The sequence below is a fragment of the Apium graveolens genome, chromosome 11 (assembly GCF_009905375.1).
Source record: "Apium graveolens cultivar Ventura chromosome 11, ASM990537v1, whole genome shotgun sequence".
NCBI lineage: Eukaryota > Viridiplantae > Streptophyta > Magnoliopsida > Apiales > Apiaceae > Apium > Apium graveolens.
In genome coordinates, this window is record NC_133657.1 from 94,327,993 (window position 1) to 94,400,081 (window position 72,089).

Here is a 72,089-nt window from a genome sequence, read left to right on the forward strand (position 1 = left end):
ATATATATATATAGCAACCCATGCAATCTAGAAGTTATCCAATTCTAATTATAATAGGAATCCGGATTTTGCAATCCCGACCCGGTACGGCCGCGCGCTTCATCAGCGCGGGCGCGCTGCCTTTCTGACAACCTGGCGCGGACGCGCGCTTGACCAGCGCGGGCGCGCCGTACCTCTGGAAAAAACTTCAGATTTTTTCTTTTCCTTGCTACTTCGAGCCGGTTTTCCACGAGCTTTTATTCCAACATCACCTTGACACTAAATTAGCACCAAAACAATGTTAATTCACCTGATTACCTAAATAATGCCTGAAATGCAAAAACACTAGAAAACACGTTAAAACACTTAACAACTTGAGTATAAATGCATCAATTCAAAGCTTAATAGAGCATTATAAAGTGTCATAAATGCCACTCAACATGACCTAGATTGACATTCTGGTTATTGCTATCTTGGGTGTTGTTGGTTTCTTCAATTTGGTTGGTGGAACGGTTGTTTCTTTTAAGAGGCATTATCTGTAAAGAATTAAACTATTCATTTAGCTTTAATATCAAATCCCTTTTATGAAAAGTGTTTGTAAACAGAAATATGTCTTTTTGAAAACATTTTCAATCATTGAACTAAGTAAATTGCATGCTTTTTTACAGAATGTAAACAGTTAGGGGAGAAAGGGTACATGTTATCACAAGAGTTTATAACTGGTGCAACAAGATAAAGCAGGTATAGTAAAGTAAATGATAATTCTGGAAAAGGAAAGGTACTGATATGTATGTCAAAGTTTGGTAGTATAAGCGCGAAACGTTTTATTAAAGGTAAAGGTACAACAAACTTATCTATTATTCAGCAAGTCTGGTTTATTATACCCACCTAAAAGTCTTATAATACACATTACATACTATTATACATGTATCAGCTGTCACATCATTCCCGTCATCTAGTTTCAGGGAAACTCTGGTCCACCAAGCCTCTCAAAATCTTCCAGTACCTCTCTGGCCCATCCCATAAGAGCATCTGGGGATGCATACTCACAAGTAGCTCCATGAAGTCTGGCCTATAGTATTCTCCGGGTCACCTGAATCTCATTTCGAAGCTCCTTCTCTTTCCTGCCAACATCTACAGTCCTTATAATATGTTGTAGCTCATGGATCTATTCCAACAGGGCTTCTCATTCCAAAAGAAGAGCCCATACTTATAGTGTGTAACAGGGTGTGGGGTAAACTGAAAAGATGCACCTGCACTGAATGTCTAGTAGAGTCAGAATTAGCATGTGGGGGTCCTCGAATAGGTGGTCTCATGTTAGGAAGTGGAATAGCTTGCAGCGGTGCAACTGTCACAATTGGTATTATAGCTGAAATCGGTGGAAGAGCAGGACGTGGATCATATGACGGTCTTCGAACTGAAGTCTCCGAATGATCAGATGATATCGGAATAAATAAATCTGCCATCGCTGCTATCTGAAAATCACATTGCTAGATAAGAACCTCGAATCTTATCACGAATCATACTAAAACCTACCATTTAGTCACACTTGTGGAAATCTAAACTTATGGCAGTGATGTCCTATTTTTCTATTTCTGAATTCTAATCTTAACTCTATTTTTCTATTTCGACGTCCTATTTTTCTATTTTTGAGTTCTAATCTTAACCCTCTACCCATTCCCTACGATCTAAACTTGTGGCCGTGACTTTTAAACTGTAGCTCTGATACCAAACCCGTGGCGCCCTCCAAACCCGGGTCAGAAGTTTGGGGTCCATAACACATACATACACACCATATATAAACCTATTTATGAATATAATAATATATATTTAATGACCCTACTTACCATATTCCATGGATCGAAGCAGTTTAAAGTATGCCCACAAGCCACAACCTTATTTATATTACAAATGTACCAAATCCCAGTTTATTTATCTTATAAAGGAAATAAACTTTATTACAAACTTTCAACACCACTAGTACAAACATAATTTGCTAGCTTATTCCATTTCAACCTAGATACCTAGCTCGCAAGCTTATCTGGGGATCCTCGCTACCCCCAGTTTCCTTTTTCACTAGAAAAGAATATAAACAGATTTGCAAGAGTGAAACTAGCTCAGCAAGTCATATTTACAGTCATTGAGATTAACAATGATCAATTGAAATGATATAAGAAATCAAGTTTCCTGATAAGCAATGATTAGAATTGGATATTCACTTTCATTTTAAAAACCAAGGTTAGGCTACTGATCAGTCACACACTAACCCCGAGCAAGGCTCCCAGCTTTGCTCTATATACTGGATCCAAGGCACACATTGGCCTATTATGACCACGAATCTGGTCCGACCACGAATCTGGTCCATATTTAAAAATAATCTAATTCTAGAATAACAGCATGATAAGCAATTTAAATCAATAAGCTGAATCATAAACAATATTTATCTCGAAGCATAGGGTGATTCACAATTCTATTAAGGTATAATGAGGTAATTATAAAGATTAGCTTTCAATCAAGGAAAGAATCAGAAAGTAGAATATTAAGGGTTCAAGGGTTCAAGGGTTGCAGGGATTGATCTTCTGTTATACAAGGCATAAAGGTTCGTATGTTGAACAATTTCGTATCAAGAATCAGTAGGTGGTATATATGTATTTGTGGAGTAGTATCATAAATGCGTGGTTCGTATCTGAGAATTCAACAATCAATGGTTTACGAATAATAAGGCTTATGGCTCAAGATCAATAAGAATCAGGGTTTAGGGTTAAGTACTTTAAAGTACTTTCAATATAGAATAAGAACTATTTAGAATATTTGTAACATAATGAAGAGAGTTCGAAAATACTTGCAATTTTAGTACAAGAAAGTTCAAGGATACTTGTTGTATAACAAGAGAGATTAAAAATTCTTGCCTTATCAATTCACTTTTACTTTACTCGTACTTGTCTACTGGTTTTCACTCGTCAATCACTTGCTTTCCCTTCCTACATCTCGCTTCTTCTGTTAAACATCACATGTTTTTATCAATATTGTTTCTCATCACATTATATTTGTTACAAGCTTCTATCTACCCTTCGTTTCACCCAAATCCGATGTACGGATTGAAAGTTATGATAGAAACCGTCAAACAATGCACATACAGTCATATTATATATCAATCAGATCACATATAACACGTAATATGTAAGATATTTAATTAAAATAATTTTTTAAAGAAGATTCGGGGTTAAAATAATTTTTCAGGTATTTATTACGAATTTTTGAAAAATTTTCGGAATTAAAACGGGTGTCCGAGTCATTTTATAATTAAATAACAGGGTTCGAACACCCGAATCTGACTTTAATTTAATTAAATAACAATTATTAAGCTTTGAAAATAATTTAAAATAATATTTTAAAGCTCAAAACTATTTTTCAGAATTTACAATTCAAAAAATAATTAAATTTAATTATTAAATCAATTAATATTTAATTATATTAATTAACCAATTAATATTAAATTAATTGATTGATTAAACTAATTACAATTAATTAAAATTAATTAATAAAATAAATTAGATTTATTTTTAAATAAATAATTAAATACAGTTTTTGTAATTAAAATAAATGAATAAACATTTTTCTGATTTTTGAAATAATAAATAAATCATTTTTAAAATAATTTAAAACAAAAATCCATTTTTTATAAGTTCTTAAAGCGGGAGGGACTAAACTGTAAGTCTGGGCAAACTACAGGGGCAGTTCTGTAATTTTGCCATCCTCGTCATCGGTTGCCGGCCGGACGCCATTAAAGGCGGTCTAAGCTTTTCCGGCGACGTCCAAAATCACTCAGTACATCGTCAAAAAGTGCAGATCAGGAGTTCTTGATACCAAGAACTTCATCGTTCCTCTGAAACCTGCAATCGACATCCAAGTCAGCCGAAAATTCGAACCGAAGTTTCCGATTTCGGCGAACTTCGAACTTTCGGTGAAGTCGATACAATCATCCAAAAACAAAACCAACTACATGAATCGTTTCGTCTTGACACGATCTACAGGATAGCACTTTCAATTTCAACCCAGAATCGACAAATCAAAAATTCCCAAATTTTGATTAAGAACATTCAAACAATTAAAACCCTAATTTAACAAATTCGAGAATCAAAAATCAATTTCAATATGTTATTGAACTCCAAATCAGTCATATGATATACCAAAATGATCAGGATAAAATTATCTACATGATTCAAGCATCAAATCATATAAACAACATCAATATCAAAAATTCATCTTTTAATCACTAATTAATTCAAATTAAAATAACTAAATAAGAAAATCACCTTAATTTCTGCACTGAAATGGATGATTGATTATGAAAGAACTTTTCGAGAGCTTCGATTCGGTATATGGCACGCTCGATTCCGAGTTCGGTAACGGCTTCATTTTTTGGTTTGATTTTCAAGAACACGACGATTAATTAGGGTTTTCTCTATATTTTCTATGTTTTAACTGATCGATTATGATTATACGAATAAAATGAAATAAGAAATAGGCAATTTATATTTATGGAATATTAATACACGTTGGATCGTTTTGGATCAAAAAATAAGTTGCTTAGCCGCTAAGTAACTGCAAAAATGATACGATTTGATACCCGTATTGAATAATTATCCAAATCGGGCTTCTTATAAAACACTTTATACGAAAATAATGTAATACTATCCCGTCTTTCGAGAATATGGGTTTTGTTGATCTATCGAAATGATTATCGTACCGAAAATTTTGCGCCGGGACGCGTACGGGTCGAACCGTAATCCGGATTGAAAAAGCAAAACACGAAAAATGTTCAGAATGATCAGATTAGGTTAGGAAGGAGTTTTTCGAAGAGTTTCGGGTTGTAAAAACATAAAAACGGTTGAATTTGGACGATTCCCGGTTTTATAAAATAGTTTTATAATTATTCAGAAAATAATTATTAAATCTATAAATCATTATAAAATCAATATAAACATCTAAATATCAATATCAATCAACAAATAATTAACCAGAAATCACATAATAATCATATAATGATCATTTATTGATAAAAATAATTACACGTGATATCCCAGATATTACACTTTCAATGTAAAAGACCTAGTACCAAGAGAAACTATGGCCTCAATGCCTTAAAAAATTAGTGAAATGTCCCACCGTGGGAAGGCCCCTCACTACTAGAAATAGTTCCTACGACATCACCCCTTAACATCGGTTAGAAATGTCATCTATGTTAAAAGCAATTTTAACATTGAACATTTCAAAACAGATGTTAAAGATGTTTTAAGACATCACTATATTAAATAGTCGATGTCTATTATCAGTTTTTTTTAAAAAGAAGAGAAAAACCATGCTTCTTACTTTCCCCCGTTAATATACCAAAAAGTTCCCCCTTGAACAAAATTTTTATTTCTTAGTTTTTCCCCCTTTAACCAAAAACATTTCTCCCTTCTCTCTCATTCTCTCTTCTCTCTCATTCTCACAGTCTCTCTTCTCCCTTCTCTCTCACTCTCAACGTCTCTCTTCTCCCTCACTTTCTCATCGTACTCTCAGAGTCTCTCTTCTTTCTCATCTCTCATTGTCTCTCTTCTCACTCACTCTCTCTAAACCTAATTATACCCATCTCAAACGTCTAAAACCCCTATTTGTACAAACCCTTACTTCAACTCGATTAATTCATAAATTGAGCTCGATTGGTGCTTAATAACCTTGAAAGAAGTTTGGTCTACTCGATTAGTATGAGAAAATTATGTTTATTTCGAATTTATTTTCAAATTTTGTGTTTTGATTTTAATAGAGTTTTGTTCACAGGTCTCTGGAGTTTTGTTAATCTTGAATTAGATATATATTGTCAGGGCCTTGTGTTTTCCCGGACTTTACACAATCAAGAGCTCGTTTGATTGCATAATTACATTTGAAAGCGTTTGGTACATCTATTAAAATTAGTTTTCGTATTTGTCTGGAGCCTGTTTGAGTTTTTTATTTACTTAAACTGAGAGCCTGCTTCAGCCCTACAGTTTTATTGCCTCTATCTGACTGCATTAGATTATGATATCTCCCCTCGAAATATTGGTTGCGAGAGAGGGAAGCTCTACTTCATAATTTTGTTATAATTATGAAACTCTATAAACAAAGGTGTCATATTAACTTGTTTAGTCAAAGTAGGACTTCTCTATCTATTTTTATAAAATGTTACAACTTATGATTCGAAAAGACGATATTAATTCAGTGGTATAAATAGTGTTTGTGTCATGATTGTACAATTTTGTCTTCCATAATTTGCCTTAAACTTACATGGAGTTTTGCTTGATTTCTTAAAGCTAAAACTTTAGCACCCTTGGTTTTGCAGGGCCAACTATTGTCTTCTTTCAAGAAAATACGGGAAGTATCCTTGCATGTACTTGTTATTCATAAGAATGGCCTTGCTCTTTCTTCTTCCAATTAGTATATATTTGATTGTACCTATTACTTTTGAAAGATGTTTACAAAGTTAAATTCTAATATTTAGATAGTTAATATTAAAAGGTTAAAGTCTAGTTAAAGATTTTACTGAACATGGTGTGAATGGTGTACGGAATGATATGAATGAGCCCACTGTCTTTAAAGTGAAGTCAAGCTAGTTTTTCATATTTTATTATTCTGTATCACTGCCTAATCTCTATCTCTTTTATTTTTTTTCAGACGGTTACCAAGACCATGCCCGAGAGTAATATTCACAGAGGAGATGCTGAACTTGGAGGATGCCAGAATCACGCGCATTATCATAATGTAAAATTTGTTGGTCCTCCATTTCTCTCTATGTAGCTTTTACTCAATTTCGGTTGTTTATTTAGGTATATGGAATGTTGATGGCGAGATCAACATATGAACGCATGAAAGTAGCTAATGAGAGTAAGTGTCCATTTGTTCTCACTAGAGCTGGATTTATTGGTAGTCAGCGATATGCATCAATATGGACCGACGATAATCTATCAACCTGGGAGCATCTACATATGAGCATATCCATGGTTCTCAATTTGGTAATCAGCTTAGTTTTTTTTTGCTTGTTTGTTTGATCAATTATTTTGTATCTTTCCTTCAAAAGCTATGTTTTCTATAATATTTCTTACAAAAGCCATTTGACTCACACAACATGTTCTATGAATTTGATATATTTCTACATATGTTTAGTGGTTCCAATGAGCTGCTAGAGGGAGTAATAACCTACATAAATGGATCTAGTTTAACTTGTATGCTATAACTATATTTTCAAATGCTTCTCTATTTCGTAATGGGGGTGATAGTAAGAATAAATGCACTCTGCATACCTTTTTATTTGGTTATCAACTGATGCATCAAAGGGTTTAACCTTGACTTGAGAACTAAAAATGTAAACATAAACTGATGTTGATCATTTCTGATCACCGTTGACCACTATGAGGTGCTTCTGAAAGTAATACTGTAATTTCTAATTAGAATCTTATAATTATGCGGAAGAGTTCTCTTGTTTAACTGGAGTTGAATTTACTACTTCAACAATAAACTTTTGCTTTTCAAATTACTTTATAATAATTAATTTTGTGTACAGGGGATTAGTGGTCAGCCATTAGCAGGGTCAGTTATTGGAGGATTTATTAAAAATGCAACACCAAAACTCTTTGGATGATGGATATGTGTTGTTGCCATGTTTCCATTTTGCCGCGGGCAATCTGAGAAGGGAACCATCAACCATGAACCTTGGCCTTTCGGGGAAGAGTTTGGCACTGTTATTACAAAGATAGCTACAAGGTACAAGCACTTCCAACTTGTTATGTGGTTATATTTATGTGACAGCATGTATAAGGGTGTTATTTTTGTCCACCAACTGAGTACTAGCATTTGAGAAATCAATGACAATTCCTAAATAATAAGCATTCTTTGTGATATTTCGATAAATCACCAATCAAGCTTTTCTGAGGTGGTAGAACCACCTTATGTTCAGAAGTAGTTATATCATCTTTACATAAAAGATTTTTACAAACCGGACTGATCCTATTTTTTATACTTGGTTTATGTACTCCCCTCTTATGTATTGTTTTTTAGAAATGCTCAATACGAAGATGGGCTAATATACACTTAATTAGTTGGCTTCACTGAATAGCTGTTTTGATATGATTATCAAAAAATCCATTAGGTATTCTAAAATAAGTTGCTCCATAGAGAGCCAAAAGGGATCAATTCAGAACTCTAAGCCTTAAAATAAGAAAACAAGAGTTTACCTTCTTGCATCCGCGGGTGTGCTATATACTTTAGAACAAGAGTTCACCTGTGGGACTTTGACAAGTCTCAATTTCTGAAAATGTGTATTAATTACTTGTTGCGTTATGCATATTATGGTAATGGCATACTTGTTAGTTGTCCGTGTATGGTATTTCCATTAAATTGAAAGAAATCTGTTGAGCTTGGACTTAAAAGTCAGTCCCTGTTTCCTACTATCTCCCGTATTATGAGATTACTTGTTAATGCTCTCAATGTCTCAGAACCATTGTTAACTACACGCGATGAACCGGACAAGTATTAGCTTACAGACGTTGCCAGTACTCTTGCGTGTAGAGATGTTGTTTCTGTTTAAAATTTGTTGACTGTGCTTGGAAAAAAATAATTGTGTTGTTCGGTTGTACAAGGTATTATCTATGCAAAACTTGTAAATTTTCCGCCTATTGTTGGTCTTTGTAAGTCTCAATAACCACCAATAACTATTTTTTGTTTTATACTCTTTATAATTGGCTTAATTCTTAAGATTAACGACATCACTGGACCGATCAATAAAATACTGATTCTGGATTCTTGATTTTAATGTCGTTACTAATGTTTTACATATTTAATGCAGTTAGTAAATTTTGTACGAATCCAGCACTTGTGATTTCTGTTGCCACAATTTGAACTATGGTTTATTGGCAGAATGAATTGAGCATAGTCGGGAGACGACCCAATCTTATTGAGTATGGTCTGACAAAGATCAATTATTGTCACTTTAGAAATCATTCGTGAAGTTCAGACCCCTTCGCATCCGGTCTTATCAATTTGGAAGATGAGTCTTTTCAAATTCTAGCAGAACAAGTTCTACTTCTTCAATATATGATGCTGCTTTAGTGAGCTAGATAGGTTAGAAATGTGATTGTAACTAGGTATTTTTTGATGTTGATGTAGATGCAGATGCAGATATAGAAATATGTTAGTTGAATGTTGGTATATAAGTTTTTTCATATATTTTTGTTCTGGTTTAAGATTGTTTTTTATTGATATAGCTTTTTATTTTAATTGAAGAGCACAATTTATTTTGGATAGATATAACATCATTTAACTATTCACCAGCTGGTGTCAAAAATAAATAAAACAGAATAATTTTGACAAGAAAAATGATGTAAATAGGGACTTCCACATCACTAACCTAAGTGAAACCGATGTGATATGCCATATTTATCGCTAACATAAGTGAAACCGATGTGATATGCCATATTTAACATTGGTTCTATGTAGCAACCGATGTACTATACAAAGTAAGACATCATTTCTGCTAAGAATCTGATGTCTATCAGTTTAATGTTCTTCCTTGTTATATGTTTATAACGCTTCTTAACCTCCTAATTACCAGTTTTCACAATTTAGTTTTAACACGTTATTAAAAATAAGGATTAAATATACATTAGTTTCTTAAGAAAACTGTTGTCAGTTTATGCCTTTAACATCGGCTAAAAACCGATGTTAAAGACCCTGACCTTTCTCTACACATGCGAAGACATCGATTTGAAAGAAAGACATTGGTTTATAACCGATATCTAAGGGCATATTTCTAGTAGTGCCTACATGGTAACAAAGGTCATCAACTCCGGAACCTATCGCCTTGCACAACTCGATGGAACTCCAATAACATATGCATGGAATGCCATTCACCTCAAAACGTTTTATCCTTGAAAAATCTCCACAACAACAATCTCCATTTAAGTTAATAAATTATATTCCAAGTAAGTTTATCTAGTCCAGAAATTAAGTCGCTTTCACTGCTCAGTTCATGGAGTGAACTGCTCAGTTCATTGAGTGAACTGATTGGGATTTAAGTCGACATCACTACTTACTTTATTTTTATGAATCAAATCTATTATGACCATAAACCCTTTTTATCCAGTTTGTATCTTTATACATCAGGGCACATCAGGTCATCTTTCTTTTTAATGCATATTTAAAAAAAATTACTTCCAAAATCTTCTTTAAAATATTCTTGTTACTTTCTGAACACTGCCATTTTTAGTACACAGAATTCATGTAAAGTAATAATTTTTAGTATATCTGCCATACTATAAAAATATATATTCGGACCTCAAAAAGTTCGATCTCTCTAAAGGAAAATATTATGACAAGGGCTCGGCGACTAAGTGAGAATATCACTTCAATCCAGATGAACTCCAAATAACGAGAAAAAAAAGGTCAAACTCACATATAATAGAGATAAATTTCTAAAGTAAGAAGGTTAAAAGAAAGACAATAGCAAAAGAAAAAAATCCTGAAAAATACAACTCCTTATTGTAGTCACCTCGTGGAGCTCCAACAACCAAGAAAAATATAAATTAATAGACAAAACATTGTTTGACGACTATAAATAAAATATATATTTTTCAAAGAACAATGAAAAGTAGGCGAAATAACAAATCAACAAAATATGAAGGAAAAAAGGTAAGTCAAGGAGACAAGTACATAAATAAACAACGCCAAAGCCAACAAAGCGTTCAAGCGCAAACTCCAGAATATACGACACAAAAGCAATGTCATAGATAAAACTAAGGTTTTGAAACATCAAAAACAGTTGCATAAAACTACAGAAACCTCTCGGGGCATACCCCAAGTCAAACAGAAACCTTAAACTTTTTCAGGATGGTTGAAAGATCCAGCTTTACCAGCCTCAGCCTTTCCTTCCAAATCAGCAACATAACAGTCAGAATCATGTCCCTTGTCCCTTGACATCAAATCCAGCTCTAGCAAAGCGCTTAACACTCTCCATATAGCCCTCCTCAAAGGACTTCAAAGCCTAGGCCTCACACTGAGCGAATTGAGCAGTCATGAAATTCAATTTATTAATCAGGTTAGCTTTGTCAACAGCCCAAGCACCCTCCTTCTCAGCAATTCCCTCTTTGAAAGCGGTTAGGAATATGTTGTGTACTTAATGATAACTTGAACAAAACACTTAGTAGATTTTCTTTAAGTGAATTTGTAGCTTTCAACGGATGATCAACTCAACATCCGTTGAAAGAGTAGCTTATGTAACAATAAGATTAGTAGCACATTTCTACATACTTAAATAGCTTAGTGAATTAGATGTTGTAGAATGTTTAAGTCATGTTGACTACTAGATTGATATACAAGATAGGTTGGTTAATTGTACATATTAGATGCCTTGTAATATTGTATAAATGAAATGGAGTTAACTGCCAAGAAAATAGTCTCAACGGATGATTTACAAAGCTTCAAAGGATGATCAACTTAAGTCTTGACGGATGATCAAACAGAGTTTCAACGGATGACCAACTTGAGTTTAAACGGATGATCAATCTGAGTTTCAACGGATGATCAAATTCAAAAGAGCAGTTGATAGTGACTTGACAGTAACATGCATTGGTTGTATGCAAATGGAATGTGGCAGCATATTTGTAGGGTTTAGAGAACAAAGAAGTATTTTCATTTCCATACTAAACTGAAGATATTCAAAGATGCTGGAAAGACAAGTGAAGCAGCATGAAATTAGACTAGAGACATTTTGTCTTATTTGTTTTGTCCTTTTATCATGTATCTTGGTAATATATAAATCAAGTGTAGCAAGTTGAATAGTACCTAAGTAAGTAAGCAATCACCATAGCAATCGATAAAACTACATATGTAAAGAATTTCTCTATTTTTATTGTTCAACTTGTAAGCAGCTGTATACAATTTTGTAACACAGAATTCTCTACTTAATATATATATATATCTCTGGTGGAAAAGTTCAATCCACCAGAAAGTTTTTAAATACTTGTATTTGATTACTTTGTGTTTTTGATTTCAATATAACTTTCATTCCGCACAATTGCTAAATCAAACACAATTATATATTCTTAGTAGAATTGTTTTTAAAAGAAAAAGAAGTCAGAATTACATAACCCCCTCTATAATTCTTGTTTAGATTGTTTTGGAATAACAAAAGCACTTAGAGCGGCTTCCACCCACGGTTCTTGTTCTCCAGCTCATTCACCTTTATATTAAAAGACCCACATTCATTCATTAAATCAGACTTATTAGTAAGAAGAGAGAATATCATGTCGGCCGGATCATTGTTTCCATCTGTCAATTCTTTTGAAGTCTTCTCAAAATCTAGTTTCTCGATCCTCAACAAGTGGACCTCCTCACACAACATAGAAACTTCATTAGCATCATCAATCTCACTACGGGCCAAAAATTTACCCAGTTCAACAGACACCTTCAGAAAATAAAGTGAAGAATTAAAGAAGAAACTTTTTGTTATAACAAAACATAGAATCATGAAGACAGGAGAAGAAATAAATAAGAAAAAGAGAAAATCATACCTTATCAACATAACTTTTACACTTCATAACTCCACCCTTAACAGTTTCACCAGAAGCACCCACATGGGTTGAAAGAAGTCAATTATGAAATCTCAATGATCGTAATGTCAAATATGCTATCAAGATGACACACCGACTTTGTTGGTCATAATGTCCAAGTCTTGAGTAAAAATATTATAATCATAGTGTTTTATTCACTATGACAATTACAGAAGGAAGATCGCAACAACGTGTCCTTGCAGGAGTCCTCAACATGACTATACAATAGTGATAAAAAGGACATTGTATACCGGTAATGATTTTCATCAAAGTTTATGGAGATAACTAATTCAAACCGTTAAAAAAATTCAGAGATGTTCTTTTTTAAAATAACATGTTGCAAGCCTACAATTACAAACTTGAAGCGTGCTTAAAGATTAAAAGTTAGGATGAACCGAACAAAAACGGTTAGTGAAAAAATTCTTTTGACCCAAATTGTACAGCCGAAAGAAGGTGGAAAATAACAATACGTTGTGCATATTGTTGAGAAACTCACTAACAAGTATAGCAACATAGAGGCAAGTGTATAAAGAATTTAACAAGTTTAGGCCAAGACCACAGTTAATAAAACAAAACATGCAGGTAAACAAAATCAGTAACTGAAATAACGAATAGAGAAAGAAAGATGTACCCGAAACCATAGCTTTCAACAGTGACTGAAATAAAGGTTTACAGATACAAAATGCCAAGAAAATAATCACAGCTGAGTCACCAGGCCTTGCTCGAAGTCCTGGCTGCTCTTGAAGAGATTATTGCCCCCTACCTGCTGCGTTTGGGATGTGCGCAATATCTCCACCAGGATAAAACAGCTCGGAGTTTATGTTAACAGCAGCAACAAAACCTCCACTTCGACCAGCACCTCAGTCGCCGGAAAATATCAGCACTTCAGGACTTATGGGAGAGAAATGCAGAGAGGTTGAAGAGAAGAGATGAGAATGTAGTGTGTTGTATCCATTCAGTTTAGCCTCTATTTATAGGAGAGGAAAAATGAAACTGTCCACACACTTAATGTCTGAATTAAACTGCTCCATTAATGAAAAAATCAAAACTGATCAGATTTTGAATTCATAAATGAAAAAATCAAAACTGAACAGCTTTTGAATTTAAATTATTTGTAACAGCTTTTCACATTAACACCCACATTATTATCAGAACTTAAGTTAAGTTCTGATTCGACTCATCAGTACTTAAGTTCTGATTCTGATATCAGAACTTGTTAAGTTCTGATTTTATTCATCAGTTCTTAAGTTCTGATTCTTATATCAGAACTTGTTACAGATCAGATTATTTGCAGGTTCAATATATTTAGACTACTTAGCCTATTTCAGAACCCAGCCCAATAATCCAATCACCGATAAATAAATTCGAATTAAAATAATTCTCAAATAAATAAAATCCTCGCCCAGGTCACCTCGCGTACGCGAGACGCCGAGACATTCGCCCAAATCGCCCTTCGACCCGACCCGGTCCGGTGCGGTGCGGTGCGTGGCGGGGCGGGGCGCGTGTGTGTGTGTGTGTGCGCGTGAAGCACACAACAACACAATGGACCATCACACACCTTAGTAGTTGTATACTACTCATGTGGGTAATACCATATAAAGCACACAACCCCCTTTATTTATTTCAATGTGGAACAAACATTCTCAAATTTTCCAAGCTTTTCCAAGCTACTTTCATCTCTCATTTCATATGGATTTCATTAAGAAAATTCTTAAAACCATACATGAAAATTTAAGTTCAAATATCATTGAACAATTTCCAATCATTAGATTTTAGGATTAACATCAAGAACATAATTAAATTAAGCTCTAAAATCCTAATTTTCTAACACATATCTGATAGGGTCATTTTCCAAAACTATGTAATATAGTGCATTATTATTTTATAAAGCAAACAATAGCCAACTAACCAACAAGCAGTAGTGGCAAGATCATTTATATTATTATTACAAAACTCTCTCTCTCGTAGGTTCCCAGATTAATTAATGAGATCAACTTTAGTTGATAAATTATGTTATCCACAGTCATATGATATCTATTGACACATATATATCTCAAAAATTAACATTTTATTTTTAAAAATTGTTATGGATAAAAAACCAAGGTTATTACTTGCTGTATTTAATACTAAGATTCGGAAGCTCAAGGCCTTTAATGGCTGCTCTCGTGTTTCGTGACTCAATCTGCCTTTACGAGATGCCTACGTATCTCTGTGAATTAGAGAATCAAGCCAAAAAACGTAGTTCTGATTGGTGGGGGTGAGACCCCTTATATAGATGTTGGGAGTCCTTGAATTGGACTTGGTATAGGAGACTTGGTGGGCAAGTCTCATAATTAGAATGGACTTTGGAGTCCTAGATAGTAGGAAACTGATTCCTTATCCTTTTAGGTCCCCTTGAGGCTAATCTCCAAGGATTTATATCCTTATCGGGACTCTTTTCAACATCTGATTTGTCCCTTATTAATTAATTACGAAATTAATTAATAATCAGGGCTTTTGGGCCTTTTTTATTCCATCAGGCCTGATCTGGTCCATCAGGCTTAACCTTTCTGGTCTGAGTATCATATATCTTTTTATTGGGCCTGGCAGCCCACAGTTTGTACAATTAATGCAGTATTTAATTATACAAACATAATTTATTTATCCCTATCATTTGCCCCCCAACTTTTGGGAAACATTGATTAGGTTTCGCAGAAGTTAAGTCTATTGGTTCCCTTACAGGGTCTCGTTTTTCCGTAAAGTGTGGAGCGACCTACACATTTACAACGAATTTTTCCTTTTATTCAGGAATTATCTTAATTTTCAGGAATTTTTCCCTTATTTCCGGGATTTTTCCCTTATTTTCTGGAATTTTTCCCTAATTTTCTGGGATTTTCCCTAATTTTCTGGAATTTTTCCCTAATTTTCTGGAATTTTCTGGGATTTTTCCTTATTTTCTGGAATTTTCCCTAATTTTCTGGAATTTTCCCTAATTTTCTGGGATTTTTCCTTATTTTCTGGAATTTTCCCTAATTTTCTGGGATTTTTCCTTATTTTCTGGAATTTTCCCTAATTTTCTGGAATTTTCCCTAATTTTCTGGGATTTTTCCTTATTTTCTGGAATTTTCTAATTTCCAGCCCTTTTTTCGACCAGGATCCAGGTCGAAATTTCGACCAGGATCCTAGTCGAAAAATGGGGCCAGCCTTGTCATCCTGGTCGAAGGAATTCGACTAGGATCCACGACCTGGAATTCGACCAGGATCCTAGTCGAAATTTCGACCTGGATCTAGGACCTGGAATTCGACCAGGATCCTAGTCGAAAATTCGACCTGGATCGAGGTCGAAAATTCAACCCCCTTTTCTCCTTTTTTTTTTTTTTTTTTTTTTATAAGCCTATCGACTAGGATTTCGACTAGGATTCTAGTCGATATTTCGACCTGAATCCTGTTCGAAAATTCTTTGGTTTTCTTGCTTCCTGGTCGAAGGATTTCGACTAGGATCCACGACCTGGAATTCGACCAGGATCCTAGTCGAACTTCGACCTGGGTTTTTAATCCCTATTTTTTGAAAGATGCTTGGTTTTATTCGACCTCATTCCTGGTCGAAACTTCGACCTCAGTTCAGTTCCTTTATTCCAGCTATTTTCGGGTGTCTGCTCGAAAGATTTCGGGCAGGATTCACGACCTGGAATTCGACCCGGATTCTGGTCTTTTTTACCCGCTATTTTCGGGTGTCTGCTCGAAAGATTTCGGGCAGGATTCACGACCTGGAATTCGACCCGGATTCTGGTCTTTTTTTACCCGCTATTTTCGGGTGCCTGCTCGAAAGATTTCGGGCAGGATTCACGACCTGGATTTCGACCTGGTTCCTGGTCTTCCACTTGCCTTCTTTATTTAGCTTTAATTTAGGGTATTGTATTTTCCAAATCCTAATTGGATTTGGGCCTAGCCTTTTTTGTTGGGCCTTATTAAATTTTTCTGAGCCTCTATTATTGGGCTTTTCCAAATCTTATTGGGCCTCTTTTATTGGGCCTTTTCAAATCTTATTGGGCCTCTTTTATTGATCTGGGCTTAATACACCCTGTTAAGAATGCTCTAGAATTCCTTGGAATATTCTGGAATATTCTTTTTTCTGGGCTTTTTCTTATGGGCTTTTGTCCTCAATGGGCTTTTCGTCCCTTCAACTTCCTTTTCCTCTTATATAAAGGAATGAGGAAAGGCTATTACTCCTCACTTTCTCATTTCTTAGTTTTTTTCTTCATCTTCCTGCTAAGATTCTCAGAGGAATAACAGCAAGTCGGAGCTCAAAGCCTTTTTTCAGGAGTGCTTCTTCAGGTAAGATTCCTCCCTTTGCTTTTCATTATTTTTCCATTGTGTGCCATTTTAAGATAGCCTATTTACGTGCCTCATACTTTTTTTTTTTTTTTTAGATGGCTGACAAAAGAATGACTCGTTTGGCCAAGATGAACGTGGCTAGAAAGTCCAATGATTTTCCTATTCGATCGAGGTATACTTCCTTAATCGACATGATCAACACTCGAGGGGACGAGTATCCGTCTGATGCGCATCTGGACGCGCACGATCATATCAGTGCTTTACGGGATCCCAAGGAGCTGGAAAAGTTGAGCAGCTGCTTCAAAATCAAGGAGCCTTTTAAGCTGGTTCTTGCGGGTCCGGCCGACAGGGCCTGTCAGTGGAAGAAGGACGCGCTATGCGTCTATAGGGATACTCTGAGGGCAGGTATTAGACTCCCTTTTCATCCATTCATTACTTTGTTACTGGCTGATGTGGGCATCAGCCCTTGCCAACTTCCCCCTAATTCCTGGAGGTTGATTCTGTGTTATCTGTCGCAATGCGCCAAGCACAACGTCCCCACATCTGTTGCTGTCTTCAGGAAGATTTTTCAGTTTAAAAACAGCCCTGATAAAAGTCCGGGTTGGGTTTCTATCAACCAGCGCCCCACCATCCCCCATATCGTAAATGGGAAGTCCATCCCTGACAACAACTTGGGGTGGAAGAAAGATTTTTTGTTTGTTATTTGGGAAGGTGGAGATTGGGGCTCCCTGTTTCGATCATCCTTTGGGCTGGCCGTAGACGGGAGCCCGAATGACATAACTTTGTCTGAGGAGGAAGCTAGAGGTTTCAACCTCCTTACGCAAGACAACGGCACTTCCCATTGTTGGGACCTTATCCGGGAGACCGTCCTGGTAGAACGCGGCCTTTCGCCCGTTAATAAGAAAAGTAAGTTCCCTTTCTTATCTCCTTTATTTCCTGCACTTTTATTTCATTGATTTTCAACTGACTTTGTTTCTCGCAGTGGCTGAGAAGATTGAGGAGGCTACCAAGCCGAAGGACCTGGAGACAACCAGGATGAAGAGGGCCGGGAAGATCTTTAAGGACCCTCGACTGGGTGACCGCTTCCCGGAGTTCCTTCTTCAGGCGACGGAGCCAGATGAGGAAGGCCCCAGCCAAGTTCTGCGCACCAAGCAGAGGCCAGGTGCCTACTTTCAACCTGCTTGGGGGATCCGGGGCAAGGACTCAATTGTGGGCAGCACGGCCCTGTCCAAGGAATGGTCTAAGCATTCCATTTCCCCGGTGGATTATCAAGATTTTGTCCTCCAACAGGACTTGGAGGGGAATGAGCTGTTTGGAGCCCAAGCTCTGGCGACGGTATGTACTTTACTTATGCTTTTTACAATTCTCTTTTCATTCTTTTCTAAACCTTTGCTGTTTTCTCCTACAGGCTAACGCCCATTTTCAAGGGGCTATTCACCAAGCCAAGGCTTGGAAGGTTGGCCTGGAAGATACCAACAAGAAGTTGGAGGAGGCCAATCAAAAAATTGAGGCCCTTGAAGCTCAATTGGCCTCTTCCACTTCTGACCTGGAGACGGCCCGGGCTGAAAATGTCATCTTGAAGGCGCAGAAGGAAAAAGCCTTTGATGGCTGGATGGACACTCAAGAATTCAAAGACTTGATGGTGGAGCATGACGCCCTTCTTCATCCTGTTAGCTATAAGGAAGGCTGGGACGCTGCTGTGGAGGCCATCCAGGATGAGTTTCCCGAGGTCCTTGAGCAGTTGCCCTTTCCTTGCCCAGTGCGGGTTCCAGAGCTTGGAGGTGTTACTGAAAAGCTTGCTGGTATGATCAAGGATGGAGAGGAGGAAGATTCCCCCGAGGAGGAATTCGAGCCTGTTGCTAAGAAGGCCAGGGTGGAAGAATCTCCAAAAGCAGCGCCTCAACAGCCATCATCTTCTGCCGAGGGAACTTCTACAGGGACTTCGGAGGGGACGACCGAGACGTCCGAAGAAACGACTGAAACTTCCGAAGAGACTTCGGATAGTGGTTCTGAGGAATCTCATCCTTCCAAGGCCTAGTTTTTTGTATATCTTCTTTTTGAACTTTATTTGTATCAGAACTTGTTACCCTTCGGGGTTATGTTTTATACGTTGCTTTTCTTGCCTTTTTCTGTTTTATCTTTACAATCTTAATATGCATTTGAACCTTAAACATCCTTAGATAGAAATAATTTCAAACTCTTTAATATGAAGTCTGGTTTTCCAAAACCTTACATAGCATGGGTTCGACCCTAATCAACAATAACTAGACAATGTGAATTCTACTGGAATATAAAATCCTATGCAAGCAAAGCTTCAAGGTGCTTTTAAACCTACTTGTCAATGACAAGTGAGAATCGTACTTCGACCATCTCACACGTAGTAAACCTTCAGGTTTTGTGCGTGCCAGGTTCTCGGGACTTCAAAACCATCCATAGTCTCCAGCTTGTAGGTTCCTCTACCCTGAACGCTCTTGACTCTATACGGCCCTTCCCAATTTGGGGCAAGCTTTCCTTTCTGTCCGACACCAGAAGCCTCTATTTTTCTCAAGACTAGGTCACCTTGTTTGAAAAACCTCTCTTTAACCCTTAGGTTGTAGTAGAATGAAGCCTTTTTCTGATATTCTACTATCTTTGCGTGTGCTTTATCTCGCACTTCATCGATTAAATCCAGGGCTAACTTCTGCCCTTCCTCATTTTCTTTTTCATCAAAAGCCTGAATCCTCGGAGAGGAATGTGATATTTCCACGGGAACTACCGCTTCTGCCCCATATGCCAACAAGAAGGGAGTTGCTCCTGTCGTGACTCTACAGGTAGTCCTATAGGCCCATAATATGGGAAGTATCTCGTCCACCCAATTATTTCTCGACTTCTCGATTCTTTTCTTTAATCCATCCAGGATTATCCGATTTGCTACCTCCGCTTGCCCATTGGCTTGCGGGTGAGCCACAGAGGTGAATCGTAACTCAATTTCATTTTCTTCACAATACTTCTTGAATTCCTCGTTGTTGAATTGTGTTCCATTGTCAGTGACGAGGATACGGGGAATTCCATATCGGCACATAATGTTTTCCCACAGGAATTGTGCAACCTGCTTAGTTGTGATTTTGGCCAAAGGTTTGGCTTCGATCCACTTGGTGAAATAATCAATGGCTACAATCAGAAACTTCCTTTGTGCTGTGGCCATAGGAAAAGGCCCTAGAATATCCATCCCCCACATGGCAAAGGGAATAGGCGAGTTGATAGAGGTCAGCATCTCGGGGGGTTGTCTAACAACTGGTGCATGCTTCTGACAGCGATCACACTTCTTCACATATTCTTTGGCATCAGCCATCATTTCTGGCCAATAGAAGCCTAAACGGGTTATTTTATGAGCCAAGGCCCTGCCCCCCAGGTGTTGTCCACAAATACCTTCATGCACTTCTTCAAGAGCCAAGCGTGCCTCATCGGGCCTGAGACACCTCAGGTAAGGAACCACGAAAGATCTTTTATATAGAATCCCATCTATCAAAGAGTACCTTAGTGCTCGAACAGTTAACTTCCGTGCCTCAATTGCATCGCTTGGCAACCAACCGGTCTGAATGTGAGCCTTGATGGGATCAATCCATGACGTCCCCAAGCCTACGGGAGCCACAAGCTTAACATCTATGCTTCGTGTCTTCAAAACACGGAAGTACACACTTCCTGAACTTTCTTCAATCTCAGATGAAGCAAACTTTGATAGCGCATCTGCTTTAGCATTTTCTTCCCTTGGAATGTGTTCAACATGGAATTCATTAAATTGGGTCATCACAGCCCTTACTAGGTGAACATACTTAGCCATCGTATCATCCCTTGCCTCAAATTCTCCCTTTACCTGGGATATGATCAGCTTCGAGTCTCCACGGACCTTTAAGTTTTTGACTCTAAGTGTCCCAGCTAGACCAAGGCCAGCAATCAGGGCTTCATACTCTGCCTCATTGTTTGTTGTTGGGAAGTCTAGCTTCATGGCATACTCAATTAAGAATCCATCAGGGCTTTGCAAAACCAACCCTGCTCCACTGGAATTTGTTTTTGATGCTCCATCAAAATAGAGAACCCAATATTCTTTCTCCTTGTCCCCATTGTCGACTCCCTTGTCTTGAGGTATGGTATCTTCCTGCCCCCCGACTTCTTGGTTGGGTATGGTACATTCCACCAGGAAGTCAGCTAGTGCCTGGGCTTTTATGGCCGTACGTGGCTTATACTTGAGATCGAACTCTCCCAACTCTATTGCCCACTTAATCAGTCTCCCACTTGCCTTGGGACTGTGAATGATATTTCTCAGTGGCTGATTTGTTAGCACTTCAATTTGGTGAGCTTGAAAATAAGGACGCAGCTTTCTTGAAGCCATTACCAAGGCTAAAGCGAATTTCTCAATGGCTGAATAATTCAACTCAGCACCATGCAAAATTTTGCTGACATAGTATACGGGTTTCTGGACTTTCAGTTCCTCCTTAACCAACACGGCGCTCAAGGCGCTCTCTGAAACAGCCAAGTACAAAAATAAAACTTCATTCAGAACTGGCTTGGCCAACAACGGGGCCTGGCCCATATACTTCTTTAACTCTTCAAATGCCTTCTGATTTTCCTCACTCCATACAAAGTCTTTGATGTTCTTCAGTGACTTGAAAAATGACAAGCACTTGTCTCCTGACTTGGAGATGAATCGTCCTAACGCAGCAACCCTTCCTGTGAGCTTCTGAACATCCTTGACAGTTTTGGGGGGTTCCATGTCCAGGATTGCCTTTATTTTATCGGGATTTGCCTCAATTCCCCTCTTCGAGACCATCAATCCCAAGAATTTTCCAGATCCTACTCCGAAAGCACACTTCGTCGGATTCAACATCATCTTGTGGTACCTCAGGACCTCAAAAGCTTCCCTTAAATGGGCTATATGATCAGTCTTTACTAGACTCTTGACTAACATGTCATCAACATAGACTTCCATAGTCTTACCAATAAGATCCTTAAAAATTTTATTCACCAACCTTTGATAGGTGGCTCCTGCATTCTTGAGACCAAACGCCATAACAAGATAACAATAAACACCAAAGTCAGTAATAAATGATACCTTTGGAATGTCATCCTTATGCATTTTGATCTGGTTGTATCCGCTAAACCCATCCATGAAACTCAGCATCTCATGTCCAGCGGTAGCATCAATCAAAGTATCAATTCTAGGCAGCGGAAAACAGTCTTTAGGGCATGCATCATTCAGATCGGTGAAGTCTATACACATCCTCCACTTTCCATTAGCCTTCTTCACCATTACAGGGTTTGCTAACCACTCCGGAAATTGAATCTCCTCAATGAAACCAGCCTCTAAGAGCTTTTCCACTTCCTGCTTTATAGCCTCTTGTCTTTCCGGGGCAAAATTTCTTTTCTTTTGTTTCACTGTCTTCCGACTTGGATCCACGTTTAGCTTGTGAGTAATTAACTCCGGGTCTATGCCTGGCATATCAGCTGCTGACCATGCAAACACATCACTATTTTCTTGCAAAAATTTCACTAACTTCCCTCTAAGGGGCTCCTCTAATGTGGCTCCAATGAAAGTCATCCTCTCAGGATTCTTGGGATCTAAAGGAACCGAAACCAATTCTTCTGCTGGCCTTCCTCTATTCTCATCATTTTCTCGAACATCCATATCTTCAATAGGAAGAACCTGCCCCCCGACTCCATCTGCCCTCAAAGAGGCCACATAACAGCTTCTAGCCATTTTTTGATCTCCTCTCTCTTCTCCAATCCCGTTTCGGGTGGGAAACTTCATAACTGAATGGTATGAAGAGGGGACTGCCTTGAAGGCATGTATCCCTGTTCTCCCCATGATAGCATTATAAGTTGAACTAGCCTTTACCACCACGAAATCCAGCATCTGCGTTGCTTGCCTTGGCTCCGTACCTATGGTGGTTGGCAACTTGATTATCCCTTCCACAGGACATTCTACTCCAGCAAATCCATATATCGGCATGTCGGTTGGTGTTAACTGGGAGTCGTTATACCCCATCCTTAGAAAGGTGTCGTGGAGCAAGATATCCACAGAAGCACCATTATCCACAAGGACCCTCTTAACCGGGCTATTTCCTATTATTGGTGTTATGACCAGCGGGTCATCATGGGGAAACTTCACACCCTCTAGGTCGGAATCATCAAAAGCCAATGTTACTTCTGTCCTGGCCCTCTTCGGGGCTTCTCCAACAATATGCATAACCTCTCTAGTATATGCCTTTCTGGAATTTTTGGACAATCCAGCAGCAGTTGGACCTCCAAAGATCGTGTTTATCACAGGCCCTTGAGGTCTCGGCCCTCCATAAATGGTGTTTATAACTGGTCCTCTAGGTTGGGGATTCCGCCCCTGATCATCTTGGTCCCTCCTACGATCTTCAAAGTTCTTCCTTCCATTATTATTTCTGTCCCCTCCATCTCCAGTATACTTATTCAATCTTCCTTTTCGAATCAAAAACTCAATTTCATCTTTCAATTGCCTACACTCATCGGTGTCATGGCCAACATCTTTGTGAAACCTGCAATACTTGCCCCTATCTAGCTTGGCGGGATCAGCCTTCAAGGGCTTAGGCCAGCGAATATCTCTGTCTTTCTCAATCTCCATCAAAATCTGACTTCTGGGAGCATTCAGCTTAGCGTATTCAGTGAACTTTTGCCCAGGTCCTCCCTTCTTGGGGGTTGAATCAGGGTTTTGTTCGGTTCTAGGATATTTGTCCTTAGCGATATACTCCAAATCAGTTTTTCGTTTCTTGCCTCCAGTGGGCTCATTACTTACTACGGTCTTCCTCATACTTTCTTCAACCTTGATATACTTCCATGCCCTCTCTTGGAGCTGCAACATGCTCTCAGGGGGTCGTTTGGCCAAAGACATCTTAAAAAACTCATCCCTAGTTCCTTGTTGCAATGCTATCATGGCTACCTTATCATCAAGATCTGGGACTTTTAAAGCCTCCTTTGTAAAACGATTCAGGTAATCTCTTAAGGATTCCTTAGCTCCTTGCACAAGACTCATAAGAGATGCTGAACTTTTCTCATGGACTCTTCCACTGATGAATTGCTTAATAAAAGCCTGACTTAGTTCTCTGAATGATCCAATAGAATTTGGGGGTAGGCGACTGTACCATCTTTGAGCCATACCCGACAGGGTTTGAGGGAAGGCCCGACATTTTATAGCATCATTCACGGGTTGCAGCAGCAGTGCATTAGAGAATGTCCTAACATGATTAGCGGGGTCTCCCGTGCCATCATAGGCTTTGATAGTGGGCATCTTGAATTTCCTTGAGATATGGGCATTCATTATCTCTTCTGTGAAGGGTGGAGTTGGATCATCAGGATCTCCAAGGGGAAGGAGATTGCTTGGATCAGTTCTTGGGACAGCAGCCCTTCTTCTCACCGGACCATCCAGGTCTATGATAGGAGGAGGATTTCTCCCCCTAGGTGGTATGTGGGTTCTGGTGGCTTGGTGAGCCTCCAAGTCACGCCTCAGCCTTTGGATTTCAGCCTCATGAGCCCTGATCTTTTCCTGCACTTCTTGGGGATTCGCCCCTGGGGTGCTTTGGGGGCGTTGCCTTCCATCGGCCATCGGCTCTTTTCCAGGACGCCTCCTTCTCGGGGCCACTTCATCATCCGAAGATTCGGAGTCTCTCTCAGTGTATGGACCAGAAAATTCCCGATCCTCAGGGATAGGATCCAAACCTCGTATATAGGGGGGCGACCGCCCTCGTGCTTCGCTTCGCCCAGCATATCCGCTTCCTCCAACCTTGAATAGTCGGGGGAGTTGTCCCTTGTGGCTGAGGATGAGTTGCCCCTGTCTGGGCTTCCCCCTGAGTAGATGCATAAGTTGAATGGGGAGGAACCTCCACGGTTGATGAAATCACCTGGGTTGTCCCTGATGGTGTTCCCTCCTCTAGAGTGCTGGTTGTTCTCCGTGTCCTCGCCATGGTTGTTGTTCCGTTTCCCACAGACGGCGCCAAATGTTATGGATAAAAAACCAAGGTTATTACTTGCTGTATTTAATACTAAGATTCGGAAGCTCAAGGCCTTTAATGGCTGCTCTCGTGTTTCGTGACTCAATCTGCCTTTACGAGATGCCTACGTATCTCTGTGAATTAGAGAATCAAGCCAAAAAACGTAGTTCTGATTGGTGGGGGTGAGACCCCTTATATAGATGTTGGGAGTCCTTGAATTGGACTTGGTATAGGAGACTTGGTGGGCAAGTCTCATAATTAGAATGGACTTTGGAGTCCTAGATAGTAAGAAACTGATTCCTTATCCTTTTAGGTCCCCTTGAGGCTAATCTCCAAGGATTTATATCCTTATCGGGACTCTTTTCAACATCTGATTTGTCCCTTATTAATTAATTACGAAATTAATTAATAATCAGGGCTTTTGGGCCTTTTTTATTCCATCAGGCCTGATCTGGTCCATCAGGCTTAACCTTTCTGGTCTGAGTATCATATATCTTTTTATTGGGCCTGGCAGCCCACAGTTTGTACAATTAATGCAGTATTTAATTATACAAACATAATTTATTTATCCCTATCAAAAATAAATTTAAACTAATGATTATATTAATTTTACTTTATATGCAATTAAGATAATATTTGTTTATACACGCATACAAACAACACAACTTTTTATTTATTCAAGTTACATCTCACGTACGAAAAAATATATTATGTATTCAATAAGTGTAAATAAATTTAAACTAACAATTATATTAACTTTACTCTATATGCAATTAAGATAATATTTATTTATAGACGCATACAAACAACACAACTTTTATTTATTCAAATTACATCTCACGTACGAAAAAATATTTATTTATTCAACAAGCGCAAATTGGTAACATTTTATGTACAAATCATACACATTGATTGTTAATCAAGATGTACTTGAGATATTATACAATTATAATTTAGACAGATATATAATTACGTGTAGTACGGAAATATTTTAAATAATGCGTACATGTTATTATTCTATTTTAATTTGAAAATCTAAACTTATATTACATTTTCTTGTCTGAAATAATCGTTTAACCGTCACTCCATTTTGATGACCTTCTACACGTGATATCCTCATCACACGTGAATAAGTAGGTGCAGGGCGATATATTTCTTGGAAACTCGGAGACAATATTTATTGAAAACGAGCTGCAACTTGCAAGACTTGATCAGACCGGTTCTAGTCTTAAGTCAGAAGCGAAACTATTAAGTTCCGTATTAATTCCTATAATAAATCAGAAATAACACGTGATACATTTTAATTTATTATCATAATAATTAAAAAGGGAAATTTTCCTAAAACGTGTTATAATTTACATCGCCTTGCCTATTTTTATCTCATTTTTTGGTATTTAATTTAGTATCATTAAAACTATGGTATTTTTTTATACCTTACCCCTTTGTATATTGTTATTTGATACTCTGTACGTCCCATTTCACCATATTTTCATTTTGTCTGTTTTGAAAGTGTTGTATATTTTTAATTAATATGATAATTTAAGTGTTAATCTTGTTAATATTTTTGAAAAGTAAAATAATTTTTTGGTAATTAATAATTTATTTAATATGATTGGAGGTAATTAATAATTTTGTTAATATTTTTTGGTAAAAATTTCATTGATGAAATAAGTGGTATGGAGGTACTCCCTCTGTTTCATTTTAATAGTCGTTAAACTTTTCTGCACTCATTTCGAAGTATTTTGACCGTATAGTTAAAATAATAATTTTTAAAATTTTCTTTTTTTGAATAAAAATATATAACTTAAACTTTTATATACAAAATAAAAATTTAAAAAATTTTCAAAATATCTTAAAATACGTGCAAAAAAGTTAAAAGAGATGAAATGAAATACAAAGAGTAGTATTTAATTTAGTATCGATACTATTAAGGTATCTTTTATTTAGGCCTAATACTCCGGTATCTAATGTCCCTCCTAGATATTAAAAAAGACATACACAAAATGATGAGTTTGTGTTTGTAATGGACAAGTTATTCCAACAAAGGAGGCGTTTTACTTTTGTATCATCGTTGACAAAATCTGGGGAAAAAAGTGTATACATATACAATTTTTTAAGGGATTTGGTCCTAAATGTCACTATTTGGGTTAAATGGTTCTTAATCATTTTTTGAAAAATTGGACCCAAATATCATTTAAAAATGGGGATTCGGGTGAAATTTTTAAAAATAGACGAAAAACGCAGTCTCATGTTGAGTTTTTCTATGATAATTTATTTTTATTTTTTTAAATAAAAGAAAAACGCAGTTTCGTTTCATGTATTTCTTGAAAAAAGTGGTTTCAAACCGAGTTTTTGCTGAAAACGCAATTTCAAAAATTGTTTCGGTAAAAAACGCAGTCTCGTCAGAATTTATGAATATAAACACGGCGTTTCAAAATGAGTTTTTCGTAAAATTGCGGTTTTTAACCGAGTTTTTCTCGGGATGCAAAAAAAAAAATCAAAACGCAGATCCAAAATAAGTTAATATGAAAAACTCATCCTGAGATTGCGTTTTGCCCCCATAACATTAATTGAAGTTGCGTTTTCAATGTTTTTTTTTGGAAAAAAAATTAAAACGGAACACGCAAATCCGTTTTTCATTCAAAAGAAAAATTTCACCCGAAACTCCGTTTTGAAGTGACATTTGGGGCCAATTATTCAGAAAGTGATATTGAATGTCTTTTATCCAAAAAAGTGATATTTGGAGGTTTTTTTTTTCTTTTTAAAGTTTATATGAGATAGAACTTGAATTAATTAGGTACCCTCGGCCTCGGACACCAATTCAAGCTTCAAGCAAGGAAAGGGAAGGTACAGAACTGTGAGAGAGATCGTTGCTTTTAAACCTTTATGTGTGTGTGTGTTGTGCTTATATGTAACCTTATATGTTTGCCCTTGAATACCATGCATTATTTTGAGGTTAGATTATTCACCATATGTTGTGTTCAAATGTGGTATCGAATTGTTAGACTTGTCATAACATTGTAAGCCAATAAAATTCACTTTAGGCTCTAATGATTCATATTGTTAACACCTGCAACAAAGTAGATAGAGCAGGACCTGTGAGTTGCCATCGATTTTATATGGGGATCGATTTCGCATTTGATTAAATGGATTGAAACTTTAACAACACTCGTGCCATTGCAAGCAATTGTTTTTGGGACTTCATATTTATGGTAGAATCAAATGAGGGTTATATCAAATGAACTCTGTTTGTAGTAGGATCTTTTGTGACTTATCCTGTGTTTTTGATGCAATCTTACTTTGCTAGTTAACTACATTAAAAAATGTGTTTAAGCTCACTAGAAGATGCTCTCTAGATTTTCCTTTTGTTATTTGTTTTGTAACTGTATTTAGCAACAGAAGAAAGGGGATTGGAGCAGAGACTTTATGTACAAGTATGGCAACTTTAGACTCACTTATTAGTACTCAAGATGTGATGCTCATGATGTGCCAAGTCCACACTTTTTGGTAGACCCTTGTTGACATATAATTGCTAAAGTGCTCAATATGACCAAAATAATTAACATTATATGAATGAATTATCCATTGTATTTTTTTCAATGATGAATGACCAAAAATGCTTCTTCTGCTGGCTCTTTCACGACGGTTGATACTTAATTGCTACTGTGGTCAACTAGAATACAATTTATCCGGATTTCATTTGTCTTCAATATGGTCATAAGGCTTAAAAGGGTTTTCTGGCTTTGTCAAATCTTAATAAATTTTCCTATCAATTAGCACTGAAAGTATGTCTAATCCGTACTATGTACAAATTTCCCAGATGGACTCGCTTTATGTAACTCGAGCAGCATAGTTGGGCATGCTGCATCTAACTTTGTTCCTTAATTTGCTTCTGTAGATGGGAAATGTGGCCAAGGACTTGACTGCTGGAACTGTAGGAGGGGCAGCACAGCTGATATGTGGACATCCTTTTGATACAATCAAAGTCAAACTCCAAAGCCAGCCAGTTCCGTTACCCGGCCAAGCTCCTAAATTTTCTGGAGCAATTGATGCTGTCAGACAGACAATAGCAACAGAAGGCGCTGGTGGCCTTTTCAAGGGGATGGGTGCCCCACTTGCCACTGTTGCAGCCTTAAACGCCATCCTTTTTACAGCTAGAGGGCAAATGGAAGCACTTCTGAAGTCTCAACCTGATTCTCTGCTTACAGTAAACCAGCAAATCCTTTGTGGAGCTGGCGCTGGACTTGCTGTTGCCTTTCCCGCCTGCCCAACTGAGTTAATCAAGTGCAGGTCAGAATATTCTGCGTTATATAATCATGCCTATAAAAACATCCTTCAGATATAGTTTGGTCTGCCAGAAAACTGACTCGTCTGGGTTGATTCTTGAATATCATTTTACTTGCATTTTTACATTCTTCAAAGTTAGCTCTGTTAATCACATCTGTCATGATAATACATATTTCTATCGACGTACAAGCTGATCAATTTATCTGTCAAAGCAGACTGCAGGCTCAGAGTGCGATGGCAGAAGCTAGCTATGGTTCTGTTGCTGTAAAGTATGGTGGGCCAATTGATGTGGCAAGGCATGTATTTGATACTGCAGGTGCTAGGGGTCTCTTTCGAGGATTGTTGCCTACACTGGCACGTGAAATTCCAGGAAATGCGGCCATGTTTGGAATTTATGAAGGCCTGAAGCAGTACCTAGCAGGAGGACTAGACACATCAAAACTGGGAAGAGGTTCATTGATCTTATCTGGGGGCTTGGCTGGCGGGTCCATTTGGATATTTATATACCCAGCTGACGTAGTGAAGAGCGCAATTCAGGTTGATGATTTTAAAAAACCTAAGTTTTCGGGCTCAATCGATGCTTTCAGAAAGATAGTGGCTGCAGAAGGAGTCAAAGGCTTATACAAGGGTTTCACACCTGCAATGGCTAGAAGCATTCCTGCAAATGCTGCATGTTTTTTGGCATATGAGGTGACAAGGTCAAATTTAGGGTGATTGTTTTTTATACACTCATTGATTGGATTATTCTTGATTTCATGGCCTTCCAGATTGGATCATAAATTTCATTATATTTTTAAATTATTCTTGTATTTTTCTGGAGTATCCCCAGTTTATAGTTCTGGTCCACCAGTGCTTGCGCGCTATTATGAAACTAATGTTACCCAGTCTCTCAAATAGCATCTAGTGAAAGAACATCGGACTATGCTTGAACATATAACATTGAGCTACAAGAACTCAAGTAAATTCCATCGTGTGGGAAATGGTCTCAGTTTCCAAACCTATGCCTACCTTGAATATCACTTGTCGGATACCACTCCTGAAGGCCTCTTTACAGACCTTAGCCAGCAGACCAGCGCAGCATTACACTTTTCCTTGTATTCAATTCTCTCCCCAAAACTAATTGGGTGCATGGCTTATGTTCACATACAAAACTTCATAGCTCAATGTTACAATCAGATAAATCGAAATTTAACCATATATGTTCCAATCCGAATTTGTTGGATGTCAAGACCTAAGAATGATGGAAATTTCTGTATTTTCGCTACAGGGAACTTTTGCAAAACCTCGCGTTCCTGTTTAGGGGATTCTCATGCACTTACTGATGTTTGTGAACATGAACATATTTTTACTAGTACTGGAGTTTTGCAGATAATTTTAATGTTCAGGGAATTAGTCCAAATTAACATATGCCGGCAGATTTGGGTGAAAATATAGACATGTAAGTTGGATGTTGAAACCTAAGAATCAGATTTCTGGATTACAAAGTCTATCCAAATAAGGAACTGTAATTTTGTGTGTTCCAGTCCCTGCAGCAAATTTATATTGTATACAGCTCTTGTAGTAGAGGGATTACAGTTAACAAACTCAAATGGAGTTCAAGGTCTTACTCACTGCTTCAAGTAACAAAGTCTCATGAATAGCTAACTTTTGAACTTTAAATATTTCACCGAACCTTTTATGTGTGATGCTCTGTAATAAGGGTACTCTAGTCATTAGACCTGATAGGAGAATATTTCAGTTATTTTGCTGTCCTTGTCAGTGCCATATAGGGCGGCATATTTTGTCATGACACTGGGCTTTCAGATCTGTGAATTCTGAGGTTTATGAATCCGGTTTTTCTTCCACAATTCAGTGCTCTTGTTTTTCATTTTGTTGTTCATTTTGTTAAAGTCACAAGGTATCAGAGCTGCAAATGAAATTCTAGTTAAAGAGTGAATTAGGTGGAGCGATATTTTTTGGTTCATAGTGTCGTAATTTCAGTAAAGCTCTCGTCATATCCAAAAGTGTCTTGATAAAAAAGAAAACTTTGCTTGTGTTCAATCTTCTGCCATGACAAGTGTAAGTAAGTTTTCATTTTCTGATATGCAAAACCCTCTATTCTGGCATCCGTCAGACAACCCCTTCTCTGTCAGTGTTGCTAAACTCCAAGGTGCAAATGACTATCGAGCTTGAAGGAGATCAATGGAGATCCAGTTGTCTTCCAAAGTCAAGATTGGCTTTGTCAATGGGACTGAAGCTCGGAGCACAACAGATACCACAAAAGGGATACAATGGGACACCTATAACAGTATGGTAATCTCTTGGATTCATAACAATGTTTTTGATTCCATTAAAAGTTCCATCTTGTTTATAACTTCTGTATCTGAGGTTTGGAAACAACTAGAAAAACGTTTTCACTTAACTAATGCGTCTCGTAAATATAAACTGAGTAGGGAACTGTTTGGGATGAAACAAAATGGTATGTCTGTTGTTGATTACTATACCTCGCTTAGTAGTGTGTCGGATGAATTAGAGTCTATGACTGTATTGCCTACTGTTACACCATGTGATGAAGATGTATCTGCTTTGTTAAAGGCTATAACTGTGCAAAAAGAGGAGGCTAAATTATTTCAGTTTTTAAATGGTCTTGATGATGTTTATGGCCCTCAACGTAGCCAGCTTTTGATTCTCACCCCTCTACAGAGTGTGGAAATGGCATGTGCCTCTATTCAACAGGAGGAATCTCAAAGGGAAGTATTAAAATTACCCTCTCTATATGACAATGACATGTCTGCAATGTTTAGCAAAGTTAATGTCAACTCTAAAAAAAGTCTTTCTTGTGGAGTGTGTAAAGGAAAAGGTCATTCAGATAATGCTGGAATGTTATTGGGTATCCTCGATGGCATTACAAATATAAGCCAAGGCCTCCAACTGCTCCTCGTAGTCAAATGCTCGCAAATGCAAAATGGAACACGCAAAGGTCCTCCTTCTCTCCCAAAGGACCATCTGCTGCAAATGCAACTGTGAGTGAAGGTCAAAGTGATGTAATGTCGCAGCCTATCACTCCCTCACCTCATCAACTGCAGCAGTTGCTACAAATGTTGCCTGGTTAGTCACAATTAGGGCCTAATATCTATGAAGAAGATGCCATGGACACCCCTTTCTCTGGAATAAATTCTTGTCATGATGTGCAAATAGATGGTGATATGTGGATAATGGATACAGGGGCAACAAATCACATGACTTCAAATCTAAATAATTTGGTCAATGTGAAACCTGCAGAGGCTAACATGATAGTGAATCTGCCAAAAGTAGCCAAGGCTGTTGTATTTTCTGTTGGAGATGTATACTTTCCAAGTGGGTTGAAGTTACTGAATTTTCTATATGTTCCCGTCTTTTCTCACAATTTTTTGTCCATTCACAAGCTCTCCAAAGACAACAGTTGTTATACAGTATTTTCTTCCAATGCGTGCTCCATAATTGACTCTGTTTCTCACACGGAAAAAGGTAAGGGTATGGTTGTCAATGACTTGTATCACTTCTCAACCTCAGACAGTAAAGTTGACGGAAAGAATACTCCGCTTCACTGTATGTCAGCCACAAAGTCATCATTACTGGAATAATACACTCTTTGGTACAATAGGTTGGGCCACACACCCGTGTCTAAGTTAAAACATATAGAGTGTATAAAGTATTATTGTGGTGTGTCTGGACAAATCTGTGTCACATCTCCAACGGCCAAGTTCACTAAATTACCATTTTCTGCAAGTGAATTACATGCCTCTACACCTTTTGAGCTTGTGGACACTGATATATGGGGGTCTTACAAGGTGAGCACAAGACAGAAGTATAAACACTTTCTGACGATTGTTGATGACAATACACGAATGACCTGGATTTACATGTTACAGCACAAGTCATAGTACTTTCAGGCCCTGCAGATGTTCAACAACTTTGTTCATAAACAGTATAAATCTTCAATAAAGATAATGAGGTCAGATAATGCGCTTGAATTTGGAGATGCAACATGCAAAGCCTACTTTCAGTCTCAAGGAATCTTGCACAAAACTTTGTGCGTCTACCGACCTCAACAAAATTCCCGTTTGGAGAGGAAACACAGGCATGTGCTCGAAGTTGCAAGAGCATTCATGTTCCAGTCGGGACTGCAGTTATCGTTTTGGGGAGAGGCAGTGTTGACTGCAACTTATATCATAAATAGGTTGCCCTTATCAGTTCTTAACAACAAATGCCCTTATGAATTGTTGACTGGTGAACCTGTTGATTATGATGGTTTGAAGTCATTTGGGTGTCTTGCGTTTGCTGTGAAACCTGTGCATACCTTTGGTAAGTTTGCAACAAGAGGGGTTCCTTGTTTATTTGTGGGATACCCCCAGATAAAAAATGGTTTAGATTGCGGGACTTGAAATTGATGAAATGTTTTGTTTCTCTAGATGTGTCATTTTGTGAATCAATCTTCCCTTTAAACTCTAGCTCACCCAAGCCATATATGTTTCCATTTCCCACATCAATGTCTTAGAATCAGTCTCCTTCATACATTGATGATGATATTGGACTCAAAGATTCAGAAAATGAAGAAGTTGAGATAACTGAAAGCAATCAAAAAAGTACATCAGAAACAGAAAATGACGTTGTTGCCTCTGAAGGACAAAGTTGCACTGTTCAAAACTCACTTCAAAGGTCCACTCGAGTTCACAAAACTCCCTTTTGGATGGAGTCATATATAACACAGCCATACCCAGCACCTTCCGCAAATCTGGTGGTTGTGACAAATCAACGCGTAGATATATCATTTTATTGTTTTTTGTCAAAGTTAACTACTAAACCAGACCCAAAGTCCTTTAAAAAAGCTATGCAAGATGTTAATTGGGTAAAAGCTATGAATGTCGAACTTGATGCGCTCGAGGCCAATGATACTTGGGACATCACCTCGTTGCCACCTGGAAAGAAGGCAATAGGGTGCAAGTGGCTCTATAAAACTAAATACAGATCAGATGGAACATTGAAAAGTTTCAAGTCTCGTCTTATTATCTTGGGACGTCATCAAGTATATGGGGTGGACTATGAACATACATTTGCTCCGTTGGCAAAAATGACGACCGTAAGGGCACTCTTAGCTGTTGCAGCATTGCAAAAGTGGCACGTTATGCAGATGGATGTCACAAACGCCTTCTTACATGGCGATTTATACGAGACTATTTATATGAAGCTTCCCTTAGGATATTCAGGCATCAGAAGCAGAATAGTAGTGAACCAGGGGGAGTTGATGCCTTCAAATGCCAACATAACTGGTTCAGCAAGTTGTCGAGCACTCTCAAAGATATGTCATATGGTCAGTCCTTGTCAGATTACAGTCTCTTTACGCAGACAGTGGGATCGTCTATTACTCTTGTTCTCATCTATGTAGATGACCTTTTGCTTGCTGGTAATGACATTCAGCAAATTAATCGACTGAAGTCTATGCTGTCTACCAACTTTAACATGAATGATTTGGGAGATGTTCAATAATTTTGGATCTAGAGATTAACCGATCATCTGCTGGATTCTTTGTATCACAGCGAAAATATGCATCTGATTTGATAGTTGAATATGGTGTTGATACTAACGTGTCGTTGAAATTACCCATGTACATTCATCTCAGACTTGAAGCTGACACTGGTGAGTTCCTCAAAGATCCCCATCCTTACCAACATCTTCTCGGTAAGCTCATATATCTGACAATCACTCGCCTGGACATCACATATTCTGTTCACATCTTGACGCAGTTTATGCAACATCCTACATGTGTTCATATGGAAGCTGCTATCAAATTGCTTCGATTCATCAACTCAAACCCAGGTCAAGGCACCTTGTTATCGTCTTCCTATGTTGCTGAATTCAAGGCGTACTGTGACAGCGACTGGGCCACTTGTCCCATGACTAAACGATCTACCACAGGCTTTTGTGTATTGCTGGGACAGTCCCCCTTTTCATGGAAAACGAAGAAATAGACTGTGGTTGCTCGTTCCACTGCTGAAGAAGAATATAGATCGATGGCACTTGCTTCGTGTGAAATTACTTGGCACTCCGCTCCCCTCAAAGACATGGGTCTCAACAACTTGCCTCATAAAATAATAACCAAGCTGTGATTGTCATTGCTACGAATTCGATGCTTCATGAGCTCACCAAACACATCGAAGTAGACTGCCACTTTGTGCGAGATAAAATAAACTCTGGAGCTTTCCTGACCAAGCATGTTCCCTCCTATTCTCAAGTGGCTAATGTGTTCACCAAGGCTCTCTCTGCCAAACATCACTATTATTTGATGAAAAAGTTTGGAGCTGCAGCATAGTTTCCCTCCCAGCTTGAGGGGGAGTAATGAAGTCTCATAAATAGATAGCTTTTGAACTTTAAATATTTCACTAAACCTTTTATGTGTGATACTTTGTAATAAGGATACTCTAGTTGACCTGGTAGAAGAATATTTCTGTTATTTTGCTGTCATTTTCTGTGTCATATAGAGGTGGTATATTTTGTCATGCACCGGGCTTTCAAATCTGTGATTTGTGAGATTTATGAATCTGGTTTTTTTTTCCACAATTCAGTGCTCTTGTTTTTCATTTTGCTGTTCATTTTGTTATCATTTTGTTAAAGTCACATTAAGGGATAACGATGAACAAACAAAGGTTCAACTTGAACCATTTAGACGAGAACGATGTAGAGAAGACTCAACGAATTTTCGGACTGAAACCAAAGTAAATGAAGTCGTGTTTCATGATTATCCGAGGTAATCTCCCTAATTCAACATTACAATTTTCATTGGTAAATGGTAATGTAAACCGAGGTAATCTCCCATTCTTCCTAAATGAAGTCACATTTTATCATGCCTCTAAAATTTTGCCCGCCGATGTAATTTGCTCCCTGCGAGAACTGACCTGTCTGCATTGGTTACGAAATCACATTTTATGAGCTTTTATATCGTCTCCAAAGCTAGCTCTGATAATCTCATCTGTCACGATAATGGATAGTTCTATTTACGTACTTGCTACGGTTCTGTTGATGTGAAGTATAGTGGACTAGTCGATGTGGAAAGGAAGTGTTCGAGCCTGCAGGTGCTAAAGTCTCTTTCGAGAATTGTTTCCTAAACTAGCACGTAAAATTTTAGGAAATGCGGCCATGTTCAGAATCTAGAAAGGCCTGAAACAGTACCTAGCAGGAGTGACTCGACGCATCAAATTTAGGAAGGGTTTCATTGATGTTATTGGGGGGGGGTAATATGTTACAGAAGGAGTCAAATGATTACACAAGGGTTTTGCACCTGCAGGGCCACAAGTGTTCCTGCAACTACAGCATGCTTCTTGGAATATGAAGTGACAGACTTGATGCATGTACCAAAACACTTGGTACTCCTTTTGGTTTAGTTAAGTGTTCATGATGGCGCCTAAGCGAGGCTCATGAAGGTCAGTTTTGCTTTGCGCTTGAGAAACAAAATTGGATTATTCTTGATTACTAGTCTTATTTCCTTTTATCTAGTTCTCATATGTGTATCTGAAGCATGAAATTAGTGTGTGTCTAATATCCCCCTCTTCCTGTGTTGTAACTTAAAGGTCTTCTAAGAGAGAACAAAGCTTAAATTTATATGTTGCTTTTCTTATTCACTCCATTAGCATAATGATTAGTATGTGCTAATGTAGTTTTGTTCTTTAAATCCTTTGAAAGGGAGGGAAGATTATTGAAACAGATAGTCCCCAAATCTCATTCCAAGATGTAGATGTGTTTACAAATGTTGATCACTAAACAACCTAAACTACAAATTTCTCAAAAATAAAAAAAATACAACTTTCATCAGCATAAATATATGGGATAACTTGATGGCTATAAATCAGGGATTTGTTAAGACCCAAACTGAGTCATATGCAAACTTTAATCCGCGAACTTATAACTTATTTTGAAAGAAAATGTCTCAACTATAAATATGGGAACATATTATTTGGAATGAGTAAGCAATCTGAGTATCCAAACAAACACAATGGAAGATCATCATCAGCTGCATTCTCTGTCTTTCATGCCTCTTCTTTCAAGGGTGGATCGCTTAGATTCCGCAGTCAGTTTTACATGTACAATGTCTTTATACTTTCTTTAGTTTCAGCTACGCATTGCTTAATTTATCGAGTTTCTGATTAATAGATTAAAGACGTCGAGAAGAAGAAGAAGCAAGAGGAGTGTTTGATGTGGAGCAGTGGAAATCGAAAACTAGTTGCTAAAAAAAATAGTAAAAAGGGAATGCCATTGATTGTTGCAACCAGGGAGGCTGGCCCCAGAGGCTCTCTAATGGATCGCATCCGTTCTCTGGAAGATCGACTTCTTCAGGTTACAATCACTCTCTTCTAAGCTTTTGATATATGCACATTTGAAAAAATGCAAAAACACAAACTCGATTGGCTTAGAAACCACAAATTTGCAGCTGTCCCAAGAGATTGATCAAGCTAGCAGCAAAGCATCGAGCAGTTCCAGCATACAGAGTTCATCTATGTGGACCACATCATCTGCTTCGTGTGCTCAGTTGAAAAGTGAAGTACCAGTTAGTTCATACCCTACTTTTCATATCACTCACGAATCCAAACTCCCATGTCACGAGTATTTCCAGGTACAAAATCATCTCTGTGTTGGGCTATTTTCGAATACTCCTGCATTGTATCATTATCCAAATTTGTATCGTACGCAACATGTTTGCTTATATTCAGAAAAATTCTCGTGCACCACGGCAGAAGATGAAGAATCCCGACAATGCTATGCAACAGAAAGTAGGTAAAGATGATATGGTAGACAAGGATTGTTTGAAAGGAAAGAAGAAGAGGTCTCCATGTTGGCCGCGCACGAAATTACTTGGCTGCTAATACAGTTACAGTTTGTCATCTCATAGTTTGTTACTCTCACTTCCACTTGCCTTGTCCTGCAAATAATGCTTAGCTCCGTCTCTTTAACTGTTAAACTTGTCAACAGATTTGAAATTAGTGACTGCTTCTTTATTAGAAAACTTGTTGGGTTTTTTAGTATATCTTTCGCTCAAATAACAAACTAAACCAAATCTTTATCCAAACTACTGCTAACCTAGATCGGGGATAAATGGAAACTTACGCCAAAACTACAAATTACAAGTCTCTCACACGGTTATATACTAGTACAGACGAAATGCAAGAACCAAAATGTTCAAAATTTCTTGTCAAACTCTGAACTAAACCAAACACTCTCTAAACAATCAATGAAACCTACATTATAACAACTTTCTTGTCCGGTTTAAAACAAAACCAAATACCAAGGGAAAAACCAAATACATCTACATATGAAATGTAAGGGACTATTCTAAACAAACTTTCTTTTATATTCAAATTTGTAATTTATTGGAAGCAAACTCTTGATTAGAAATTATTGAAATCCTTGTCCTAGCAAACTATGTGTTTTATCAAACCTTGAATTAAAATTGTATGTGTGTTCCTATTGTAATTGGTAAAGTAATATCATTTATACATATATCATAACCGAACCAAAATGAATTGGTTATCCATCAAAAACCAAATAAACAATTAAACAACTCTGTCACTTGCCAAAACAATTTGGTAATCTATTGAAAAGCAAATAAAAAGCTCAAAAACTACATAAAACTTATTTCTCAGATGTTTTCTTGCATACATATAAATCTATTGACTTGCTAAACCAATCTAGATAATCAAAAGATAGGAATCGGTAGCATGAACTTTTGCAAATGAAAATTTAAATTACTCCACATAAAGGTGATCATGCATAGTATCTCTCATTCAATTTAGAACTCAGTGTACATTGCTAAATTGCCTCTATCATTATAAAACTGATGTGAACCAGTTCTCCAAATAATATCTTCTGAAAAAACATTATATATTGGCTAAACAGTAAATATCATAGAGTCATAAGAACTCATGTAGACTCCACACTATAGGAATTCATCTCAGTGGTCAGACCTGTACTCAACTTGGATACTACTCATTAAGATATTTTCCCATATACATCACAGACCAAGTACAGCTGAAGGAAAATGAGTATGCAGATATATACCCAAACAAAAAAAACTGAAATGAGATCAATTTTCAAAAACGAGGAACTCATTAACTGTGCAACATAACTCTCACGACACAATACTACTGCTTAACTGTTGCATGCATGGCAGTGATAGGCTATATCATGAATTCATATGAACCTGCTATACAGTTCTAGTTCTGCTCGTACAGCATGTGAGTCTCTCAAGGTGAAAACAAGACACGTACACAATTCTATGGTGTTGTACATTCACAATTAAAAAACTCCAATCCCAGTCTCTTTACACTATTCTAGAGTAGTTGTACATTGAACTTCTTCAACTTGAAGCCTCTAACTGAGACACGTTACTGACGTCCCAAGTAACATAGAGAAATGAACTATATTTCCGTTTTAAGGTAACCAACCACATTACAGCAAAATATTAATGGCTTAAATCATTAATCATATTCTCGTCCAGTAAAATAGCTGTAATATCTTTGTTGCATCATTCACAATACATGAGTTACCCCATGTACTACAGTAAGAGTTAAACATATAAATTATGGCAGGCATGTAATATAGTACAAGTAATAAATGTCTGCCTAACCTCTATTCGTAGTAATAAAACTTAAGAAGCAATTTCAAATTTCATAAAGGGTTACAGAATAATTTTACCAAATTACAGAAAAACTAAAAAGTTGATCCAGCAGAAAACCCTATGACCACAAGTTATACAATTAAAATCCCTACCCTCGCCGAATAAAACATGTGTGCCCACTTCAGATAAGTTATACAACTTCACTATATATCAATTTAACTACATATTTTGAACAAATCAACAATTACAACTGTTAAAGAGCACTACAATTCTCAAAATATTTTTGAAATGTGTATAAACAAATTAAAATTAATGGCTAAATTAAGACTAAAAAGTTGAAGAAATCTTACATTTCCTGTCTACATTATATCTTTCATAAACGAAGCTTCCATAACAAAGATGGGTCGCCGGTGCAAATTCTTCAAGGACTCGACGATGGATCTTGGTGCATAATCAGGCAGTCCATCTAACACTACTGATCCCTCCATCTTGGGCTTGGAATTTGATCCCTCCATCTTGGGCTTGACATAGGAAAAAATCCGGAAGGAGATAAAGGAAACCCATAACCAGGAGAAGGGGGAGGATGCGGCCCAGGACCTAAAACCCCGAACTGAGGAAATGGAGAAAATGAAAAATTCGGTGACAGTGGAGGAAACTGATATCCAGGAGAAAGCAATGGGTAAGGTGACCGCGGAGATAACATGTTCATGAAACCATTGGGTGAAGGCAATAGGAATTGTGAAGTAGGTGGTAGAAGTGGAGGACCATTCATTCGAGGAGAAGGAAGGGGTGGAGGACCATTCATCCTATCTGATGATAGGGGTGGAGGACCATTTATCCTAGGCGATGGTAGAAGGGGAGGACCATTCATCCTTGGTGATAGTAGTGGAGGGCCATTCATCCTTGGTGATGGTAAAGGATGGGGACCAGATGGATTAGGAAGTAACCCGGATGGTGGAGGGTACGCTTGATTTTGATTAGGATATGGTGGCTGATTTTGAGGTTGCATATGGTTTTGCCTCGGACCGGAATCTAAGATGGAATGTTGAAGATATCTCATGTACGCTGATATTGGAGATTCAGCTGTATTTGACCAGACTTGATCACCGGGAAGGTAAGGTGGTGGCATCATCGACGGTGACGGGGGCCCAAAATGACCTGGAGCAGGTCTAGAGAAATTATTACCAAAAGGAGGAGCAGCCCTAGGAGGAGGCAGGGCAGGTAAAGGTGCAGGAGGCGGGCGCATGGGCATTTGGGGCATTTGTGGTCTATTTACGGTTATAGAACCCAATGGAGGAGGCCTAATCTTCTGTAACCGCATACTCGCAGGCTTGGATAGGTTTTGAGAAGGTCTAGGAAGTGGATCATGGTGGGAAGGTGACCCAGTAAGCTGCTGAACAATGTTCCTAAAGTCATTTTTGTTAATATTGTACACTTGAGGTTGGGGTTGTTGCCGAGCCGTATTAGTAAAACTAGGTTGATGCATTGGACTCTTTCTAATATTTTTTCCTATCTTGTTAACACCCAAATGATCATTATGCCTATTCCTTGAATCATCCATATTTATGAGCTCGATAACAAAACTTGATCCAAAAACGGAAACCCGGTAAAGTTTAAACCAATTTAGAGCATATGAAAGTAACCAAGAACTTCAAAATTGGAGCTCAAAACAAACATATAACCTAGGCAAACAATTATACTAGCTCCAAGATATAAACAACTTAAATCCGTTCAAATTAAAGCAGTAGAAATCATACCCTTTTCTTGAAATTTCAACTTAAAGCAGCAAGAATCATACCCATTTTCTGGAAACTTCAAATTGAACAATTCATCCCCATTTCTTGACACCCAAAAAATCCTAGATCGAAGCAGCTTCACAAGCAGAAAAAATTCACCTCAAGTAAAAAAAAGATTGAATCTTGGATCAATTTTCAACCAAGAAACCCAAAATCTTGCAAGAACTTTTACTTAAAAGGGTAAAGACAGAGTCTTTAGGGAGAGTCTAAAGTGGGAGAAAGAAGTAAATAATTATTGAAAGTTGGGAAAGGGAAAAAGAAAATTTGAGAGAGAGAGAGAGAGAGGTAAAAGAAAACAAGCTAACGTGAAGCAGCGGCTAATGTTTGGGCTTGGTCAAAGAGAAAATGAGGGTTATGTTTGGTAGATAGTATAAACACATGTTCTGTAATTAACCTATGATGATCTATGCGACTCTAGTCTAGTTATATTTTAGGTTTTAGGAGGAAATATGAGGATGGTGGGAGTTTGATGCACCGGTCACCGGTGACGTTTGTTTTCAACATCCCCTTTTTAGCCCTCTCCCTATCTCTACATTTTGGTCTTTCGCTATTTTGTATTTTCAATTGTAATTGTTAAATAAATTCCATTTTTTACTATTTAAGCTTCATTTTACAATTTTAGATATTTTTATTATATATTTGTCCATAATTTTTAATTATAAAGTTAATTAAATTTATCTTTGTCATAAATAATTAAGTCATTTATAAAATAATTGAAGTTTAAATAGTAATTGTTGGAGTTTATTTATTAATTCCCTTTTTAATGTGTCCAATCAATTTAATATCGCAGATAATCCCTTATCATAAAAATAATAAAGAACATAGTCAAAATATTTTATTTTTATAAAAGAATAATTTGTTAAGATTTAAATTACAATATTTAACATTCAATAAATTTAACTAAGAAAATAAACTAAAATTTTATCTAAAATTAAAAATAAAGTCTAACGTACCGGTGCAGGATTAAGTTTATAAATATTTTATCTATCTCTGAAACAATAAAATTATATGTAGTAATATTTTATTTCATTATATTTTTTCATAGAATAAATTTGTATTCATAAAAAACATGTTTTGATGTGAAAGTTAAAATCAATTTTTTTATGATGATTCCGCAAGGGTGTTCATTATTTTTATTTTATATAAGGTTATTTTTTATGGAGTAATGGTGGTTCCAAATTAACGGGTCTTTGTGCATGTCTGGATTAAAGATAGTTCAAAAAATCCGAAATTCGAAATCTGATCCGATTCGGTCTGAAAAAAGTCCGAAAAGCATAATCCGGAAAAAAAAACCCGGTGCGGTTCGTCCCGGCCCGCGAGCCTTAAATGGGCCTCCTTTTTTCTTAAAAATCCGGCCCGACCCGAATTCCGAAAAGCCCGGATAAAAATCTAGATTTAACAAAACCCGGATAAAAGTCTGTGTTAGATATATTTGATAATGTCATGACTAATATGATTTATGTTTAGTTTTCAGATTTTACTTAAACTGGACAAATCAATACTTAACTGAAATCAGCACTTATACTGAAGTCAGAACTTAAGTCATCAGTACTTAAGGTTCAGGAGATATTTATCAGAAGATAATATCAGGACTTAAAGGAAACGTTCAGATAAGGAAGACGGCTGATTAAAGGAAGAGAAGATCGAGACAAACATAAGAAGAGATATGCATGAAGAAGGAATTCTATGAAGAATAGAATACTTGAAAGAAAAGATATCTGATTGATATATTTTAGGAAGCAGAATTATATTCCATATCAATTAGTGATTATCTTGTAACTGTGTAGTATATAAACACAGACATAGGATTTACACTATATGTGTTATCATTATCGAGAATATTATTTATTGTAACCCTAGTAGCTCTCGTGATATTTGTTCATCACCGAGAGAGGACAGTTCCGCATTGTAACAGAGTTTATTGCTTTGAATAAAGTCTGTCTTCTGTTACTTGTGTTATTAGAATTCGATTTGATTGTACTATACACTGTATTCACCCCCCCTCTACAGTGTATGTGACCTAACAAGTGGTATCAGAGCCTATCTGTTTACACACAAATAGTTTAAGATCCAAAAACAATCATGTCTGAAGTAGAAACTCCAACTAAGCACACCAAAACTGAAGAACCTCCAAAGACACAAATCCATAGCCGATATGAGGCTATTAGAGTTCCCATACTGAAACCATCTGAATATCCCATATGGAAGGTGAGGATGACTATGTTTCTGGAAGCTACAGATCCAGAATATCTTGATAGAATCAAAGGAGGACCTCACAATCCAACAAAACTCGTTGTTGCAGTTGCAGGTGAAGCAGCAAAGTCTGTACCAGAGGAGAAGAGTGACTACACTGCTGAAGATATCGCATCAATTGCTAAGGATGCTAAGGTACGACACTTACTGCATAGTGTCATTGATAATGTAATGTCAAACAGGGTAATAAATTGTAAAACTGCAAAGGAGATATGGGATGCCTTGGAAACAAGATGTCAGGGAACTGATACGATAAAAAAAAATAGGAAGACAATACTCACTCAAGAGTATGAACACTTTGACTCAAAGGCTAATGAGTCATTGACCGATTTATATGATAGATTTGTCAAACTCTTGAATGATTTGTCACTGGTTGATAAGGAGTATGATCTTGAAGATTCAAACCTTAAATTCCTGTTAGTTCTTCCTGAAAGCTGGGATTTGAAGGCAACAACTATAAGAGACAACTATAATCTTGATGAAACGACTCTTGATGAAATCTATGGGATGCTCAAGACTCATGAACTTGAGATGGAACAAAGAAGCAAGAGGAAAGGAGGAAAGACAAGAACAGTTGCTCTTAAGGCCGAAGAAGAATCTCCCAAGGCAGCCACCTCAAGGAAAGGCAAGGGTAAAGCGCTCTTCACAAAGTCTGATACTGAGTCATCAAGTTCTGATAGTGATGATGACTCAGAATCTGAAAGCTTTCCTGAGACAGATGCTGATGAAGAGATGATGGAGATGTGTGCTCTTATGGTGAAAGGAATCACAAAGATTGCATACTGAAAGTTCAGGAAGGGAAAGAAGTTTTCCAGGAAAGGTGCAAGTTCTGATAAGAAGAATTTCAGAAAATGTGAAGGCAAAGGAGGAAAGTCTGACAGAGGAGATTACACAAATGTCAAATGCTACAACTATGGTGAGAAAGGCCATATATCTCCTGATTGCAAGAAAGTGAAGAGTGACAAAGGCAAGGCTCTTGTCACAAAGAAGAAAAGCTGGACAGACACCTCAGATTCTGAAAGTGAGGAGAACTATTCCTTGATGGCAAATGCTGATATGGCAAATGCTGAAAGCAGTACTGAAGCTGCTGAGTTAAAGGTACCTCAAACTACTTATGCCTTTCATATTGATGATATTAATGAGTTAAGAAGATATCTTAAAACCATATTCATTAGCTATAGAGACCAAACTTTAACATGTGAAAGATTAACTTCTGAAAATCTTGCTTGTAAAATGAGGAATGATTATGTTAGATATATTTGATAATGTCATGGCTAATATAATTTATATTTAGATTTCACATCTTACTTAACAGGACAAATCAGTACTTAACTGTTGATCAGTACTTATACTTGAAGTCAGGACTTAAGGATATCAGTACTTATATTATCAGGAGATAATCATCAGAAGTTAGATATCAGAATTTAAGTGCTTAAGGATGATCAGAGAAGGACAGTAGCTGATTAAAAGAAAGAAGATCGAGATAAACATAAGAAGAGATATGCATGAAGAAGGAATTTCGTAAAGAATGGAATACTTGGAAGAAAAGATATCTGATTGATATATTTTAGGAAGCAGAATTATATTCCATATCAATTAGCGATTATCTTGTAACTGTGTAGTATATAAACACAGACATAGGGTTTACACTATAAGTGTTATCATTATTCGAGAAGATTATTCATTGTAATCCTAGCAGCTCTCGTGATATTGTTCATCACTGAGAGGTAACAGTTCCATACTGTAACAGAGTTTATTGTTTCAATAAAGTTTGTTTTCTGTTACTTAAGTTCTTAAAGTTCGATTTGAGTGTACTATACACTGTATTCACCCCCTCTACAGTGTGTGTGTGACCTAACAAGTGGTATCAGAGCCTATCTGTTAACACAAATACAGTTAAAGATCCAAACACAATCATATCGGACACAGAAACTCCAACTAAGCCTATCAAAACTAAGGAACCACCAAAGACACAAATTCAGAGTCGGTATGAGACCATCAGAGTTCCCATACTGAGACCATCTGAATATCCCATATGGAAGGTAAGGATGACCATGTTCCTGGAAGCAACAGATCCAGAACACCTTGATAGAATCAAGGAAGGCCCTCACAAACCAACCAAGCTCGCTGTTGCAGTTGCAGGTGAAGCAGCAAAGACCGTACCAAAGGAGAAGAGTGATTATACTGCTGAAGATATAGCATCAATTGCTAAGGATGCCAAGGTACGACACTTACTGCATCGTGCCATTGATAATGTAATGTCAAACAGGGTAATCAACTGCAAGACTGCTAAGGAGATATGGGATGCTCTGGAAACAAGGTGTCAGGGAACGGAGATAATTAAGAAGAACAGGAAGACAATACTCACTCAAGAGTATGAACACTTTGACTCAAAGACTAATGAGTCATTGAATGATTTATATGATAGATTTGTCAAACTCTTGAATGATTTGTCATTGATTAATAAAGAGTATGATCTTGAAGATTCAAACCTTAAGTTCCTGTTAGCTCTTCCTGAATGCTCGGATTTGAAGGCAACGATAATAAGAGACAACTATAATCTTGATGAAATAACTCTTGACGAAATCTATGGTATGCTCAAGACTCATGAGCTTGAGATGGAACAAAGAAGCAAGAGGAAAGGAGGAAAGTCAAGGACAATTGCTCTTAAGGATGAAGAAGAATCCCCCAAAGCAGCTTCCTCAAAGAAAGACAAGGGTAAAGCTCTTTTCATAAAGTCTGATACTGAGTCATCAAGTTCTGAGAGTGATGATGACTCAGATTCTGAAAGCTTGGCTGAGACTGATTCTGATGAGGAGATGATGAAGCTGTGTGCTCTTATGGTGAAAGGAATCACAAAGATTGCATACAGGAAGTTCAGGAAGGGAAAGAAGTTTTCCAGGAAAGGCATAAGTTCTGATAAGAAGAATTCCAGAAGATCTGAAGGCAGAGGAGGAAAGTCTGACAGAGGAGATTACACCAATGTTAAATGCTATAACTGTGGTGAGAAAGGCCACATATCTCCTGATTGCAAGAAGGTAAAGGGTGACGAAGGCAAGGCTCTTGTCACAAAGTAGAAAAGCTGGACAGACACCTCAGACTCTGAAAGTGAGGAAAACTATGCATTGATGGCAAATGCTGATAAAGAAAGTGCTGAGAGCAGTTCTGAAGCTGCTGAAACAAAGGTACCTCAGACTACTTATGCTTTTCATACTGATGATATTAATGAGTTGAAAAGATATCTTAAAACCATGTTTGTTAGTTATAGAGATCAAACTTTAACATGTGAAAGATTAACTTCTGAAAATCTTGCATTTAAGAAAATAAATGATTTCTTAGAAAAAGGGTTAGTCATGTTCCATCAAACTCAGAAGGATAGAGATGATGCTTTTTATGTTAGGGATGAAGTGCTAAAAATGAATGAATCTCTAAAAACTGAGTTAGAAAAGGAAAGAGAGATTATCAGGACTTGGACTAACTCTGGCAAAACAACTCAAAATTTGCTAAGTAGTGGAAACTGGAAAGAGGGCTTAGGTTATGGAGAAGATAAGAATGATAAAGGAACTGAAGAAATTAAGCCTGTTGATAAGCAAAAGCCAAAGTTAAAACCTGTTAAGTTTGTAACTGTAAAGTCTGAAAATGAGAAATCAGAAGTTACAAAGGAATTAACTTCTGACAAACTAAAACAGGAAAAGACAGCTGAAGTGAACATAGGCTTAATGACAAAGAAGCAGCTTAAGCATAAGCTGAAAGATGTTAAGAATGCAAACAAGATAAAATCACCTAGGAAAAATAGGAATGGAAAGAAAGGTGTGAATAAAAGCAATAATTATAAACCTGTTCCTGATGCTTCTAGGAAAACATGTCATAACTATGGAAGTTCTAACCATCTGGCTTCTTTTTGCAGGAAGAATAAAAATATTAACTCCTTACCTTCAAAATCAGGAGTTAAGAGTCAGTCTGTTAGATACAAACCACAAAATCCTTGTTTTTATTGTGGTAGTTTATGACATTCCATTTATACTTGTAAGGAATATCATAGCTTGTACTATGATTATTATCAAATAAAACCTTCTTTGAAGAAAGTTTCCATTGTTCCTTCTAGTGTAAATTCTGATTCAAAGTCTGATAGTGTAAGTTCTGATAAGAAAAATGTTAACATAAACTCTGATGCTAAATCCGCTGCAAATGTTAACAAACTTAAAAAGGCCAAAGGATCCAAGCAAGTATGGGTCCTTAAAACTAATAATTAGTGGTCTTTGTGATTACAGGGCAACAGGAAAAATATTCTAGTTCTGGACAGTGGATGTTCTGGACATATGACTGGAAATAAGGCCCTGCTATCAAACTTTGTGGAGAAAGCTGGCCCAAGTGTTTCTTATGGAGATGGAAACATTGGAAAAATATTGGGATATGGCAATATCAATCTTGGAAATGTCATAATTAAAGAAGTAGCTTTGGTCTCAGGACTTAAACACAACCTACTGAGTATAAGTCAAATCTGTGATAGAGGTTATCATGTTGATCTCTTTGAAGAACACTGTGAAATTGTGAGTAAATCTAAAGGCAAAGTTGTTCTGAAAGGATACAGGCGTGGTAACATTTATGAAGCTAAGCTTTCAACAAGTACTGATGGTTCTGCAATCTGTCTGATGAGTAGAGCATCAATTGAAGAAAGCTGGAATTGGCACAAGAAACTCTCTCATTTAAATTTCAACAATATAAATGAACTGGTCAAGAAAGATCTTGTGAGAGGATTGCCAAAAACAGTATTTGCTCCTGATGGTCTTTGTGATTCCTGTCAGAAAGCCAAACAAAGAAAATCTTCATTCAAAAGCAAGACTGAATCATCAATTTTTGAGCCTTATCATCTACTACATGTTGATCTATTTGGTCCAGTAAATGTCATGTCTATTGCAAAGAAGAAGTATGCGTTGGTCATAGTGGATGAGTTCACCAGATACACATGGGTGTATTTCTTGCACACAAAAAGTGAAACTGCATCTATCTTGATTGATCATGTCAAACAGCTGGATAAAATGGTCAAAGATTCTTTGAAAATTTTAAGGAGTGATAATAGCACTGAGTTCAAGAATTTGATAATGAAAGAGTTCTGCAAAAACCATGGAATAAAGCAGGAATTTTCTGCTCCTGGAACTCCACAGCAGAATGGAGTTGTTGAAAGAAAGAATAGGACTCTCATTGAAGCTGCACGTACAATGCTTGAAGAAGCAAAGCTTCCAACCTATTTCTGGGCTGAAGCTGTGCAGACTGCTTGTTTTACTCAAAATGCAACACTCATTAACAAGCATGGAAAAACACCATATGAGATGGTGAAGAAAAAGAAGCCAAATCTGAAATACTTTCATGTATTTGGATGCAAGTGTTTTGTTCTCAAGACTCATCCTGAAAAGCTATCAAAGTTTGATCTAAAAGCTGATGAAGGAATCTTTGTTGGATATCCACTTTCCACAAAAGCCTTTAGAGTCTATAATTTGAGAACAAAAGTGGTCATGGAATCTATCAATGTCTCTTTTGATGACAAGAATATTAATGGTCTTGAAGATTTCATTGACCATGATCAGCTGAGATTTGAAAATGAAGACTCAAATTCTGATACTGAAAATCCTGACAGTCTAAGTCCTGATACTGTAAACTCTGATGGATTAAACTCTGATGTTATTGAAACTGTGGTAACTGCGTCAAAGGAAGATGCACCTATGCAGGGGGAGCATACTCAAGATCCTACCACAGCTCAAGAAACATCAGAACATACATCTGGCTCTTCAAGTTCTGATTCGTCAAGTTCTGATAAGCCAAGTTCTGATAGTGCTGAAAATCTAAATATTGAAGAATCCAACTCAGAGAGCACAGTTTCAGGGGGAGCATCAGAAAATGAAGATAGCATGGATCATGGGGGAGCATCCAGTTCTAGAGAAAACCTTCCATCTGCAAGGAAGTGGACAAAATCACATACACCTGATTTGATAATTGGAAATCCTGATGCAGGTGTCAGAACTAGAACAGGTACTTCAAATGAATGTCTCTACAATTCTTTTCTCTCTCAGACTGAGCCAAAGAAAGTTGAAGAAGCTCTTTAAGATGCTGATTGAGTGCAAGCAATGCAGGAAGAGTTAAATGAATTTGAAAGAAACAAAGTCTGGACCCTAGTGCCAAGACCAAAGAATAGATCTGTTGTTGGTACAAAATGGGTATTCAGAAACAAAACTGACAGTGATGGCATAATTACAAGGAATAAGGCAAGACTGGTCGCAAAAGGATATTCTCAATAAGAGGGAATTGATTATGATAAAACATTTGCACCAGTTGCTAGGTTAGAAGCCATAAGGATATTTTTGGCTTATGCTGTTCACAAAAAGTTTACTGTCTTTCAAATGGATGTGAAAAGTGCTTTTCTCAATGGAGAATTGGAGGAGGAAGTATATGTTGAACAACCTCCAGGCTTTGTAGATTCCAAACATCCAGATTATGTCTATAGGCTTGATAAAGCACTTTATGGACTTAAGCAAGCTCCTAGAGCATGGTATGAGACTTTAGCTCAGTTTCTTCTGGAAAGTGGATTCAACAGAGGAACAATAGACAAAACACTTTTCTATCTCAACCATGGAAAGGACCTACTTCTTGTCCAGATTTATGTTGATGATATCATCTTTGGATCTACAAATGACAGACTTTGCAAGAAGTTTGCCAAACTGATGCAGTCAAGATATCAGATGAGTATGATGGGGGAAGTTAGCTATTTTCTGGGCCTTCAAGTCAAGCAGAATGAAGAAGGCACTTTTATTTGTCAAACTAAGTACACTAGAAACTTGCTGAAGAAATTTGGAATGCAAGATTGTTCAAGTGCATCCACTCCAATGGCCACTGCAACAAAACTGGATAAGGATACCGGTAAATCAGTAGATATTACTGACTACAGAGGTATGATTGGCTCTCTACTCTATCTAACTGCTAGTAGACCTGATATCATGTATGCTACCTGTCTTTGTGCAAGATTTCAAGCAGATCCAAGAGAACCTCACTTAACAGCTGTGAAAAGAATCTTTAAATATCTTAAAGGAACAGCTGATCTGGGATTGTGGTATCCTAGAGAATCAGACTTTAAACTAATAGGTTACTCAGATGCAGATTTTGCAGGCTGTAAAATTGACAGGAAAAGCACAAATGGAAGCTGCCAATTTCTTGGAGGCAGATTGGTTTCTCGGTTCAGCAAGAAACAAAAGTCAATTTCCACATCAACTGCAGAAGCAGAGTATATTGCTGCAGGAAGCTGTTGTGCACAGATTCTTTGGATGAAGAATCAGTTACTGGATTATGGGTTAACATATTTCAAAATCCCTATTTACTGTGATAATCAAAGTGCTATTGCTATGACAGGTAATCCAGTTCAACACTCTATGATAAAGCACATCAGCATCAGGTACCACTTCATCAGGGAACATGTGGATGAAGGTACAGTGGAATTGCATTTTGTTCCCACAGATCAACAACTAGCAGATATCTTCACAAAACCACTATGTGAAGCTACTTTTACAAGATTGGTAAATGAACTTGGAATGGTTTCAGGTTCTTTCTCTAAATCTGCTTAGTCTTGTTCTGTGTTATCAGACTTTATGCTCAGTATTTACAGAATTAATCTCATTGTGTATTCTGTGCTTAATTGATAAATGTTTTTAAGTACTGACTGTTGTCTGATATATGTTTCTAAATTCTGATAAGTGATATGTCTGTTCAAGTAACTATTCAATCCTATGAGGATAACTGTGCTAGATACTGACCTAGTAGTCTTCAATAAACAAATGATTCCATGTAAGAAGTAATTATTTCAGTGGAAATCTTATGACACTAGCAAATTCTGATAATTGAGCTTAGTTAAGTTTACTTTGTATATCTTATTACTAAGTCACAAATTAGAATAATGCTACTCATCTGTTAAGTTCTGATACTAGTAAAACTGCTGAATGTACTAAGTGCTGATAAACCTCACTTATCAAAAGAAAAAGCAAAAAGATCAAAGAATAAAATCAGGTACTCCTTTGAGATCTAGAGTAAAAATGTGGAAGGGACGACCCAAGTGCATTGCTGGTATTAAGTAAATATGCATTAGAAAAGCAAAATATTTTCTTGGTGACTTTTCACACTCTATGATTACTGGAGAAATACTCTGATAATAGCATAAATTCTGATAAGCAGTCGTGACTCACTTACACTGAGAAGCCACTGTAAAATAGAATTTCAAAAGATGCATAAAATTAGCACAAAACAATTGAGGTGGACTCAAGCATGAACTCATTCATCAGTAGGTTTCAGGACAATGACAGCTCTTTAGCAAAATTTTAGTTATGCCTTATTTCTAAGATGTACTGAAGTAAATCAGACTTTACTCTTTGTCTGTTATTTAGCTTAATACACACACTAATCACTCCATATGAATGATGAAAATTACTGTGGTGGTCTATGTTATTTTAGATAAACAGTCACTGTGTCACTTTGCACAAATTCTGAGGACAAGCTCTGGTTTCATATTCTGATGATTAAGTTCTGAAGAGTATAACTCAGAACTTGTATGAGGACTTACTAAGATGGGCATTCCTTCTTCGAGTTAAGAAATTATGTTCTGATGACTGTTAAGTTCTGGTATAGGTCTAAGTTCTGATTTCTCAGTCTAATCCTTTACTTGGCTTATCTGTTAATAAAATTTGGTAACAGTCTCAGTTCGAACTAGAATATGTTGAAGTGGAAGATTAATAGTCACTATGGTCATCACATAGGGTATGCTATTATCCATCAAACTCATTTTGATTTTGCAACTGGAATAATGGGTTCTATTGGGGATAGGATGACAGAGGATAGAAATGTTGTCTATTTTGCTAGATTCTGTCAACTAATATATACTTTTTATACTGATGAACCTCAATTAGTCAGTTCCTCAACCCCACCTTTTAGAGTTGCAAAATGATATTTTAATGATCTGGTAAATGCTGATACTAAGAAAACAGTGGTTAGACATTTACAGATTCCTCAGTGTGTAAAACAGATCCTAGTAAATGTTGATCCTGATACTTATAGAACTGTTTACTCTGATGTCCAACCAACCACAAACACCCAAAAACCATCATCCTCAGCACCTACCACTCATACTACTCAACCTACCCTCAGGACTTATCTCAAATCCTATCTCTCTACTTCACAGACTGTTCAACCCTCATCCTCCAAGCCAAAGAGGACAAAAACTATTCCTCAAACACCTTAAAAGAGGAGGAGGACTGTACTGAGAGATGAATCTGATACTGAGGAACCGGTTCCTTCTAGAGAACCTGTTGTTTCTGAAGCTGAGAAAGTGACTTCTTAGAAGGATTCTGGAATTGGGGGATCTAGGCTTCTCAAACGGCTTAGAAGAATGACAGTTCCTGAAACTCCCAAGGAATCCAAATCAACAACGAGATACAAGAAACAGAGGGCAAAAAGGCCAGTTTCAGATGATGAAGAGGAAGCAGCTAAGGAAGGGGATCAGGAATCTCTGATCTCACAAGACAAGGAATTTGCTCCAGTCACTTCTTCTCCATCAACTCCATCTCAGGAAGCTGTTTCTGAAAAGGCTAACACACCTTCTGTGTCTTCTGTTGATCCAGGCACAAGTGCTGATATTGATGTTCAAAACTTGGTTGTGCCTGTAGTAATTCTCTTAGAAGCTCCACCAACAAATATTCCTTCCACAACACCTGTTACTGATGCTGTTCAAACTCCAGAGTTATCAACAACACCTTCTCTGCATCAAGATGCTGATGATCAGAATTTAGGTGAGCATCAGGATATGGCTGTTGATCAGAACTTAGAACAAGATCAACAATTAGAGGATGCTGAAGCCTCCATTGCTACTCACACTGTTGTTTTATCAGAAGATACTGATTCTGTAAGTTCTGATGATGCACATGATGGAGATACTGGTGATGCTGCTCCAACTGCTCCTGTTGTAGATACTGATACAGCAGGTCCTTCCGGACATACTCCTCAACAGACTCTTCCTAAGTCTGAATTAGTTAAGCAGTTTATTACCGGGGAAGCACCAGTACCTTGGACTGAAACTCCTGCAGGTCAGGAGTGGACTAAGGAATGGAACTCAGTTTCATGTGTTCCAACTGAAAAAACATCTTGCTGAGCACTTGACTAAAGCTGATGCAATGTTAAATTCTGATGATTTTAAAACTCAGCTTAGGGTCACTGCATTGAGTACTAAACATCTACAAGGTCTTCATTCAACTACTCATGCAGAGCTACACAAGATTCAGGAGAACTTTATCAAACAAGAACAAGTTTGGAAAATTGATAAGAAAAAGTTCTTCCAACCTACCATTGACAGGATTGCTTATATTGAGAAGACTCAAGATCATCAACAAGCTCAGATTGATGAAATTCTGAAAAATCAAGCTTCTCAGCAATCACAACTAACTGAAATCCAATCCTCAGTGGAATTGCTTCTCTCTCTTCTACTACCTGCTGATGCCAAAAAGGGGGAGAAAGTGATTAAGTCCAAATGCAAGACTGACAAGACACTGACAGGAAAGTATAATGAAAAAGATGATCAAGGAAGCTATGGAATGGGTAGAGATCATAGTCAAGGTAGAGGATTCACATCAAGACAAGCTAGTCATAGGACAAGTTCTGATACTGGGAAAAGAATAAGTTCTGCTGCTGGTAAAAGGATAAGTTTTGATGAACTTCAGGATCTTGATGAGGAAATGTCAAGACAGTTATTTCTTCAGGAAAATCCAGGAATGGACTTGGAAAGTTTAAAGGAAGAAGAAGCCAGACTTAAATCAGAGAAAGTAATATCTAAATCTGAAGCTTCTGGTAAAAAGCCACTTCCAAAACTCAAAGGTATTGTGATCAAAGAAAGGACACATACTGAAGCAACATTGGCTAGATCACAACCACAGATAGATCCAAGATCCAAGGTTAAAGAAAAGGTTGGTGAACCTATCAAGGTTTATGTACCTCCTGAGGAAGAAGAAATTACTGATGAAAAGGATGATCTTGCTCTGACTTCAAGAAAAGTTCTTAAAATAACCTCTGACATGGCTCAAGTTATTCAGAGTCAAAAAATTGTAAGTTCTGATATTCAGAAGAAGCAAGTAACCTCTGACATAGCTCAAGTTAACTTGATATCAGAAAATAGATCAAAGACACTCCTACCAGGATTCACTAAAGCAAAACAGACTCAACCTTTGAAGACTACTGCAAGTGGTTTTGAAGCAAGAGTAGTTACTGGAAAGGAAGCAAGAGATAAAACTGGATTGGGAAGTGCTGATGAAAGAAGACTACACAATACTACCAATGATCCAACTTCCTTGAGTGAACCGGGTATTGGAGCAACTCCTGAGAGATTGAATCAACTGGAATCTGTACAGATGGTTTACCATACCTACTTGAAAGAATACATCATGTTGTATTTCATGACAGATGGTAGGGTTTATCATATAAGACAAAATGCCATTCCATTGAAGTATTTTGAAGAATTGGAGCATGTACTTTTCTTACTTCAAGTGGATGACAGAATAATAGGGACTGCTGCAAACTACTTAAAAGAACAGATTCAGAGACAGAAAAGGCTTTATTCTGTTAAGTCTGACAGCACATATGTTCAAAGTACAGAGATCACAATGGTGATATTGTTGATATGAAGCCTAATACTGCACAGATCAGAACATATCTTGGTATTAAGGGACTTGAATTCAATCTGGAGTCTGACAAAGCTTATGTCATAAGACTAGATCAGGAGTTGAGAAAAGCAAAGATCAATGATCTCAGAGCTGCAATCTTTTAAACTGGTGAAGATACTGCAGAGCTTAAAGATGTCAAAAGGAGAATGATTGATGAACTCAGATATGTTGAGAAATGTTTGTTGAAGAACTATCTCAGAACAACTCCTGACATCAGAGAGATCAGAAAATAATGAAGCCAAGTCGAAGATCTACAACTGCTTAAATTCTGATATTTATACTGACTGAAGTAGTTATCAGAAGTTAAAATTGGTAAAAGCTTTAAGGACTGTAAGTTGTAGTTATCTAGTCTAATTCTCATGCATTTGTACTTAATGTTTTTGACATCATCAGATATCTGTTAAACTTGTATATTATGCTAATTTACAAGTTGGGGGAGATTGTTAGATATATTTGATAATGTCATGGCTAATATAATTTATGTTTAGATTTCAGATCTTACTTAACAGGAAAAATCAGTACTTAACTGTTGATCAGTACTTATACTGGAAGTCAGGATTTAAGGATATCAGTACTTATATTATCTAGAGATAATTATCAGAAGTTAGATATCAGAACTTAAGTGCTGAAGGATGATCAGAGAAGGACAGTAGCTGATTAAAGGAAAGAAGATCGAGATAAACTTAAGAAGAGATATGCATGAAGAAGGAATTCCGTAAAGAATGGAATACTTGGAAGAAAAGATATCTGATTGATATATTTTAGGAAGCAGAATTATATTCCATATCAATTAGCGATTATCTTGTAACTGTGTAGTATATAAACACAGACATAGGATTTACACTATAAGTGTTATCATTACTCGAGAAGATTATTTATTATAACCCTAGCAGCTCTCGTGATATTGTTCATCACTGAGAGGTAACGGTTCCATACTGTAACAAAGTTTATTGTTTCAATAAAGTTTATTTTCTGTTACTTAAGTTCTTAAAGTTCGATTTGAGTGTACTATACACTGTATTCACCCCCTCTACAGTGTGTGTGTGACCTAACAGATTATTTAGAAAAAGAGTTAGTCATGTTCCATCAAACTCAGAAAGATAGAGATGATGCTTTCTATGTTAGGGATGAAGTACTTAAAATGAATGAATCTCTAAAAACTGAGTTAGAAAAGGAAAGAGAGATTATCAGGATTTGGACTAACTCTGGCAGAACAACTCAGAATTTGTTAAGTAGTGGAAACTGGAAAGGGGGCTTAGGTTATGGAGATGATAAGAATGACAAAGGAACTGTAGATATTAAGCCTATAGTTGTTAAACAAAAATCAGAGTTAAAACCTGTTAAGTTTGTAGCTGTAAAGTCTGATACTGAGAAATCAGAAGTTTAAAAGGAATTGACTTCTGACAAACTAAAACAGGAAAAGACAACTGAAGTAAACGTAGGCTTAATGACAAAGAAGCAACTTAAGCATAAGCTGAAAGATGTTAAGAATGCAAACAAGGTAAAATCACCTAGGAAAAATAGGAATGGAAAGGAAGGTGTGAATAAAAGCAATGATTATAAGCCTGTTCCTGATGCTCCTAGAAAAAAAATGTCATAACTGTGGAAGTTCTAATCATCTGGCTTCTTTTTGCAGGAAGAATAAGAACATAAACTCCTTACCTTCAATGTCAGGAGTTAAGAGTCAGTCTGTTAGATATAAGCCACAAAATCCTTGTTTTTATTGTGATAGTTTATGGCATTCCATTTATACTTGTAAGGAATATCATAGTCTGTACTATGATTATTATCAAATAAAACCTTGTTTAAAGAAAGTTAGCATTGTTCCTTCTAGTGTAAGTTCTGATTCACAGTCTGATAGTGTAAATTCTAATAAGAAAAATGTTAACATAAACTCTGATGCTAAATCCGCTGCAAATGTTAACAAACTTAATAAGGCCAAAGGATCCAAGCAAGTCTGGGTCCTTAAAACTAAACATTAGTGGTCTTTGTGACTGCAGGGCAACAGGAAAAATATCCTAGTTCTGGACAGTGGATGTTCAGGACATATGACTGGAAATAAAGCCCTGCTATTAGACTTTGTGGAGAAGGCTGGCCCAAGTGTTTCTTATGGAGATGGCAACATTGGAAAAACATTGGGATATGACAATATCAATCTTGGGAATGTCATCACTAAAGAAGTAGCTCTGGTCTCAGGACTTAAACATAATCTGCTGAGTGTTAGTCAAATATGTGACAGAGGTTATCATGTGGATTTCTTTGAAGAACACTGTGAAGTTATAAGTAAATCTACAGGCAAAGTTGTTCTGAAAGGATACATGCATGGTAATATTTATGAAGCCAAGCTTTCAACAAGTACTGATGGTTCTGCAATCTGTCTGATGAGTAGAGCATCGATTGAAGAAAGTTGGAATTGGCACAAGAAACTCTCTCATTTAAATTTCAACAATATAAATGAACTTGTCAAGAAAGATCTTGTGAGAGGACTGCCAAAGTCAGTATTTGCTCCTGATGGCCTCTGTGATTCCTGTCAGAAGGCTAAACAAAGAAAATCTTCATTCAAGGGCAAGACTGAATCATCAATTCTTGATCCTTATCACCTACTACATGTTGATCTATTTGGTCCAGTAAATGTCATGTCTATTGCAAAGAAGAAATATGCTATGGTCATAGTGGATGAGTTCACCAGATACACATGGGTGTATTTCTTGCACACTAAAAGTGAAACTCCATCTATCTTGATTGATCATGTCAAGCAACTGGATAAATTGGTCAAAGATTCTATAAAGATAATAAGAAGTGATAATGGCACTGAGTTCAAGAATTTGATCATGGAAGAGTTCTGCAAAGACCATGGAATTAAGCAGGAATTCTCTGCTCCTGGAACTCCACAGCAAAATGGAGTTGTTGAAAGAAAGAATAGAACTCTCATTGAAGTTGCACGAACTATGCTTGATGAAGCAAAGCTTCCAACCTATTTTTGGGCTGAAGCTGTGCAGACTGCTTGTTTTACTCAAAATGCAACACTCATTAACAAGCATGGAAAGACACCATATGAGATGGTGAAGAAAAAGAAGCCAAATCTGAAGTATTTTCATGTATTTGGATGCAAGTGTTTTGTTCTTAAGACTCATCCTGAACAGCTATCCAAATTTGATCTAAAAGCTGATGAAAGTATCTTTGTTGGATATCCACTTTCCACAAAAGCCTTCAGAGTCTATAACTTGAGAACAAGGGTGGTCATGGAATCTATCAATGTCTCCTTTGATGATAAGAAGATTACTGGACTTGAAGATTTCAATGATCATGATCAGCTGAGATTTGAAAATGAAGACTTAAATTCTGATACTGAAAATCCTGACAGTCTAAATCCTGATACTACAAACTCTGTTGGATTAAACTCTGATGTTATTGAAACTGTGGTGACTACGCCAAAGGAAGATGCACCTGTGCAGGGGGAGCATACTGAAGATACAACCACATCTCAAGAAGCATCAGAACATACAACTGGCTCTTCAAGTTCTGATTCGTCAAGTTCTGATAAGCCAAGTTCTGATAGTTCTGAAAACTTAAATTCTGAAGGATCCAACTCAGAGAGCATAGTTTCAGGGGGAGCATCAGAAAATGTTGATGAAGATAGCATGGATCATGGGGGAGCATCCAGTTCTAGAGAAAACCTTCCATCTACAAGGAAGTGGACTAAATCACATACACCTGACTTAATTATTCGAAATCCTGATGCAGGTGTCAGAACTAGAACAGCCAAGTCAAGTGAATGTCTTTACAATTCTTTTCTTTCTCAGACTGAATCAAAGAAAGTGGAAGAAGCTCTTCAAGATGCTGATTGGGTGCAAGCAATGCAAGAAGAGTTAAATGAATTTGAAAGAAACAAAGTCTGGACCCTAGTGCCAAGACCAAAAAACAGATCTGTTGTTGGTACAAAGTGGGTATTCAGAAACAAAACTGATAGTGATGGCATAATTACAAGGAATAAGGCAAGTTTGGTTGCAAAAGGATATTCTCAACAGGAGGGAATTGATTATGATGAAACATTTGCACCAGTTGCTAGATTGGAAGCCATAAGGATATTTTTGGCTTATGCTGCTCACAAAAAGTTTACTGTCTTTCAAATGGATGTAAAAAGTGCTTTTCTCAATGGAGAATTGGAAGAGGAAGTATATGTTGAACAACCTCCAGGCTTTGTAGATCCTAAATATCCAGATCATGTCTACAGGCTTGATAAAACACTTTATGGCCTTAGGCAAGCTCCTAGAGCATGGTATGAGACTTTAGCTCAGTTTCTTCTGGAAAGTGGATTTAACAGAGGAACTATAGACAAAACACTGTTCTACCTCAACCATGGAAAGGACTTACTTATGGTTCAGATAGATGTTGATGATATCATCTTTGGTTCTACAAATGACAGACTTTGCAATAAGTTTGCCAAACTGATGCAGTCAAGATATCAAATGAGTATGATGGGGGTACTTAGCTATTTTCTGGGCCTTCAAGTCAAGCAGAATGAAGAAGGCACTTTTATTTGTCAAACCAAGTACACCAGAAACTTGCTAAAGAAATTTGGAATGCAAGATTGTTCAAGTGCATCCACTACAATGGCCACTGCAACAAAACTGGATAAGGATACTGGTAAATCAGTAGATATTACTGATTACAGAGGTATGATTGGCTCTGTACTCTATCTAACTGCTAATAGTCCTGATATCATGTATGCTACCTGTCTTTGTGCAAGATTTCAAGCAGATCCAAGAGAACCTCACTTAACAGCTGTGAAAAGAATCTTCAAGTATCTTAAGAGAACAGCTGATCTGGGATTGTGGTATCCTAGAGAATTAGATTTTAAACTAATAGGTTACTCAGATGCAGATTTTGCAGGTTGCAAAATTGACAGGAAAAGCACAAGTGGAAGCTGCCAATTCCTTGGAGGCAGACTGGTTTCTTGGTTTAGCAAGAAACAAAAGTCAATTTCCACATCAACTGCAGAAGCAGAGTATATTGCTGCAGGAAGCTATTGTGCACAGATTCTCTGGATGAAGAATCAGTGACTGGATTATGGGTTAACATATAAAAAATCCCTATTTACTGTGATAATCAAAGTGCTATTGCTATGACAGGTAATCCAGTTCAACACTCAATGACAAAGCACATCAGTATTAGGTACCACTTCATAAGGGAACATTTGGATGAAGGTACAGTGGAATTGCACTTTGTTCCAACAGATCAACAACTAGTAGATATCTTCACAAAACCACTGTGTGAAGCTACTTTTACAAGATTGGTAAATGAACTTGGAATGGTTTCAGGTTCTTTCTCTAAATCTGCTTAGTTTTGTTCTGATGCATCAGACTTTATGATCAGTATTTACAGATATTACTCTCTTTGTGTATTCTGTGCTTAATTGAAAATTATTTAAGTACTGATTGTTGTCTGATGTGAATTTCTAAACTCTGATAGTGATATGAATTTTTCTGTGACTATTCAATTCTATGAGGATAACTGTGCTAGATGCTGACCTAGTAGTCTTTAATATACTAGAGATCCCATGTTAGAAGTAATTATATATGTGGAAATCTATTGATACAAGCAAATTCTGATATTGAGCTTAGTTAAGTTTACTTTGTCTATCTTATTACTAATCCAAAACTAGAATAATGCTTCTCATCTGTTAAAGTTCTGATGTTAGTAAATCTGCTGAATGTACTAAGTGCTGATAAACCTCACTTATCAAAAAAAAAAGGAAAAGAACAAGGAATAAAAATCAGGTACTCCTTTGAGATCTAGAGTAAAAATATGGAAGGGACGACCCAAGTGCATTGCTGGTATTAAGTAATATGCATCAGAAAAGCAAATAATTATTTTTTTTGGTGACTTTTCACACTCTATGATTACTGGAGAAATACTCTGATAATAGCATAAATTCTAATAAGCAGTCTTGACTCACTTACACTGAGAAGCCACTGTAAAATGGAATTTCAAAAGATGCATAAAATAAGCACAAAACAGTTGAGGTGGACTCATGCATGAACTCATTCAATTGTAGGCTTCAGAATAATGACAGGTTTTAAGTAAAGTTCTTAGTTATGCCTCATAGAACAAGTTCTGATACTGGAAAAAGAATTACTTCTGATACTGGTAAAAGAATAAGTTCTGATGAACTTTTGGATCTTGATGAAGAAATATCAAGACAGTTATTTCTGAAGGAAAATCCAGGAATGGACTTTGAGAGTCTTTTGGAAGAAGAAGCTAGACTTAAGTCAGAAAAAGTTAACTCTAAATCTGAAGCTTCTGTTGGTAAAAAGAAACTTCCAAAGGGCAAAGGCATTGTGATAAAATAAAGGACAAATATTGAGGCAACCAAGGTCAAATCACAATTGCAGATAGATCCAAGGTCTAAGGGCAAAGAAAAAGTTGGTGAAACTATAAAGGTTTATGTGCCTCCTGTGGATGAAAAAATTACTGTTGAAGTAGTGATCTTACTCTGACTTCATGAAAGATTTCTAAGACAACCTCTGACATGGCTGAAGTTGTTCAGAGTCAAGATATAGTTAGTTCTGATATTACAAAGAAGCAAGTAACCTCTGACATAGCTCAAGTTGACTTGATATCAGAAGATAAATCAAAGGAAACCTCTGACATTGCTCATGTTAAACCTTCAAATTTACTCCTACCAGGTTTCACCAAAGCCAAACAGACTCAATCTTTGAAGACTGCTGCAAGTGGTTTTGAAGCAAGAGTGGTTACTGGAAAGGAAGCAAGAGATAAATCTGGATTGGGTAGTGCTGATGAAAGAAGAGTACAGAACACAACCAATGATCCAACTTCCTTAAGTGAACCAGGTATTGGAGCAATTCCTGAAAGATTGAATCAACTAGAATCTGTACAAATGGTTTACCATACCTACTTGAAAGAACACATCTTGTTGTACTTCATGACAGATGGTAGGGTTTATCACATAAGGGAAAATGCTATTCCACTGAAGTATTTTGAAGAACTGGAACATATTTTATTTTTACTTCAAGTGAATGACAGAATAACATAAAGTGCTGCAAACTATTTGAAGAATCAAATTCAGAGACAGAAAAGGCTTTATTCTGTAAAGTCTGACAGCACATATCTTCCAAAGTACAGAGATCACAAGGGTGATATTGTTGAGATGAAGCCTAACTCTGCTAAGATTATAACTACATTTCTGGGTTATAAGGCTGTAGAATTCAATCTTGAGTCTGACAAGGCATATTTGATCAGACTGGATCAAGACATAAGGAAAGCTAGAATTAATGATCTCAGGGCTGCTATCTTCCAAACTGGTGAAGATTCTGCAGAACTTAAAGATGCTAAAAGGAGGATGATTGATGAACTCAAATATGCTGAGAGATGTTTGTTAAAGAACTATCTCAGAATAACTCCTGACATCAGAGAGATCAGAAAGTGAAGCCAAGTCAAGATCTACAACTGCTCAAATTCTGATATCTATACAGACTGAAGTTGTTATCAGAAGTTAAAGTTGGTAAGGCTTTAAGGACTGTGAGTTGTTGTTAACTAGTCAAATTCTCATGCATTTGTACTTACTGTTTTTGACATCATCAAATATCTGTTAAACTTGTATATTATGCTAATTTACAAGTTGGGGGAGATTGTTAGATATATTTGATAATGTCATGACTAATATAATTTATGTTTAGTTTTCAGATTTTACTTAAATAGGACAAATCAGTACTTAACTGAAATCAACACTTATACTGAAGTCAGAACTTAAGTCATCAGTACTTAAGGTTCAGGAGATATTTATCAGAAGATAATATCAGGACTTAAAGGAAACGTTCAGATAAGGAAGACGGCTGATTAAAGGAAGCGAAGATCGAGACAAACATAAGAAGAGATATGCATGAAAAAGGAATTCTATGAAGAATAGAATACTTGGAAGAAAAGATATCTGATTGATATATTTTAGAAAGCAGAATTATATTCCATATCAATTAGTGATTATCTTGTAACTGTGTAGTATATAAACACAGACATAGGGTTTACACTATAAGTGTTATCATTATCGAGAATATTATTTATTGTAACCCTAGCAGCTTTCGTGATATTTGTTTATCACTGAGAGAGGACAGTTTGCATTGTAACAGAGTTTATTGCTTTGAATAAAGTCTGTTTTCTATTACTTGTGTTATTAGAATTCGATTTGATTGTACTATACACTGTATTCACCCCCCTCTACAGTGTGTGTGACCTAAAAGTCTGGATCTAAAAAAAACGGATAAAAGTCCGGTTCGGCCCAGATAAAAGCCTGAGATTTTTGAAAAGCCCGGTCAAAAAATTGATTTTTTATATAAAATTTGGAAATATACAATACTTTTTATGATATTTAAAATATTATATTATAATATTAGAAGTAATTAAGGTATATCTGATTATTTATATATTATATTAAAAAATAATTATTTATTTCAGTGTCTAAAATACTCTATCTGATATATCAAAATATTATTTTCTACAGTATTTAAACTACTCATATTCGAGTTATAAAATATAAAAATATTTTTTTAATATATAAATAAAAAGCCCGGATAAAACCCGGTTCGGTCCGATCCGGCCCGGCTCGCTGACCTAAAACGGGCCTTATATTTCTTAGGAAGTCAGGCCCGGCCCGACCCGATTTTTAAAAAAGCCTAGCCTAATCCGTTTTCAAAAAAATCGGGATTTTTAAAGTTCGGATAAAATCCGGCCTGATGGGTTTTTTGTGCATCTCTAGTCTGGATGCACCCTGTTTAGACTTGTATGGGACTGAATGGTCATTATTTTTTCTGTGCAGTGTTTGGCAAAAAATGAAAACCCAACTTTCAAGCCATTTAATCCATAAATAAAATGTTGGGTGAGCCTAACATTCCTCATTTCATTTCTTTGTTTCTTATCTCAGCAAGCATCTACTTAATTTACTCTTGTTTTTAAACTTTATTATTTTTATCATTAATTGTGGAATGCAAGATAATTTTCTTCTATTTTATTTATTAAAAATAATTATGAAAAATAAATTCTAGTGGATTTCAAACCTTTTATTTTATTTTTTTCAATCTATCTTAATTTCTAAAATTTAACTTTTTACAATTTTACAACTCATAAAATACTCACAAAATATTATTTAATATCACCCTATTTTTACAATGCTTGTGTTATTTGTTTTGTGCAGTTTTTAATTTCAAACTTTATATTTTTAATTAGACATAAAAGAAAGCCTGTAAGTATATAAACCCGTTATGTCAACTAATCCAAGAAATCGTATAATTTTTCTTTAACTAGAGACCACTATACCGATCAACTAAATCAATCTAATTACATATAGTTTTATTCCGAGCACATTATCCTTATTTTTAAATTTTCTTTTTTATTATTTTATATTCATTTATTAAAATTAATGTAATTGGTAATTTAAATTTGTAATTTAAATTTTATTTTTTTCAAAAAAAATAAAACTTATAAGTGATCATAACTTATAAGTAAATTATACGTACAATTATCTAAACACCTGAATAACTTATAAGTTATTATGTTCATATCACTTATATTGTACTTTTCAACTTTAATTCATAAGTTACATATATTAAGAAATCTCAAACGGGCCATTTATATAAACTAGTCGGTGTGCCCGCTGCGCTATGTCATAACAATGAATTAAAAATTTTGTATTCAGTTCTATGATGGTTTATTAATATAATTGTTGATAAATTTTTAAAAGTCGGATCTAATTTTATTGTAAACTCTTTATAATTTGTAAGAGCAATACCGACAACATACAAGCATGCAAATGTTGCATTAGAATGATGAATTATTTTAAGTTCTCAAATATTGGAATTATTACTCTTGTACCCTTAAATTTGATTGAACTGTGAGTTCCTATATCGGTTGTAATATTGTTATTTGGTTGAAACTTAATAATAAAAAATGATGTAATTTATTTTTAACATAATAAAATTGAAAACACCTTTATTTGAATAAAAATGGCAGCTTTTAATGTAACGTAAAATTTAACCGTAGCGGACCATGAAACAATATGAAAATAGTAAATGTCGGTTTATAATTTGATGGATTCAATGGTAGCATACAATTTAATAAAAAAATTTGATTTACAATGAGAATTATATTCGTGTCATACATACGATTAAAACTGTGAGTTACTTTTGTAACGTAATAAATATTTTTCATTAATGAAAGTAGTTGAGGGTTAGTACTTCCTTTATGAACTATACGTTAAAGATTATAAGATCATGTTCGGTATTTCCTCTATCACCTTAAAATTTTAGTGCGGTTGGTTGGTTAACATGATATCAGAGCTTAGTTTAAGGAGGGACTCAGTTTCAAGTCCTCCCACCCCCATTCATTTAATATAAATATTTGTTGTTGGTATTGGTTGTATTTATCATTGTCAATCGTAGCGGTTGAGGGTGAGTATTAAAGAGTATAAGATCATTTTCGGGGCTTACTCTATCACCTTAAGGTTTTAGACGGACTAATTACTTAACACTATAAACATTTTGTTTCTCCAAGTAAAGCAGATGAGGTAAAGCTTTTGTGCTCCTCATGTCGCGAGATATCAAAAGTCAGAGGTATTTACCTATCCCATGTTTGTTTTGAGAACATCTTTAATTTTCCATTTTAGTATTTTAATTGCATTATCTCTTTGTATTTATGGATTTAGAACATGTCCAGATCAGTTTCATTTGTGCACATCTAGATGGTTTTTACCAAAAGGGGGAATTGGTACGTTTCAATTAAAAAAATTTAATCATCAAGTATATTTATATAATTTTCTAATTGATGCTTTTTTAGTTTCTTCCATTGCCTTTATATGTCGATTGTTATCGCGATTTGCCTTCGTTAGTGAACCTATATGGACCGTCATCAAGGGTTTGGAGTGACAAGTATGTGAAACGGAGAAAGAGCATCTCTGAGTTGACAAATATGATGTTCTTTTATGGTATTAAGCCGTACCACACAGTGTTTATGTTTTATGATATTAAGCCATACCACATGGTGCTTATGATTTATGAAGGTGGAGGTCATTTTAAGTTTAAGGTGTACAATCTTTATGCTGTAAAATTGATTTATCCGATGCATGCATCATGGTTGGACTTGTTCTGCAACCCTATCGAAGTCGATAAACTTGCCTCTAATTTTTTTATAATATTTTGAGTAATTTTGATAGCGTCTATCATTTGTTAATTAAGGAAAAACATAATTTGGGTTATATGTTTACTGAGGTAAATTTAAAACCATGTGAAAAAATGTAAGTGCTTTAATTTTTTCTGAAATAATAATGTATTATTAAACAGGTTTTTTCTTGAAAAGTATGTGAAAATATTGGGTTGGATGACAATTCAATATCATTAACTTTAGGGTTTAAAGACCATAAGTGGGATATTGGTGTAAATTGGGCTTTAGGTAAGCCTCATCTATTGAAGAAATTGAATAGATTTGTTAATGATGCAAATATATCGGTTGGTGATGTAGTTGTTTTGAAGACTTTGAATAAGTATTTGAAGTTTAAAGTTTGAATCTTTGAATCAATCAATTTATCTCTGTAATGCTACTAATTTAGCAAGTATGAGTTCTTCATACATGGAGTTTTGTAATGTATAGGTATGATTAGTTGACTTGTTACTTCTATTTTTTAGATATAGGATGTTTGAAATCTTACAGTAAATTTTTTAAGGTGATAACGGATCATACTTTGGAATTCGGACAATTGGTAAACCTTGTCTGCAACTTTCCCGTTCTCTTTTACTTGGTATTCTTGCAAGCTATCATAATGTAATGTGGATATATATATCAGGAAGTACCACACATATTTGTTTCCAAGTATGGCAATGAAATTGTAAAAAACTTGAACATTTCGCTTGGTGGTGTTATGACTACAAAATTCAAGTTCTGTCCAGCTGAGAAGAAGATATATGGAATGCACCAATTCTTAAAAAAATTATGATGTTAAAAAAGAGCTATTGACTAGTGTTTAGTTATACCGGCAATTCATCCTTTAAGTTGACAGTATTTGATACACAAGGGATGAATCACTTTCGTGATTGCATAGGATATTATCGATTTGAAGATTTTATGTTTCCTCCATCTAATTTAGAGGTTGTAGAGATACCATATAGCATGGATGTCATATCTGAAGGTATTGCCGTGATTTTCATATTTACAGTATATTTAATAAAAAAATTATTAATGTAGTCTTGCTTTATGTAGAGTATCATTTGGATATAGATTCCAGTACCGACTCTGATAGCGTGACATCTAGTAAAAGTAGTGACAGTAGTGAAGGTATTATACAAATTTTCAATTTTTCATTTCCTTGTAATATTGAATTAAAATAATTAATTTACTATGATCCTAACAGATATCAACGATATTGATGAGGAAGACGACATGTTGAACTATGATATGTGACCATAGAAAAGTCACACTTGGATTAGCGATGCCACGGAAGGGTATGTTTTATATTAAGTATCATGTATTTGAATAAAGTCATATATGAGTTACAAAATGGATTTTTTTTCCGTTATTGTACATTGCATCAAGTCTTACATCCGTTTTTAGACGTTGGAGTAAAAGGACAACTATAACTTTGATGATTGATGGTAATCAATGGGTTGTTGATGTTTTACGCACATGAAGCCAATGTCGTTTCTTAGTTGGATGGGATGGTTTCGTCAGTGATAACAATATCAAAACGGATCAATTGTTGGTTTTTCCTTGTCTTGGAGAGTTTCTCTTTGAAGTAAGAAAGGTTTGAAGTACCCATTTTGCCAGTAGTTAAGGTTGGAACTATTTGGTCACTTTAATTTCAAATTTGATGCAGTAATTCAAAACATTTGTTTATTGTGTAGAATCTTGTTTGTAACCTTTGACTACAATTAATTGTGAGATTCAATTACCCTGTTAAATATGGCATGAAGGATATCATTTTAGTTCAACGAATCTGTTATTATATGTTTTACCTTTTACGTATAATAAGATATTTTTGTCTTAAGTATAATTGGGCATGAGTTTGAATAAATTACATTATATGATATTAACTAACACAATGTGAAAAAAAGGTTTTGCATAGTTACATAGTGAGATATAGTGAGTACTTAATACATAGGCACAAAGTTGTGATAAGTAAATAGATTGGAAGTAAAATACAACATAGTAAATACTATCAGGTAATAGAAATAGAGGCCAGTGATTGTTATAGTTTGGGTTTGGCTTATAGTAATTGTTGTGGAAAATGTCTATTCTGGTGGAATGTTCCAAAATCCAGTGCTGCATGAGGATTTTGTTACAAAAAAATAGGGGATCGTTGCTGGAATAACGTCAGTAAATACAAAACCAAGTAGCAGCCCAGGTAGGCTCGCAACTTGATTATCGAAGAACACGGTTGGTCATTGCCCGAGGAAAGGACTGAATCTATAGGATTAGAGCTCAAGGACATTACAACTCGGTGTAAGATCGGCCAAGAACTCTATATAATAAACCATACAAGAGTATACATTTATATATAGAGGATCAACTCCAATATAGTTCTTAATAATCATCATAAAATTATATTTATTCCTTTTCGGGGGGATTACCTTGGTTATTAATTTTTATAAACTGAGTATAACATATCTCATCGGTATCATAGCTCTCGTAGGATTATGAATACTCATATAATGATCATTATCTCAATAATAAGTAGTTTATCATGTAAATATGATATATATATATATCATGATATATACAGGTAATTATCTATAAAAATCATAGATATATGTTGGAGATACATTCTCCTAGAAAATAAGAGGGTATTCATATCCAGAATGGCCAATCTCATGATAATAGGAAACTAATACAATTTTTTCTGGGGGATCTTCTGCTTTTTTGGATCTTTTTGCACTTTGTAACGGTATTTTTTGCAAGTATCACTCTGTCTTATAGTTATTTTCCTTGTAAAATAACATGCAATTATTCTCGCAAGCATCAATATTTCCAGGTTCCATATTCAATCATTTAATCATCTTGGGCACATTATAGTAGTTCTCAGGAAATTTATGATCATCAGGCAGTACGGATCTAATGAGGTCAAGCAAGTCATCAAAGCCATTATTACTGCAATCATGCTTATTTTTCCAACTAAGCATCTTCATTACAAACACAAGTATTGTAAATTTGGCATTGTTTGGATAAATTGGTTCAGAAGCAACATTTTCCATCTTGTAAAAATTTTGTGTTGCTTCACTCAGTTATTCCTTAAAATCCTCACAATCCATAAAATCATCATCATGCGCATCATGCATCTCATCATCTCTATAGTCGATGTTAACATAACTTATTCCGACCTTGTCCCTCGACACAACCCCCCCACATGACAATCCCACCTAGTATACCATTGCATGATACCCCACAAATACAAATCAAGTTTCACGCTACTAGGAAGTTTATAGTTTTGATTCACATAGTCTTTGCATGGACATCTTATAAGACCATTGTCTTCGGGTTTAAGATGTTCTATAGCAAATTTAATGAAACTATCAACAACAACTTTATATTCTTCTGTTAAGTACTTTGCCTCATTAAATCGATTATGACCAATCTAACTACGATCGAATGCTATCTATAAATACATACAAATTGATATTAGGAAATTATACTAATAAACAAATTCAAGTAATTGAATCGTTCAACAAAAAATTAAAGACAATTATATCAAAATTAATAGATATTACAATATTTAAAAAAACTTTAACAAAAAATTCACATAAAAAATGACGGAATCTCTAAAAATTATACTTCATTGAAGATTTAAGATGATTACATGAAAGCTTTTATGGACAAAGTGGAGGAGAGAATAAGAGAAAATGGTAGAAAGGGGTGATTTTACGGCCATTGGAAAGGAAAGGGAATGTAGGAAGGTTTCTGAAATTTTAAATTTAAATATAACCGCATCATATCGTAAACAAAGCACGGTTAAATACGACCGTATAACATTGTAATTAAACAAGTTAAAAATGAATGAAAAAAGGGTAACACCTTTCTCTTTAATGTATGGATGTAAGGCCATGGTACCGGTTGAAGTGGGGGTTGGATCGTTCCGAAGGGATAATTATGATAATGAAAAAAAGCTCAAGGAATTTGTGTACAAAGCTATTGTGTGCGTGTTATGCAAGACATGCTTGTACTATAACAAGACTAAGACAAATTGACAACCCTAAGAATTAGTTGTATGATAATCTTAATTTGTATTTTGTATTGTATTTCTTGAGTCTGTAAAAATGCAAAGATTAGACTGGAGTATTTTTCTGTAAACACTCTCAAGCCTAAGAATAAACTCTGGAAGAAGATCAAGAAGATCATGCCTCATAGAAATTATGAAGAAGCTTGGAGTTGAATAAATCTGTTTTGGGAAAAGCATTCTTAGTCAAGATATCTACAAGTCACATATCAAGTCATATAAATAAGTCATTCGAGAACTCCAGAATGACCTATCGAGAAGTCCAAAATGACTTATCGAGAAGTCAAGGATAACTTATCGAGAAGTCTTAGCGATATCGACAAGCCAAATAAAGATATGAAGATTGGAGATATCGACAAGTCATTCCTGCATTCGAGAACTCAGAGATATTGACAAGCCAAAATGAAGATATGAAGATTGGAGATATCGATAAGTCAATTCTACATGCAGAGACTTTTAGACCTCGACAAGTCATGTTCACATTCAATAACTCAGAGACCTCGACAAGTCAAGTTCACATCCGAGAACTCAGAGACCTCAACAAGTCAAGTTCACATTCGAGAACTTAGAGACCTGGACAAGTCAAGTTCACATATAGAGAACTCAGAGACCTCGACAAGTCAAAATACTTGTCTAGAATTAAGAGATCTCGATAAGCCATTATACTTATCGAGATGTCAATTCTCTATAAATCAAACTGGAGATCTCGATATGAAGATCAAATACAGAATGTAGACAAGTTAATATTCAAGATTATCAATCAATAAATGATCTAATCAATTAGATTGAAAAGTCTACAAAAGCAGCTTGAAGAGTGCAAGATCAAAGGCAAGATTAACTGACAAAGGAAAGTCACAGATTCATAGGATTTGTAAAGATACACCAAGCCAAAAATGGAAAGCTTTAGAGATTACTTTTAGTAAGGTTTAGTATATTCTATTGTATGTTGTGTAAACCTGTGTTTACTAATCTATAAAGTAAACACTGGTCCTTTACTTTTTAATTGTGTCAAATAGATCTAGAATTTCTTGTAACTTTCTTAAGGAAGAAGCCGAGTTCTTTACTTACAAAGAACCCAGGATTTGTAGCAAGACACTAGCTTAATTTTAATACAAAATTGAGTTTTGAAATATTATGTGCACTATTTTCATTTAACATAATATTGCTGCATTTTTTATCTGCTTTGTTAACCAAACAATTAACTTTGAAAAATCCTTAA

General features: G+C 36.3%; 4 protein-coding genes across 11 annotated transcripts; 3 read left to right on the forward strand and 1 right to left on the reverse strand.

Annotated features, from left to right (window-relative positions):
* Positions 1-5,420: 5,420 nt before the first annotated feature.
* On the forward strand, positions 5,421-9,227 carry LOC141698020 (uncharacterized). Of its 4 annotated transcripts, XM_074502614.1 has the most exons (6): positions 5,421-5,918; positions 6,341-6,388; positions 6,673-6,759; positions 6,825-7,010; positions 7,559-7,758; positions 8,840-9,227. In XM_074502614.1, the coding sequence occupies exons 3-5, from the start codon at positions 6,688-6,690 to the stop codon at positions 7,634-7,636; spliced, it is 336 nt and encodes a 111-aa protein (XP_074358715.1). In that variant the 5' UTR covers positions 5,421-5,918; positions 6,341-6,388; positions 6,673-6,687; the 3' UTR covers positions 7,637-7,758; positions 8,840-9,227. The 4 variants fall into 4 exon arrangements, 3 of the variants coding, with proteins under 3 accessions (XP_074358715.1, XP_074358716.1, XP_074358714.1); XM_074502615.1 differs by lacking the exon at positions 6,341-6,388 and having other exon boundaries at positions 5,421-5,727; XR_012564909.1 differs by having other exon boundaries at positions 5,421-6,759; positions 6,908-7,010.
* Positions 9,228-27,680: 18,453 nt separating this feature from the next.
* LOC141698008 (mitochondrial carnitine/acylcarnitine carrier-like protein) lies at positions 27,681-30,310 on the forward strand. Of its 2 annotated transcripts, none has more exons than XM_074502598.1 (3): positions 27,681-27,748; positions 28,800-29,191; positions 29,404-30,310. In XM_074502598.1, the coding sequence occupies exons 2-3, from the start codon at positions 28,800-28,802 to the stop codon at positions 29,900-29,902; spliced, it is 891 nt and encodes a 296-aa protein (XP_074358699.1). In that variant the 5' UTR covers positions 27,681-27,748; the 3' UTR covers positions 29,903-30,310. The 2 variants fall into 2 exon arrangements, with proteins under 2 accessions (XP_074358699.1, XP_074358698.1); XM_074502597.1 differs by lacking the exon at positions 27,681-27,748 and adding an exon at positions 28,487-28,686.
* A 6,853-nt stretch (positions 30,311-37,163) lies between these two features.
* LOC141697156 (uncharacterized) lies at positions 37,164-38,147 on the forward strand. 3 transcript variants are annotated; one of them, XM_074501404.1, is made up of 4 exons: positions 37,164-37,268; positions 37,352-37,534; positions 37,629-37,811; positions 37,909-38,147. In XM_074501404.1, the coding sequence occupies exons 1-4, from the start codon at positions 37,194-37,196 to the stop codon at positions 38,059-38,061; spliced, it is 594 nt and encodes a 197-aa protein (XP_074357505.1). In that variant the 5' UTR covers positions 37,164-37,193; the 3' UTR covers positions 38,062-38,147. The 3 variants fall into 3 exon arrangements, 2 of the variants coding, with proteins under 2 accessions (XP_074357505.1, XP_074357506.1); XM_074501405.1 differs by having other exon boundaries at positions 37,933-38,147; XR_012564606.1 differs by having other exon boundaries at positions 37,183-37,281; positions 37,909-38,059.
* On the reverse strand, positions 38,012-42,089 carry LOC141697155 (protein HAIKU1-like). Of its 2 annotated transcripts, none has more exons than XM_074501401.1 (2): positions 40,163-42,089; positions 38,012-38,148 (listed from the first exon to the last, which is right to left on the reverse strand). In XM_074501401.1, the coding sequence occupies exon 1, from the start codon at positions 41,371-41,373 to the stop codon at positions 40,285-40,287; it is 1,089 nt and encodes a 362-aa protein (XP_074357502.1). In that variant the 5' UTR covers positions 41,374-42,089; the 3' UTR covers positions 38,012-38,148; positions 40,163-40,284. The 2 variants fall into 2 exon arrangements, with proteins under 2 accessions (XP_074357502.1, XP_074357503.1); XM_074501402.1 differs by having other exon boundaries at positions 38,019-38,156.
* Between the last annotated feature and the right edge of the window lie 30,000 nt (positions 42,090-72,089).

Excerpts from the sequence above, each read along its gene's own strand:
- LOC141698020 (XM_074502613.1), top strand. The coding sequence starts at position 6,688 with ATGCCCGAGAGTAATATTCACAGAGGAGATGCTGAACTTGGAGGATGC. Across the intron at positions 6,760-6,824 it reads ATCACGCGCATTATCATAAT|GTATATGGAATGTTGATGGC; the intron begins GTAAAATTTGTT and ends TTGTTTATTTAG. Across the intron at positions 7,011-7,558 it reads TATCCATGGTTCTCAATTTG|GGGATTAGTGGTCAGCCATT; the intron begins GTAATCAGCTTA and ends TTTTGTGTACAG.
- LOC141698008 (XM_074502598.1), top strand. The coding sequence starts at position 28,800 with ATGGGAAATGTGGCCAAGGACTTGACTGCTGGAACTGTAGGAGGGGCA. Across the intron at positions 29,192-29,403 it reads ACTGAGTTAATCAAGTGCAG|ACTGCAGGCTCAGAGTGCGA; the intron begins GTCAGAATATTC and ends CTGTCAAAGCAG.
- LOC141697156 (XM_074501404.1), top strand. The coding sequence starts at position 37,194 with ATGGAAGATCATCATCAGCTGCATTCTCTGTCTTTCATGCCTCTTCTT. Across the intron at positions 37,269-37,351 it reads TGGATCGCTTAGATTCCGCA|ATTAAAGACGTCGAGAAGAA; the intron begins GTCAGTTTTACA and ends TCTGATTAATAG. Across the intron at positions 37,535-37,628 it reads TGGAAGATCGACTTCTTCAG|CTGTCCCAAGAGATTGATCA; the intron begins GTTACAATCACT and ends ACAAATTTGCAG.
- LOC141697155 (XM_074501401.1), bottom strand. The coding sequence starts at position 41,373 with ATGGATGATTCAAGGAATAGGCATAATGATCATTTGGGTGTTAACAAG.